We start from the raw sequence: 53,581 nt of genomic DNA on the forward strand, positions 1-53,581 counted from the left end.
TATTAAAACGATTATTCAGTAAAATGTTTCCTGGAGATTAACTGTTCTCAAATCAACCAATAGAGTTATTGGGCTTCTCGAATTGCCCTTCTTTATTCATTATCCATCTTTTACATTCAATCGTCATTATCCCTTCCAATTTCATATCCATTTCTATCTATATCCCAAATTATATATAGAAACTAGAAAATTCATTACACACACAAGAAGAAGAACTATTCCTCTATGAAAGAACTATTATGTAGCTATTCCTAAAGGAATATACAATTTTTATTTTTCTTTTCAACTTAAAAAAAAAAAAAAAATTATACCCTGAATTGTTGGAATTATTTGGGTGGCCGACCAGCCCATCACCCACACCAGAACCCGAGGGTGGTGTGACTATACCTGGAGACCTTCGTGCTAGACCCTCGATGCATTTGGGGGTGGCCCTGACCACCCTTGGGTTTTGTTGTGGGGCCACCCACAATTCTTATTATTTAGGTGTTTTATTTTTTTTTATTTTTGAGTTTTTAAAAAAATAAGAAATAACGTAGGTTTTTTTTAGTGATTTTGGTTCAATTCCAGCGAAAGCATATGTGTTGTCACCAAATTGGAGAAGAAGAATAATTATTCTATTCAACATTCTCTATTTCCAGTAGAGTAAGGATAGATATTGTCTTTTTATCTTTCCAAAATTGAAGTGGCTTTTAAAATTATTGTTAGATTAAAATACAATAGTGATTAATCTCAAATTTAATAGTAATTTTAAAAGTAATAATGATAACCATCCTACATACCAAACAAGCCCTAAGATATTAGCATTACAAAAATCTTATTCTCATACTGTTTATAAAATATTTAAGGACCTGCCCTGTTAATGGCCGCCTAGAAAGAGGAGCAAGAAAAGGAAGGGGTCCAGCTGTAAAGAATTATTCTTTGTAATGAAAACTAAAATTGCACATATTAATTGAATCAAAGAGATTGATTAGGAAAAAAAAAATTGTATCAAAGAGATTACTTTTATATATTTTTCAAATTCTACCAATTAAACCAACATTGCTCAAACCCTTTCATCACCTTTTGAGCCTAGTTAAAATTGTGGCATCTTCTTGAATATCAGAGGTGAAGGCACCTGCAAAAACTTCACTGATCACCTTTATTCCGTTATGATACAATTCGAAATTTGCATATTTCGAGATGACGAGGAGCTTCCAAGAAGAAAACACATCTCTACCCAAGTATTACTTTGCGCGATTTAAAACCTTAAAAGAGCTTTGACATCATTTATATTGTTAAATACACCAATATTAATTAATTCTAATAATAAAATTTCTGCTCTTCATTTCACTTGGCACTTTCTTTTATAGTCGAGCATATATTTGTTCATAAATAATCGATCTTCACATGGTCTACCTCATTTTGCATTGGACATGAGTTAACTTTTGCTAATTTATAAAATTATATTAGGAGAATTAAAGAAATATCATATTTCCTTAAGTCCTTGATTTTCTACTCTTCTTTTTGGTTTTTAATTTCCTTTGAAAGCTTGAATGTTGAGGCTATTTTCTCCCCTTTTTCTTGATCTCTACATCTATATATTTACATACTATTCATAAGTCTTATCTCATGATACTAATACTTTGACTTTCAAACTTAAAAAAATTCCCATGTCACTGTTTGAGCAAGATGTGCAAAGTTAAAAATCATTGCATGCAGAGGATTCTTGATATACTGTGGAAACCACCATTATGCCAAAACCTAATTTGAGGATCAAGCTTTTTATCAACTATATAGTATATAGTTTAATCTATATAAATCCCTTAGTTTCCTTTTATTGCCTATGAGCCCAAGTGCATCATTTTTTTTTTTTTTCCATAGGATTTTGTGAATATGTTAGACCTTCTTCTTTGTTTTAACTTTTAAGGGAAGACTAAAGAAACATGTTTAGAATTCCCAAATTTAAAAAGAAGGGAAAAATCAAATTTAATCTTTAGGTTTTCGTTTGATTTTAATCAAGTCTTTAGGTTTTCAATTTAAAAATCAAGGCCTTAGATTTTTTCCTAATTCCAAATAGGACTCTTTATCAACATATTGTCCGATTAATTAAAAGTATGCCGTGTTTTCCTAAATTTCAATTTTGAAAATACGGCTACTTGATATTAGGTAATGCAATTGCCTTTAAAAACTTGTTGGAAATTGCGTTAAGAAGCTTACAAAGTGCTTTTAGTATAGAAAAGTTGTGCCAAACAAAAATGATGAGGGTTTTTTTTTTTTTTGGGTAGCTTGAGAAATAGACAAAAGAGAGATAATTTCACTTGTAACCCACTCATTATAGTGGAGCCAAGTCGAATATAATTTCACTTGTATATTACTTAAAGGCAATATTTAATTAAAATGAGTTTAACTGCAGAATCAAGGATTAAACTTAAATATTTTCTTTAATATCATGTTAAACCTCGTTTATCTAAAAAGTTTAACCTGATAAAAAAGATTGAAAATAATCATTTAACTAATACTTTAACAAAATTGATTCCTTCGCATAAAGAAAATAAAAAGGAAAAGAGAACGTATGATTATATTAAAGAATTCATTTAACAACTCAAAAAACATAATCTCATAATTCTAGGAAATTCAGAGTGTAAATCCAGATTCACATCCTCTCTTATTACACAATCTGTCACACTCTCACTCTTTCCAATCAAAAACAAAAACCAAAAGCAAAAGAAAAGAAAAAGGAGGAAAAGTAAAAGAAAACCAACATGCCATCCCCTCCTCTCAGAAAAAAAAAAAAACATAATTGACAATAATATTGAACCAAAAAGGCAAAAGCTATACCACTTTCAGTAGCATCAACCATCACAACCATGAGCACTACCATCACCACAAGCATCAGTGCTGGCTGTTGTAGACACATGGGCTGCACCCATTATAGCAACAGCCATGCCAGCATCAGCGCCACCGGAATTGGCAGCTCCATGATGGTTGGCAGCATCATCGCCGGGAGCCGTAGAAGCATGTCCTCGGCTTTTGCCGCCTTTCCGAGGTTTGTCGTGGGAAGATTTTTGCCGGGAGGAACCATCTGAGTCTCCTTGTATGCTTTCTTTGTGCTTGCGGCTTGGGATGCAGAAACATATGGTTTTGCTCTTCATGACTGGATTGTCAGCCCAAACTCAATGCAGTCAGTGGTACTTCTTTTCTCATGTCTTCGTTCTATATAACAAGCACTTTAAAAGGTTCCAAAACTTTAATTATTAACATGATTGCTTGGTTAATAAGTGTTGTTGGCATAAACCAAGGAATTTGTTAAAAAAAACAAAAGAATTGCTTGGGGAACTTTTCCTTTTGATGTTTTTTTCCTTTTCTCTGGCTCAGTACAAAGCTTTTTCACCCACTGGTTTCCATCATACGTTATATGAAAATCAACGGTTACATCCCAGCCAGCTATGCAAGAAAAAACAAATGTTTATGACCCATCTTCTTTTAGTCAACAATAGTAATTAACCAGGGGTTAAGCATAAATCCTGTGCTATAAAGCTTGAGCAACAATGCTAATAAAGCTAAAGATTCCTTAAAAAAGTTGAAAAACACCAGTATTTGGGTTTAATCTTACTAAAGCAGAGCATTATGAGGCATATTTTTCTCTGATTAATGACAGGATGTACCATTCATGCAGATGCACATGTTTTCACCACTAATTGACAGGCTGTTGACAAACTTAACATTTCATTGTCTATTACAAAATAATTTGGTCATTTTCTTTTCTTCTTTCCCCCCTTTAAACGTTCATGTTAGTTCTGTAAATATTTACACTTCATGCATTTCAAATTCTTTTTCCTTCTGATTGATTGGTAAATTTTTCACTTCAGATTTACCCCCTTCCACCACTAATCTAGCTACCATTATACCACCTGAGCTAGAGCTTAGAGGCTAATCAATTTGGTAATGTTAATACAACGAGTAATGTTGTATATTATATTTTTATCCTACAATTGTTCAACAATGTTAACGTGACACTCCAAATCAACTACTGAACTTTCCTTTATTAAACAAGAATTAATCTAAGAGTTAGTTGAAAGTGCCACGTTAGCCTTATTGGATGCATGTTAGATAGAATTATAGGCTGTGTTTGTTAATGTGTTTTGAATTGTGTTTTTTGTTTTGGGTTTGAAAAAATATTCTAATGTGGCATAAAGGTAAAAACTATTTTTGTGTTTTGATAAGTGTTTTGTTTTTAAGTTTATTTATTAATATTTTTGTTTTGAGAACATAAAACAAAGAATTTAACACAAAGCCATAGTATTTTGCATTACTCTACCTCAATCAACATTCAAGCATGAGTTCATAATTGTGTTAATGTATGAATATGTAGGTCAACCTTAACCTAACCTATTTAATTAAAAAGATTAAATCCTTCAATTTAACCCGCTAATTTCATGTTTATTTAATGTCAAATTTGCTAGTATAAAAAATTGTCGGCCCTTATGCCACGTGATAGGTTCAGGTCATTTCAAGACATAAGTATAAAACTATATAAGTCAACCCTAACTCAACCCGTTTAATTAAATGAATCGAACCCTTCGACCCTAATTCTCTAATTTTCCATTGAGATCGTGAGTTATTTCAGAAATTGCTAGCTTTAAATCTATGATACCAAAATCAACTAAAACACATTTACCAGCCAAATCTCGACTTTCCTTTCCAGTCACACGAACTCACTTCATTCGAAATTTCAGTGCACACTGCACAGTGCAGAATAAGAAGGAACTAACCCCAATAATTGTGGTTTCTACTCTTTTTTTTTTTTTTGTTTAATAGGGTATTGTAATACAAAATCATCTCATTAATATCCTTCTAAATAGCCGTGTCAACCATCATTATGGTATTATTTCTTTAAGTAAAAAGAATGGGCAGCCCAAATCTAAAACCCTTTAAAGGTGAATGTTCTTGTTACGAGCTCATGCAAAATATCCCCACAAAACTTCTTTTCTGCATTCATCGCACGGTCATAGATCCATCTTGCTTCATTTTGATGAGACTGCTTTCAATGTTCCGTAGCACCGGTTTATATCTGCAAATTTTATTTTTTGAAAGAAATCAACAACAGAGCATCTTTGCTTCAATATCGTGATGAATTGACAAGAGAGAGAGAGAGAGAGAGAGAGAGAGAGAGAGAGAGAGAGAGAGGATCTTACAGGTTTGCAAGACCATTATATGCTTGTGTGACTTGTTGAAGCCGTGCTGAGAGCTGCATAACCTCTGCTGACAGTGTTTCTGCTCTGCTCTGTTCTTTTGCAAGTTGGCCCTATGAACACAAAACAATACAGACAAGCAGTTAGTTATTACACAGGTGTAGAAGGGCCCCCAAAAGATCAAAGTGGTATTCAAAATCTTCAACAGATTATTGAAGAGTTCATCCTGGTAATCCCATCGATCAGAATTATAAGTTTGTTGTGTAGTAATTTGACTTGCCCTGCCTCAACTCACGTCCACATAACAAAAGGAATTAGACATCTTATCCTAAAATCAACTACTAACCTTGAGGGAGAAAACTTCAGTAGTAGATGCTATGGAAGTGGTCTCATTTACCCCATCTCTATACAATAATTCAGGCAAGCCCTTAGCCTGTTCTGTTCTCAACTTATCGAGAGTTTCACGGAGCTCTTCATTTTGCTTAAGACAGTCTTTCACCTGCAAAGTCATATGTCAGGCAGGTCAAAAAATTGAGAAATAGAACTGATGATATGACAATTACTAACAGAAATGATGTCAACTCTCGGAAAGATGCAGATTTAGCAAATGCCACTGAGCCACAAGACCACTTCAAGGGCCCCATTTAATGGTTGTCCCGAGACCTGTGAGAGTTATTTCCCGAGTTTGATCCACAAGACCTTCACCTGATGTTACTAAAGTTTTGGTGGTGGTGGTGGTGGTTGGTGGTGGGTTGGGGGGGGTGACGTCAGGCTATGGTCAATTCATCTTGAGGGAGAACCTGTGGACCACTTTGCCATCTAGGCCCCTCTTGACTGATTTCTCACGTATAGATGACACATATGGCTGCCCCCCTCTATCCTTTTTTGCTTAGTAAAAAAAAGCAGACTTAACAAATACGAGAACCAATGCTCAATGAGAACAGCATTTACCAATGGCTTAAACCTATAAAGTTAAATGGTTAACACATCACCACAAAACCAAAGGACAATGAGATGTATCAACCAACATATGGAATGAAAGGTGGTGGCAGAAACATTACACAACTTCAAGGATCAAGATATTGATTCATTCTGCAGATTAGATTTTCAAGGACGCTAAATAGGTTATGCAGTCCCCTAGAACCTTCATAGTTAACGTTTCTAATTCTCAAGGAAACTAAATAGGTTATGCAGTACCTTCATAGTTAACATCTCTTCGGTGCAGCCGTGATCTTAAATTTAATTTGCCATCCTTATACAACATTGAGTTCAAAGATCTAATATAGTCACAATCACAAACTTTTGCCTTCTTCTCTATTTCTGCAAGTAGTTTTGTTAATAGAATTATCTAAACTTACCACTTCCCTATTACTCCAGATCTTCACAAAGACATTCAGTGTACCATAGAAGATCACAGACACATGAGACATACATGTGTTATTTCTACAACTTCTACACTGACCAAGAAAAATCTTAGTAGAACGAAAAAACAATAAATTGAATTGATGCTCTTAATCAAAACATAAAATGTTCACTAAATCATGGTGGAAGACATGTTCAAGGGAAAACTCAATTTTGTGGTTTGTGTTCAATAAACCAGGTCAACATAATTGAGTACCAATTAGCAACAAAATTTATATCCGTTGATAGAAGACATACATATTCACATAAGTCATAATGACCTTTTTGTCATAAGAAGATTCCCATATGCTTTTATGGCCCAAAATGCAAAGAATAACCCTCCCTTCTCAATTCATTCAAAAAGATTCAAAGGAAAGACATGTAATAACAAATTATTCCTATTATGATGAGTTTTTCTTTTGAGTTCCCTATAGTAGGCATATTGAACGATAGATTATAAAAAGGGGCCAAGGAAGAACAAAGAAAAGTAAACTGGATCATATTTAAAGCCTTGATACGTGCTGTTTTAAATTCTGCATACATTACATACATGGACCTCAGTCACTAGTCCAGCCCCAAACGGAAAGTGCATGTTCATAACCGAAGCCTCACTGTGCCACATATACTGCTGACTAACACTTCAGTCTAATCTATAAAAAACCAGTTCAACTGTTTTGTAGTTTTTTATGAAAAAAAAAATCTACCATGCTCTTTGAATAAGATATGCAGACAGGAATCAGAAAGGTCCTAATTTCACAAACCCAATTCTGTAGGGCCTTCTGGCCAGTACCTGATTCTCCCAGCGCACAGCAATGCCCATTGCCTCTTGATAAGAACTTGAGAGATTAGAATTTTCCTCAAAAAGACGTTCTATCTCTGAAGATTGAGAATCAATCTGCCAAAACATAGTGAAGCATCTTGACCATCAGATGGAGTGTACATTTTTACTGAAGGATAATAGAGAAGGCTAAGAATTAAGACCAACCTCCATTAGCAGTTTCTGTCTACTACTTTCCAATCGCTCAACCACTACAGCCATGTCATGCAACTGCTTCTCAAGTTTTTCCTTGTCTTCCTGAAGTTTCAAAATAAAAATAAGTGATAAAGGTTATAACAACAGAACACAAACCTCCAAAATACTCACCCTCCACTTAGATGCATCAATCAATAAACTAAATATCATGAACAAATCAATTAAGCAAGACACAAAAAGAAAAAGAAAATAAGGAGATAAGTTCATATGCTGTAGTCATGGTAAACTGTGTTCCATGCATGCTAAAGCGGCCACACATAAGATCAGCCCTAACACTAAAAATGACACATGAGGTATTGGGCTACGTCCATATAAACTTGTCAAAAGACCAGTAGCAGACATTAATTAATAAAATCAATTTATTTGTAAGAAAACTGATTAACATTTTCACCCAATTAGAGAACTTGGTATGTTGATCATAATGACATTGCACCTGTATAGTTTCATAAACAATATAATCAACCTAAGAAATTCTCTTACCAGTGAAAACCCCTTCTGAGCTGCTATCTCTGAGACTTCTTCTGCATTGCACAAATGGGTCAATGACATTAGGAAAAAAAAAAGAAAAACAATAATTAAACAACAGAACACTATTCACAAAACACTAGTAGAAAAGATCTTTTAAAACTTTTTCACATTAGAAGGCGACAAAAACTGCAGATAACATAATCTTCAAAGAATCTAGGCAATCATAGCATGGCTCGGAAAGGCATTCAAGGTACATTGCTTAGTTTAGTTTGTACTAGTAGTTGACAATTAAGAATAAAGAAGCATATAGATAGATAGGTATGAGGTTTCATAATAATCCTCCCACTTTGACACCTAGGATGTACTTAGATTTTTTGTTATTTTTTTTTTTTTAATTGGTAAATGACTCCGCACCACTTATTAGACTTGAAGCAGTGACCTCACCCACCGCCCCATTTTTATGGGAGGTTGAAGTGCCGTTTAGCCCAAATGCCACTAGAATCTGTAATTAGAGATTTTCTGGGAATCCAGTAGATGTCGTAATGAGAAATTGTTATAACCAATTCCTGGTTTAGTGTCCTTATGTACTCTTTCTAATCTAGGGACACATGTACAAACAAATGCCAGGTACAACAGTCAATACCATCCAATACAAATCTTGAAGCCATTATATATCCAACAGTGAATCTACAAAATTTTCAAGAATGGTACCAGAAACCCTTCCAGATAAAGCTGTCAGTTTCTCTTCCAACTCCTGCTTTTCAGACACGAGAGCTAAAGTTCGGCCTTGCTCCTCTGCTAATCGTTGTTGCTCCTGTTGCCTCAATACTGACACTTGCTATAAATTTCAAACCATCATGAGACACTCATAAACAAACACCAAGAAAGATAAGAAAATAAAATAAACAATTCTAACCTGGAACTCTGTTTTTAAGCTAGCTAGCTCCTTTTCCAAGGTTCGTATATGATCTGGGGAATTTCCAATTGAGCTGATTCCACCAAGTTGATTCATTGCTTGTTGCTGTATCAAGTTCAGCTCTGCTCTCAAGGCTGCAGCATCTTCCTCAGCCTATTGCAAGAGATCTAGTCAGAACAAGAAATAAACGTGCCTATGCCTTTATATACATAGAAACTGATTGCATACTCGATACTGTTCCTCCTCTGCTTCCTTTATTCGTTTCTTGAGCATACGAAGCTGTGCAGACAGATCCTCCTACACTAATAGATGAGACTTTGTGGGTACAGGTTGGAAGGAAATTAATAAGTAACATGAGAGGACAACATCTAGTGCACATGGTGTACCCGTGCAACAACTGCTGCATCTTTCTCCATCGCCACATCCTTTAGAGCTTTTCTCAGAGATGGTACAGTGTTTTGTTCCTGCAATTGATGGCAAAAATAAAACAAGCACAGGTTAAAAAATTGAAACAAGACGTCTAGAACAGTTTTGCATGACAAAAACTTTAGATGTAAAACCAAAGCATGGGGAAAAAAGTACAAATATTAACATCAAAAAAATTTAGAAGACCTAGAAATGGAAGACAGAAAAGATTTTCACTCTACAAACATCTAGCTGGGTGGTTCATCATTTTTTGAGTTTCTAAAGAGGTTTCTAGTCCAGAAATTACTTTTGTGGATCCCTCCCAGGACTTTCTCAACCAAAATAATGCAAAAGAATTGGTGGGTGGAAAAATATAAACTGAGTAAATTTTACTCTTTTGCCAACAATTTGTAATGTGCTTGTCCACCAATAACAAACACAACTGACAATGCACAAAGGGACATTAATAAACACACCCTTCTCTGCAAAACAAAGTAAAGAATAAGAAGGCCTTTCGATTACCAGCTCAGTCCAACGCTTCTGTAGCATGTCATTCTCGGCTTCCCTTGTTTGAAGCTGAAACAGAAAAAATATAAAACTCATCAGCGTAATTGATCATAATTCGTTACCAAAAAGCCTCCTTTGCTGTACATCATAAACAAAATACATAAATATATATATAATTTCGTAGTCTTACCCTTGAAGCCAATGTCTTGTTCTCTTCCTCCAACTCCACATTTTTCTTATGAAGGTCTTGTAGCTGAGATACCAAACCACTAACGTCTGCCTGCAACAGTGACTCTTCAGTGTCAAGAATCTAAATCGAAACTACACAAAATACAACCGAAAATATGTCCATAACTTAGCCATTCAAATAAAACTTCACCATAGCTTCTAGCCTAACTCACCCTTTAGAAAAATTGGTACCAAATGCCCCAATTGATTTGCCAACGATATGTAACGTAACAAAAAGAAATAAACATTTTGGTCTTCTTATTATTGTTAACACCACGTGGGTTTTAAGCCAACGACCTCACCTTCTTGTGCGCGGAGAAAGTGTGATTTGAGCCAGAGCTAATCGGCAAAAAGAACTAAAAACTTACGTTGCTAAAGCCCCGTCTTCCAGGAACCAAAAACTTAGCACACACAATTACAAATTCTCTTTAATTTCATTTCCTAAACTATCGCAGCAACCAAACAGGACGTAACGTTTAAAATTTGACAAAATTTCCATGTTTTAAAAATCTTTACAAACAGGAAAAATCAAAACTTTTCTAAAAACTAATAATAGAAAAATAAAGAATTTAGATTTAAACTAAGGAAACTCAGTTCCTACCTCCATGAGTCGATTTGCGCTCTCCGATTTTTTCATCCCAACAATATCTGAGCACAAAAGATAATATTATTAAAAAAAAAAGAAGCAACCACATACGATTGAAACTAAAAAAAGAAAAAAGAAAAAAAAGGACCGATTTAAAAAATTAAAAAAGGACCATTTTGAATCGAGGCTATGCTGAGATCTGGCCCCGAAGAAGTTTTGCTAATTCTCTCGGCTGCTCTCTTTTGGCGAATCTCTTCCAACTGCCAAAAAAAAAATGGATTAAATTGGCGCCCACACAAAGAAAAATACGAAATCCAAGAAACGAAATTTCAAAATTGAAGACAATGAAAAAATGCGAAGACAAGCATGGTGGACGGTGAATATGAGCGATGACATCTGTACCGTTCGTCGGCCTAAGGATGCGTGGCGCGCGTCCATGGCGGCAAGTGAGGACGAGTCGCAGAGAACGATTTTTCGTTCCTCAGCCGAGATCTCTGCGTTTCGTTTACAACTCTTCCGAAACCGAAATAGATTGCCAGAGAAAACGATACAAAATTGACCCCGTAATTTTTAACGGCTTTATTTATTTATTTATTTTTTTCCTTTTTATGTATTTAACCTTCAAGCTTTATTCATTAATTTACAAGAAAATAAATGAACTTAATTTTATTTCCTAGGCGTCTTTCATCAATAACGTGCAGTCGTCTGGGTGGTGTAGTCGGTTATCACGCTAGTCTCACACACTAGAGGTCCCCGGTTCGAACCCGGGCTCAGACAATTCTTTTTTCCGTCTTCTCTTGTTTCTAACTCCTTATCAGTGATCTCTTATAGTGAATTCCCCAATTTCAAAGAAAATATAGCTTTTTCTCCATTGGTGGATCATCATAAATTTTTCTTTTTCGTCTTAAATCATTGGCACTCGTACTTCATTAAGTTACCAATTAATTTTTTCCTTGACATATAACCTTACTTAATGTAATGAGTATGCTACCACTGACACTTATCACATCAATTGACATGACATATTATAAATGATTGACATTGTAAATTACTTAAAACACTTCATGTCAAATATGAGTATAAAAAATGGATGTAAAGAGTAGCAGTATTCTTTTGTAAACTAGTTGATCAAACAAATGGTAATGAATATTGAAGATGATAGACCATTCAGGAAAGACGCTTGTAAGAGAAATGTATAGAAATGTGAAAGTGAAACGAACTTGGTATTGTCACTATACGTTTGAGGACTCTCAAATCTCTGACGACAATTTCTCACCTCAAATTATTGGGAAAAATGAAATAAATTAGCATTACATTTGGCATTCATCTACCAATAATCCCCACATGAACAAATCCCATCTTTGAAGTGGTGGAATCGATTCACGTCTCGAACCAGAATCTCTCTATTCGCAAACTTGGAAATGAACTTGGTAACGGAATGACAGTCTTCACATAACCTCAAGTTTTTGGTAATCCGAATTGTTTCCCCTTTACTTGTGTTGATGAGTCCAAATGCAACAGCAAGCTTTTCGCTATGGCCTAATACGATTCTTTCCTTCTCCTCTGCATCAAGATCATAGAGAACAGCTTTAGTTTGCGGCATGTAGCCCCGCTCCTTCATCTCTGTCGACAATCTGACCAACAAAGCATGGAGTTGTTCCATCTGTGGGTTAGGCTCATCAACAGATGTAAACGAGTAGATCTTCCTTTTAGCTTCAATCCAACTACGACCTTGGATCTTTTGAAGTCCACGAGCATCTAAAAGCTTCTTCACTCTTTTCACCTCATCCCACATATTAGCTTCAGCATAAATATCAGCTAGGAGCACATAGTTCCCAGCATTCATAGGCTCAAGCTCAAAAAGCCTTCTGCTTGCTCTTTCCGCAAGCTCCACATTGCAGTGGATCCTACATGAGCCAAGAAGAGAACCCCACACCTTCGGCCCTGGTTCAATCCTCATCTCTTCAATGATCTTGGCTGCTTCATCCAACCGATTGGCACGGCCAAGAAGGTCCACCATACAAGCATAATGCTCCACACTAGGATATATCCCATGTTCTTTAACCATAGATGCAAACAACATCTTCCCCTCCTCAACAAGCCCGGCATGACTACATGCTCCCAAAACACTAACAAATGATACGTGACTCGGTGAGACTCCATGGCAGACCATCTCTTTAAAAATTTGAATTGCCCTCTTTCCAAATCCGTGAATCCCATAACTTGAAATCAAGGAATTCCAGGAAACAACATCCCTCTTTTCCATCTGATAAAAAACCAGATGCCCCAATTCAAGCTTACCACATCTCCCATACATTGTCACAAGGGCACTAATCACTGGCAGGATTGAGTTAAGACCCCTTCTAAGGATATAGCCATGAATCAGCTTCCCTTGCTCCAAAGCAGCAAGAGCAGCACAAGCTTGAAGCACACTAACCATTGTCACTGAATTTGGAATAGAATCATGGGTCTCAAGAATCATTTCACGGAAAAGTTCCAAAGCTTCAAAGGGCCTCCCATTCTTCGCATAACATGCAATCATAGCACTCCATGAAACCACATTCCTCACTGGCATTGAATCAAACACACGACCAGCATACGAAACACACCCAAACCTTGCATACATGTCCACCAAAGTCGTCATAATATGAACAAGCGATTCATACCCATGTCGCAAAATATGCGCATGTATCTCCTTTCCCTTATGGAGAAGCGAAACCAAACACTCGGAAGCAACACAAGCCTTGAGCACATACGTGTACGTGAACCTATCAGACGGAATCCCAATCTGATTCATCTGGTGATACAAATCCAAGACCTCTTGGCCATAACCCGCCAACGTAAGCGCTCTAAAGAGCGCATTCCAAACATATATAGTTCTCTTATGAGTTGTATCAAACACCTTCCGTGCGTTGTCAATGGAGTCCAACTCAGAGTACATATTAATGAGTTTGGTGGCCAGGAAAGGGTCCTGATCGAACCCAGCATCGGCGAGATGGCGATGAACGTCAAGGCCATCGGAGAGGGAGTTCAGGCGGGAGCAAGAGAGGATAAGGAGCTCATAGGTCTGTTGGGTTGGGTCGGGCTCATGAGGGAGGACTTGAAGGGCTTGCTTGAGACTGCCTTGTTTGCATAAAGACTGAATTAACTGGTTGTAGTTAGCGTCTGTTTTGGTGGGGTTTGAAGGGTTTAAGGTGAGGGAGCAGATGGGTTGTCTTGAAGAAGTGCGAGTTGGGAAGTGGAAGTGAGTGGAGGCGGAAGATGATTGGAGATTGTGGGGCGTCAGAGTGTGAAGCGCCCACATCACATGAGAATTCTGCTTCTGAGGTAGGCTTTCTCGTTTCTAAATGTCCTCAAGTGCTACTCCTTGTTGATACCAAATCTAGTTCGCCAGACTGCTTCTGCTGGACCTTCTATAGCAAGCTTCGAGAGCTTTACGTAACTTGATAATTCTAATCATGTGAACATAATGGAAAGACTTATCCTATTGGGTTGAAGTAATTTAATTGAAACACTAAGCTTTTAGCATGCTTTTTTTTTTTTTTTTTAAGAGAAATGTTAGACCATCTATTATGGTATGTTTTTATGTGCTGACTTGACAAAGAATAAAAGAGAAATAGAGGGAGAATCGGTTACAAATTGTATTTTTTTTTTTATTTATTAAAAAAATAGCGTCAAGTCGGCACAGAAAAACACAAGAAGAACCACAGTAAATGCTCTAACATTTCTCTTTTTTTAATAACTTAAAGGACACATATACATTTAGAAGTTGGTTTATATGAGTTTCTTATAAATTGTAATTTGTGTCCATCTATTATTAGATATGTAAGACTCACATATCCAGTGAACTTTTTTTTTAAGAAAACATGTATATAAAAGGACGAGAGATAGATGAGAGATAAAAAATAGCATTTTTCATGGAAAAAAAAAATGCATCTCTAAAATATACAAGAAGTCCAAAAAGCATTTGACAAGCTAGATTTGATCGCCATAGGCAGCAAGGAAGACTACCAACATGTAAAATTAGGGACAGATAAACATTTAAAAGTGACACCATTGACATGTGTCCTTTAAGTATGTGAGAATTATATATATATTTTTTTATTAATGCTATTAAAAAAATCATGTTTTTCACGCACTAAGAAACACATATCATTTTTAGAAACCGATTTATTAGAAATTTTTATCATAAAATCATTGTAGCATAATAAAGAATAATAAAGGTTAATGTAGGAGGTATTTTAAGGGGGCTAGCTAAAATTTGGTTAACAAGTCATTTTGGCGGCCTTATTGTCAATGCTCTAATTAATGATTTTTAGATGATATATTTTTTTTTTGTTTTTTATTTGATAAAATGTTTTTACGTGACATAAACGTAAAAATAATTTTAAATATTTTATGAGTATTTTTTGTTTTTTTTTTATTGTTTGTTAATATTTTTATTATGAAATAAGAAAACAAAAAATTTAAGAAAAAAGTGTTATCAACTTATCACACAAGCGGTTTTGGCTCCACGTAATTAAAGTACCTGCCACTCTCTGCTGTTCATATCATATAATTAATTTTTTTTTTCCCTGAGTAATTAGTTATGTCTAATAATTATATTTTTTTTTCGAAATCATAATAATAATTCTATTTTTTTTTGAAATCATATAAACTAACTTTTAAAAGTGATATGTGTTATTTAAGCTATTAAAAAAGTATGTGAAAAATACATATAATTAAAAAAAAAAAAATAGACATATTTCTCAGAGGTAAGACACGCGTCATTATTAAAAATTAATTTGTAAAAAATTTATGTTCATAGTCCCGCGAGGGAAGAGAAGGGGCTCATGAGTTGTGAAAGGGGAGGAATTGCAATAGATTACCAAAACAACTAGAGAAGAAGAAGGGAAGGAAATAACAGAGAGGGCGCTTTTCAGGAGATAGTTGCAGTCTTGCAGAAGATAGCTAGTTTGCCCTCTGCTATTTTTTTATTTTATTTTATTTTTTATTTTTTATTTTATTTTTATGTTTTTGAATGAAAAAACTTTCTTCATTACTGAAAAAGCAGACCCCAAAAGGATTACAAAGAGCAAAAAGCCAAATACAAGATTCAGAGCATCGAAGGCAATTATAAAGCCTGTAGGCAAAACAACCATGCCCTCTGCTTGACTTATCACAACTTACAATTTACTGGAAAATATAATTCTCCATTCAACTTTTTGTAACTTACGGAATGCATCAATATTTATAGACTACCTCAGCAAACGTAAATAATATAAACACAATGGACTTGAACTCTGAAATAGAGTTAGACTTAAACTGGATCGAACTGAACAACAAATGAAAATACCTTAACAAATCTAAAACTACTACTACTATAGATATCTTCAGGAACTCTCGTTTGGTGCAGATTGAACCCTGTTTGAAGATGGAATTCTTGTGTCTGTATGATTTTTTTTTTTTTTTTTTTGACAATTGTTGCTCACTACGGATATATACCATTAGCGAGGTAGTATATATTCATTTGTATATTTATGACCATTGATTGTGTAGTTAACCGGAAGAACACTCTTGAGCGAGCTTAGAAGAGCACTTCCTCACACCCATTTTCATACTATTTTAGGTAGCTTTTAAAACAACAATCGGATTAAAATTCATGAAAGATCTATTATAAATTCTTTTAAAAGTCACCTAAAGGAATGTAAAAATAGGTATGAAGAATTGAAAGTATGTGTAGCATTATTTGTGGAGTAATAGTGTAACAACTTAAGGAAAAACAATAATCACATCTCCGCTATTACCTCAAAATAACTAGTCAATTTAAAATTTCTCTAAAATTCCTTATAAAGTCCAATTTCACCTAATAATTAAGTAATGTGAAACTTAGCAGTTAGCACCAATGAGTAACTTTATAAATTAAACCACCCATGCACTCTATGTTACAAATTGTATTTGAGTTAAATTAGTTTTTAGATGTAATAACTTAGTTGGATATGCAGTCGGGCTGTTGGCCCATTTCTTGTTCTGTTGTTGTTGTTGTTAGTTAGGCCTTACAAATTAGTTTGTCAATTGAGTTGTAAAATCTGTGCAAGAAGTATTGTTATCGTGTACACAACAATAATGAATAATATAGAATTGAAAAGAGAGAGTAAATAAAAATCGAGACACATATTTCGCGGTTCGACAATGAGTCTACGTCTACAGGAGTGTAGTTATTTCAATAATGATTTAAGGTTACAGTAGAACATATTTATAATAAAACCCTATTGTACGGACAGATATGAAAAACTTCAAAATACACTATACTGATATTATCGTATTATTCTCTATGCTCAAAAAAAATATTAGCCACTTGTTTCAATAAAAAGGCACTAAAGCGTATTGTAGAGGTCAATTCATTGGAAAAAAAATAGCAAAACCGATTCTCTTGGAAGTTGAGTAGCTGGAATAGAGTAATTTTCTCATTCTTTCCCTTTCATTTTGAAATCATATCTTCAGCTTGAAGTTTGGAAAATATGAAACCTGCGCATGAGCTGTTGGGGGCCATCACCCCATCTATATAATTTAATCAAACATTAAACAAATTAGGCCTCAATCCAGCATCTTAGGCGACAAGTACTAGTGACAATAACTAAAGGCCACCACTTCTGGAAATAATGAGCTTTTTAATCCTTTAGTCAATTGAATTTATTGTGATGGAAGCCGACCAGGAAACAGATCGAGCCACAGGCCAAGATTATGGTCTTCATGGGACCTCAACACACCATTACTAAAACGATAATACCTGTATCAATATGCAATACAAACTCTCAAAACTCAATTTCAAGCCCATTAATTTGAGTATCCAGTACTCTTGACTGACTCGGGATAAATTCAAAGAGAGGGAAAGCCGGCAACCCCATTGCTATCAAAATACTTCCACTCTTCCTTCCTCTTGTGCTGACTCTAATTTTCATATACAATTCTCAGTGTCTTCCCCCTGAGCCCACATTCATTTCTCCAAATACATTTGTTAGACGGTGGCTGGAAATTGAGCCACGGCCCAAAATTGTTTAGTCTTTAGTGGGACTTCACCCCCCTCGAAACTCTATAAATTTCATACCTCTTCAATTCTGTACTCTACAGGTTTCTCTTACTACAGATTCCTCCAATGAGAATTCCATTCTTTTCATGGCTCTTTTTGGTGCCCATGTGCACACGTTTCCTCAACTTCTGTGTCTTTGTGGTGTCTCGCCAATGTTTGGATAATCAACAGTCCTTGTTGCTCGAATTGAAGAACAACCTTATGTTTGCTTCTACTAAGTCCACAAAACTTGCTAAGTGGAACCAAAGTATCGATTGCTATTCTTGGGAAGGCGTAACTTGCAACGAGGGACGTGTTATTGGTCTTGACCTTACCTATGAATATATTTTTAATATTGGTAAACTTGACAATTCAAGCAGCCTCTTCGGTCTTCAACATCTTCAAAGCCTGAGTTTGGCTGATAGCATTTTCCAAAATTCTCAGATTCCATCAGAATTTGACAAGCTGGCGAATTTGAGTTATTTGAATCTATCAAAAGCAGGCTTTGCAGGGCAGATTCCAATTGTAATTTCAGGCCTGACAAGGTTGGTTACTCTTGATTTATCTACTAATTATTACTCTTCGCTGAAACTTGAGAATCCAAATTTAAATATGCTCCTTCATAACCTTTCGGAGCTTATGGAACTATATCTTGATGGTGTTTCAATATTAGCACAAGGTAATGAGTGGTATCAAGCTTTATCATCTTCATTGCCAAATTTAAGAGTGTTCAGCTTGTCATTTTGCAACCTTTCGAGTTCTTTTGATTCCTCCTTAAGGAATCTTCGGTCACTCTCAGTTATTCATTTGCATGGTAACAATTTTTCTGTTCCAGTTCCAAATTTTTTTTTCAAATTTCAAAAATTTGACATTCTTGAATTTCTTTCAATCTAGTTTTAGAGGAGAATTTCCGAAAAAGATCTTCCAAGTTCCAACGCTAGAAACACCTGACTTGTCATATAATGATATACTTGAGGTTTCTTTGCCAGAATTTTTCCCAAATGGATCTCTTCGAACCATGATGCTTAGATATACAAATGTTTTTGGGTCATTACCACCTTCTATCGGTAACCTTAAAATGTTGTCAACATTAGTTCTTCAGGGAAGCAATTTCATCGGATCAATTCCACACTCAATTGCGAGCCTCACGCAATTGGTCACTTTGGACATGTCATACAATAATTTCAGCGGATCAATTCCATACTCAATTGCGAGCCTCACACAATTAGTCTTTTTGGACATGTCACACAACAATTTCAATGTATCAATTCCAGACTCAATTGCGAGGCTCACACAATTGGTCTATTTGTACATGTCAGACAACAGTTTCAGTGGATCAATTCTAGACTCAATTGCGAGCCTCACACATTTGGCCTCTTTGGACTTGTTAGACAACACTTTTAGTGGATCAATTCTAGTTTTTAGCATGTGTAAGAATCTGACTCAAGTACAACTTTATAATAATCATTTGTTTGGTCACATTACTTCCACCCAGTGGGAAGAACTTTTGAATCTAGAATCTCTTTACTTGAGGGGCAATTCACTTAATGGAAATATTCCAATTTCTCTATATTCCCTTCCATCATTATGAGAGTTAGATCTTTCGCACAACCAATTTTCTGGTCAACTAATAGAATTTTTCAATGTTTCTTCTTTCGAGTTGAAAAAATTTCTTGATTTCTTGATAAACCAATCCAGTTTAACATATCTAGACATTTCATACAATCAAATTCATGGAGAGATCCCCATATCAATATGCAATGCTATAGAACTTGAAGTTCTAGATCTGTCTAATAATTCCTTCTTTGGCACAATTCCCCAATGCTCGATTGAGATGAGTGGTAAATCACTTAAGGTGTTGAATCTAAGGACAAACAACATCAATGGCACAATTCCTGAGGCATTTCCAAGTACTTGTGATTTACAAGTTTTAGCTCTCAATAAAAACCAACTAAAAGGGGGGTTACCGAAATCTTTGGCCTATTGCTCATGGTTGGAGGTCTTGGACATTGGGAACAATCGCATTGAGGACACCTTCCTATTTTACTTGAATAATACATCCACATTGAGGGTTCTTGTTCTACGATTTAACAAATTTTATGGGCCCATTACTCATCCAGAGCTTAATGCCACCTGGCCGATGCTTCAAATTATAGACATGGCTTCAAACAACTTTATTGGCAACCTTCCAATAATACTTCTTTCTACTTGGATGGCAATGATGAATCGTGCACATGAGGCCCAATCAGAGCCAAGTTGCCTCGAAACTTATGTGGCTAATTATTATTATCAAGATACGGTAACAGTCACCAACAAAGGTTTAGAGGTGGAGTTGGTGAAGATCTTAACCATCTTCATCACTATTGACTTTTCTTGCAACGGCCTTGACGGTCCTACCCTTGAAGAAATCGGAGAACTCAAAGCTCTATATATTCTCAACTTGTCGCATAATGCTTTCACGGGCCAAATTCCATCATCTTTGGGGAAATTGAGTAATATGGAGACACTAGTCTTATCAAGCAACAAGCTTTCTAGTAAGATTCATGTGCAACTTGCTCATGGTCTTATTTTCCTCTCAATTCTCAACCTTTTCTTCAATCATTTGGTGGGGCAAATTCCATTCATCAAGCAATTTGCCTCCACTAGAATCTATTCTCTTTCAAGTTTAATTCTATAGGAGCATCCCTAGATCAATATGCAATGCTACAATTCTCGAAGTTAATATATCTGTATAATAATTCCTTCAGTGGCACAATTCACCAATGCTTGATTGAGATGAGTCGTACACTTCGGGTGCTAAATCTAAGGACAAACAACCTCAATGACAAAATTCTCGATGCATTTCCAGATAATTGTGGTTTAAAAACTTCAGCTCTCAATAAAAACCAATAAAAACAAATTAAAAGGAGGGTTACAAAAATCTTTGGCCAATTGGATTGGGTTGGAGGTATTGGACATTGGCAACAACCACATCGATGGCACCTTCCCATTTTACTTGAAGAACACATCCTCGTTGAGGAAACTTGTTTTGCAATGAAACAAATTTTAATTTGTTAATCCTTAAACTAAAATTAAAATAAGTTGCCCATGGATGGGGTAACAAATTGGGGCTTCGACTACGGCGGCAACAAATCTTCCACAACCAAATCAGTTATCGTCCATCATCAAATCGTTATATACTCAAAGAGATAGTAACGAGAGAGAGAGAGAGAGAGAGAGTTGAACGAAATGATTGAGGGAAAAGGGGGGAAAAAAAAAAGGGAAAAAGAGAAGAGTCAGATGTCCTATTCGTCTATGAAACAATAAAAATTTAAATGATTATTATTTTTTAAAAAAAAAAATCCATTCGTGAACAGTGTAATGCCATATGCCTTTTGATTCTTGTTCTATTCTTTCATATTCCTTAATTTATCATTATGATTCTATGGCTATAAAAGGAAGTATTGAGTAGTATGTAAAACACACAATAATAGAGAAGAATCATACATAATTCTTGAAGAACTAATTTCATATATTACAATTTCTTTATCTTGTTTTGTTATTTTCTTGGGTTAAATACATTACACTCCCCTGTGATTTGCAAACTTTATTTTTTATCCCTTGAGTTTTAATTTTTATCATAGGTGGTACCTGTGGTATGGGAAAAGACAGAATGGTACATCCGTTTATTTTTTCGTCCAAAACTAACGTTTCGCCATGTCAACGTACATGTGTCGGCGTACATGTGCGATACTTGTTCCCAGGAACCATGTTAGCGCTGACGTGGCTATTAAATTTTATTTCTTTATTTATTTTTATTTTAAAGACTTAAAAAAAAAAAAAAAAATTCTGGGGGTGGCCGAAACACTCCCATGGCCCTTGGGGGTTGTTTGGCCACCCCCATTTTGGCTCTTAGGGGCGGGGGGGGGGGGGGGGGGGGGGGGGGGGGCGAAACCACCCCATTAGGCCTGGGGGTGGCCGAACCACCCCCGTGGCCCATGAGGGTGGTTTGGCCACCCCCAAGGGCCAAAGTGAGAAAAAAAAATAGGTTTTGGCCCTTGAGGGTAGTTCACGGAGGTGGTTCGGCCATCCCTAGAATTTTTATTTTTTAATTTTTTTATTTTTAAAAAGCCTTAAACTTAAAAAACACAATTTTTTTTTCCAATATATACCCCTGTGGTTTTACACATTTTACGATGTGCCCCCTGTGGTTTTAATAAGTACAAAAAATGGTACTTTGGTTTTGTAATTATATCACAAATGATACTTTGTACACAAACAATATTTGGTATATTTAGTATGCCTGTTTTGAACCAAAAGTAACTTGTATGCCTGTCGTGTATCAAAATAACAAGTTGACTGGAATTGAACCCTTCATTAAAAGACACACACACACACACAATTAGTCCTGTGCAACAATTGGAAACACAAAATAATCTGCGTGACCAATTGATATAACCAAAAAAATGACAAAATATTTGTTACTTAAACACAATTTTTTTTTCTCCAATATATACCCGTGTAGTTTTATACATTTCATGATGTGTCCCTTGTGATTTGAATAAGTATCAGAAATGGTACCTTGGTTTTATAAATATATCACACATGGTACTTTGAACACAATCAATACATTTTTATCTTCAAGGGGTAGCTCAATCAGTTGGGGATTACGTCTCATAAAGCAGAAGTCACTAATTTGAATCTCCTTTCCCCCTCTTGTGTGAACATATCAAAAAAAAAATATATATATTTTGTACTATATATATATTGAAATTGAATTGTTCTATTATTATTATTATTATTATTATTATTATTTTAAAAAATTGTTGGGGTGGCCGAGCCACCCCTTTGGGCCACATGGGGTGGGCGGCCACCTCCATTTGGTCCATAGGGGTGGTTCGGACACTCCCAAAGACTAAAACCTTATTTATTTATTTATTTTTCTCACTTTAGTCATTGAGGTTGGTCGAACCACCCCCATGGTCCACGGGGGTGGTTCGGCCATTAAACCTATAGGACTTAACTTTTCTCTCATTAACCCGTTAACTACGCCATATTCGTTGATAATCTGTACGTGGAAATTCACCTATATCTTACCGAAGTTTTGAAAGGTTAATAAGATATAAATAACAAGAACATATTCGTTGATAATCTGTACGTGGATGTGGAAAATTTCCAATGAAGTAATGTCACCATTTGGATCGATGTGGAAAATTTGCCAACGAATTGAAGTAATGCCCTTTCAAAAATGTTATTGTGACGTGAGAAAATGTGTTAAGGACTTTTTACTACCCATCCTTAACTGACGCAGAATAAATTCAAAGAAAGACAATAACAGCTTGTTTGGTAAGCACAATGAATATTCAATAAGGAAAATAGAAGAAAGTAGAACGTAATAGTTATTTATATTTTTTAGTTTAATAACATCATGTATGCTTTCATTGGAATTATACCAAAATTATTAAAATACTCAAAAGAATGTATATAAAATAATAATAATTTAAAAAAGAATAGAAATTTCCTACAACCTATAAATAAGATTGACATGTCCTAAATACACTTAGGCCTCTTGGACAAATAATCATTTTCAAAAAAAGTCCAATGTACAAATTGACATGTGTGACACTTAGACACATCAAACTATTATTTTATTGTAATTAAGCCATTTTACGTCATTCTTCTAAAAAAAATACCCCTATTTTCTTTTTTTTTTAAAAAAAAATTGATTAAATACTAAAATAGATTGGGAGTAGGTAATGTCATTGACTTCTCCCATGGCTAATAAACTGGGAGTAGGAAAGTCATTATGATTATAGCGATGGATCTCTCTACTCTGTAGGAATAAATTAAAGCCGTCATATTCGTTGATAATCTATCTTTACGTGGAAATTCAAGGACTTCACCCCCCTCGATCGACACACTATATATTTCATATCTCTTCAATTCTTTACTCTACGGGTTTCTCTTACTACAGCCTCCTCCAATGAAAATTCCCTCCTCTTCGTGGCTCTTTTTGGTGCCCATGTGCACACTTTTCCTCAACTTTTGTGTCTTTGTGGTGTCCGGCCAATGTTTGGGCAATCAGCAGTTCTTGTTGCTTGAATTGAAGAACAACCTGATATTCAATTCTACTATGTCCACTAAACTTGCTAAGTGGAACCAAAGTATCGATTGTTGTTTTTGGGAAGGCGTAACCTGCAACGAGGGACGTGTTGTTGGTCTTGACCTGACCAGTGAATCCATCTCAGGTGGACTTGAAAATTCCAGCAGTCTCTTCAATCTTCAGCATCTTCAGAGCCTGAATTTGGCTTTTAACAACTTCAACTATTCTCATATTCCATCAGAATTTGACAAGCTGGCGAATTTGAGTTATTTGAATCTATCAAATGCTGGCTTTGCAGGGCAGATTCCTATTGCAATTTCACGCCTCACCAGGTTGGTTACTCTTCATTTATCAAACGATTACATCTATCAGCATGTTGCTATTTCAGGCCTGACAAGGTTGAGTGATTTATCTGCTACTTACTACTCTCCGCTGAAACTTGAGAATCCTAATTTAAATGTGCTCATTCACAACCTTTCGAAGCTTATGGAACTTCATCTTGATGGTGTATCAATATCAGCACAAGGTAATGAGTGGTGTCAAGCTTTATCATCTTCACTGCCAAATTTAAGAGTGTTGAGCTTGTCAAATTGCAATCTTTCGGGCCCTTTTGATTCCTCCTTACGGAATCTTCAATCCCTCTCATTTATTCATTTGTCCCGTAACAATTTTTCTGCTCCAATTCCAAATTTTTTTGCAGATTTCAAAAATTTGACATCCTTAAATTTCTCTAATTCTTGTTTGAATGGAGAATTTCCGAAAAAGATCTTCCAGGTTCCAACGATACAAACGCTTGACTTGTCATATAACGAACTACTTGAAGTTTCTTTGCCAGAATTTTCTCCAAATGGATCTCTTCGAACCATGATGCTTACCTATACAAATTTTTCTGGGTCATTACCACCTTCTATCAGTAACGTTGAAATGTTGTCAACATTATATCTTGGGGGATGCAATTTCATGGGATCATTTCCAAACTCAATTGCGAGCCTCACACAATTGGTCTATTTGAACATGTCACACAACAGTTTCAGTGGATCAATTCCAGACTCAATTGCGAGCCTCACACAATTGGTCTATTTGAACATGTCATACAACAGTTTCAGTGGATCAATTCCAGACTCAATTGCGAGCCTCACCCAATTAGTCTATTTGGACTTGTCAAACAACAATTTCAGTGGATCAATTCCAGACTCTATTGCGAGCCTCACCCAATTAGTCTATTTGGACCTGTCAAACAACAATTTCAGTGGATCAATTACAGACTCTATTGCGAGCCCCACACAATTGGTTTATTTGTTAATGTCACACAACAGTTTCAATGGATCAATTCCAGACTCAATTGCGAACCTCACACAAGTGGTCTATTTGGACCTGTCAAACAACAATTTCGATGGATCAATTCCAAACTCAATTGTGAGCCTCACACAATTGGTTGCTGTGGACATGTCACACAACAGTTTCAGTGGATCAATTCTAGACTCAATTGCGAGCCTCACAAAATTGGTCTATTTGAACATGTCACATAACAATTTTAGTGGATCAATTCTAGACTCAATTGTGAGCCACACCCATTTGGTCTATTTGGACATGTCCAACAACAATTTCACCGGATCAATTCCAAACTCAATTGCGAGCCTAACAAAATTGGTTTGTTTGTACCTGTCACACAATAGTTTCAGTGGATCAATTCCAGACTCAATTGCGAGCCTCACACAATTGGTTGCTGTGGACATGTCACACAATAGTTTCAGTGGATCAATTCCAGACTCAATTGCGAGCCTCACACAATTGGTTGCTGTGGACATGTCACACAATAGTTTCAGTGGATCAATTCCAGACTCAATTGCGAGCCTCACACAATTGGTTGCTGTGGACATGTCACACAATAGTTTCAGTGGATCAATTCTAGACTCAATTGCGAGCCTCACACAATTGGTCTATTTGAACATTTCACACAACAGTTTCAGTGGATCAATTCCAGACTCAATTGCAAGCCACACACATTTGTTCTATTTGGACATGTCAAACAACAATTTCACCGGATCAATTCCACACTCAATTGCGAGCCTCACACAATTGGTCTATTTGTACATGTCAGACAACAATTTCAACGGATCAATTCCAGACTCAATTACGAGCCTCACACAATTTGTCTGTTTGGACCTGTCAAACAACAAATTCAGTGGATCAATTCCATACTCAATTGCGAGCCTCACACAATTAAGTTTAAGATATCTAGACCTTTCAGACAATCAAATTCATGGAGAGATCCCCATATCAATATGCAATGCTATAAAACTTGAAGTTCTAGATCTGTCTAATAATTCATTCTTTGGCACAATTCCCCAATGCTTGATTGAGATGAGTGGCAAAGCACTTAGGGTCCTAAATCTAAGAACAAACAACCTCAATGGCACAATTCCTGATGCATTTCCACATAGTTGTGGTTTACAAGTTTTAGCTCTCAATAAAAACCAATTAGATGGAGGGTTGCCAAAATCTTTGGCAAATTGCATTGTGTTAGAGGTCTTGGACATTGGGAACAACCATATTGAGGACACCTTCCCATTTTACTTGAAGACCACATCCATGTTGAGGATTCTTGTTCTGCGATCTAACAAATTTTACGGGCGCATTACTCATCCAGAGCCTAATGCCACCTGGCCGATGCTTCAAATTATTGACGTGGCTTCAAACAATTTTATTGGTGACCTTCCAATAATACTTCTTTCTACTTGGATGACAATGGTGGATCGTGCACATGAGGCCCAATCAGAGCCCAGCTACCTCCGAACTAATTTCAATAGTTATTATTATCAAGATACGGTAACAGTTACTAGCAAAGGTTTAGAGGTGGAGTTGGTGAAGATCCTAACCATCTACACCACTATTGACTTTTCTTGCAATGGCTTTGACGGTCCTATCCCTGAAGATATCAAAGAACTCAAAGCGTTATATGTTCTCAACTTGTCATATAATGCTTTCACGGGCCAAATTCCACCATCTTTGGGGAAATTGAGTAATTTGGAGTCACTAGACCTGTCAAGCAACGAGCTTTCTGGTGAGATTCCTGTGCAACTTGCCAATGGTCTTATTTTCCTTTCAGTTCTCAACCTTTCCTTCAATCAATTGGTGGGGCAAATTCCATTGATTAAACAATTTGCTACATTTCCGGAAACTTCCTTCGAAGGGAACGAGAGATTATGTGGCTTCCCTTTGAAATCACAATGCATATATGGGAAGCCACAGTTGTCACCTCCAACACATGAAGAAAAGCATTGGAATTCTGGTGGTGCGATTAAGTGGAATTACGTAAGTGTTGAATTAGGATTTATTTTTGGCATTGGAATCATCATTGGGCCTCTTATGTTCTGGAAGAAATGGAGGATTTGTTATTACAAACATGTTGATGACATTCTTTTCAAGATCCTCCCCAGATTGTATATTGGAATAGAAAACTATCAAAGACGCAGATATAGAAATCAGAGGCGGAGGCACTAGTCAAAGTTATGAGGGGCCATGCCTTCAGGTTTGTCATGAGCAACTCTTGTCGTTTTGGTTAATTTCACTACTAAGCAAAATAATAAAATGGATCCATGTAATTGGATGCAAGTATTGTGTTTAAGGTATGATATTTGTAATTGGCAAATTATATATATTAGTGAAGTACTTGTTTGATATTAGTTTTCTGGGCTACTTAATTATCATGTCACGTGGAGCAAAAATTGGGCATGCTATCACATTTGCGTCGGTCAACATATGAATTGCGTTGTTTGAGAGCTGAAGTTTGTAAACTATTGGGAGTGTTTAGATACCAACGTTGTTTGGTCGTTAGTTTGAGGATTTTTTTTTTTTTTTCTAAGTCTCAGGTATGTTGGTTCATTAATTAGTTTAATTGTTTGTTTTTTTTCTTCACCGATTCTTCCAGTTTCGCATGAAACATTTGCTGTGGATTCTAATCTTATCAAACAAACTCACACACATTCGACAAAACAGTGGAAAAAAAAAAAACCAAAAAAAATAAAAAGCATGTGTGTTAGGGCCCAAGAAGAAATTGAAGCGAACAAGAAAAATATAATTTCTCAAGACCATGGGATCAAATTAGCGATGGCTCTAGCCTATAGCTTATATCTACATGTTAAAATTTTATAGGCTACATCTTTCCTTTAATATTTGATTTTAGTTTATTTTTCGGTTTAATTGCTGCTCTTCTTGCGGAGTCGTTCTGGTTGAGGTGTTGTTGCATTATAGATTCAGCTTGAGCATAATGGCCACATTGGCCAGAGGTAATCCTCAAACCGCTTTATTTTTCAATTGCATATCATATCATATATATATATATAAAAGCCGAGTTCTTCCTAGAATGACATAGAATGGTGACACGTGGCATGAGCCCATACTTTTTAATGATTAAACCGGTCCTTTAAGTACTGAACCAGTCTTTTAAATAAAATTGAACCGGTTTATTTAATATATCTCTCTCTCTCTCTCTCTCTCTCTCACACACACACACACACACACACACAATTAATGATACAATTAAAGGTGTTTCTTTAATATTTTATATTTTTGGTTAAAATCTAAATATGTTTCCATTTTGTTTGTGAAATTTTTGGTTGAACAATTCTTCATTTGAATGTTTATTACAATTTTTTTTTTCCTCTATTCATTTGCTTTTTTGAATGTTCAGAATTATATATAATTGAAATATAATAGGTATCACATCGACAATAAAAATTCCTGCTAATTTTCTATTTTATGCTTTAATAATCAAAATCATGGTTTTCTTCTTTCTATTTTTCTTTTTCATACTTATTTTAATTCTAAACTACATATATGGGAACACAGATTTTAACATGTTTTAATTTATATGAATTAAACTAAAAATAAGGGTCTTATGTTTTAATTTGTTTGAATGTTTTGTGGGATATTTGTTTTTCTTTTATGTGATTTACACAATTTTGTCTTATTTTTTTGGAAATGTTATTCTGCTTTTGAAAGCCAAAAAATGCAAAATTTTATTTGATTATTGTGCACAAAAGGAATAGAAATGCTTTTAAAACACTAAAGAGTTAATTAAGCATTAAATTTGAAATGCTTTTTTTTTTTTTTAATGTTCAAAATTATATGGATTTTATTTTTATTGAAACATAATATGTACGTATCACACTAACAATATCATAGATTCATACTATTAATCCTATTATTAATGCTTTGATAATCAAAATCCAGATTTTTCTCTTGCTATTTTTTTTTTTACACCTATTTTCATTTTAAACTACACATATGAGAATATTTTAAATGTCTTAATTTATATGGACTAAAACTAAAATTATGGTTCTTTTGATAGTAAAATTTTATGTGAATGTTCTTTGTGTAATAGAGAATTATGACACGTGGTGTGAACCTATAATTTTTAAACACTGAACCGGTTTTTTAAGTAAAAAAAACCAGTGAATTTTAAAGGTTGAATTAGTTTTGTCATAATTTTAATAAATTTATTGTGTTTTAATAAATGTATTTCCTCACCAGAATTTCGGTGAGACTGCTTTGACAATCAATTAAAACCAGAATTTCTGACTTTGCCACCTCGCCCTAAAAAGTAATTGGCTGCAAAATGACAAGTCACAAAGCTCCTTCTGAAGACAATATTTTCGGTCTATAACTCAAACCTTCAAGACAGAGAGGAAGAGATACTAGATTAGATTTTCAACTTAATTAGTTTGAAGGAGTTTATCCAGCCCTTCCATCTTCACAGTGCTTTGTTCAAATGAACTTTGACTTTTTGTCTCCTGGCTTAAGAATTTGAAAAGAACACATGAGCTTTCATCAACACTCATCATTCCACCAGCATCATCAAATGCCAACACCTTTGGCGACATTCTTTTCAAGATTTTCCCCAGATTGTATCTTGGTATAGAATCCTATCAAAGGCGGAGGCACTAGTCAAAATTATGAGCAGCAATGCCTTCAGGTTTGTCATGATCGATCAACTGTTGTCGTTTTGGTTTCACTATTAAGCAAAATAAAAATAAAGAATGGATGCAAGTATTGTATTTGTAATTGGCAAACTATAATAATTAGTGAAGTACTTGTTTGATATTATTACTGATGGACATACGAATTACACGGCCATCCCTTTGACAGCTAAAGTTCGTAAACCGTTGGGAATGTTTGGATACCAACATTGTTTTATCATGAGATGAGGAATTTATTTGAAACTAATTATAAAATATTAGATTAATTAATTATATGAAATACACGGCAGTAATTTCCATTCGTTTATACAAGCAAGCATTGGTCAATCCCTTGCCAGTTGCCTCCACTAGATTTCTTTTCTCTTTCAAGTAATAATATCTATAGGAGCATCCCTAGATCAATATGCAATGCTACAGTTCTTGAAGTTAATATATCTGTCAAATAATTACTTTAGTGGCACAATTCACCGATGCTTGATTGAGATGAGTCGTACACTCGGGGTGCTGAATCTAAGGACAAACAATCTCAATGACAAAATTTTCGATGCATTTCTAGATAATTGCGGTTTACAAACTTTATCTCTCAATAAAATCCAACTAGAAGAGGGTTACCAAAATCTTTGGCCAATTGCATTGGGTTGGAGGTCTTGGACATCGGGAACAACCACATCGAGGACACCTTCCAATTTTACTCGAAGAGCACATCCTTGTTGAGAATTCTTGTTTTGCGACCAAACCACTTTTAATTTGATAATCCCCAAACTAAAATTAAAATAAGTTGCCCATGGATGGGGTAACAAATGGGGGCTTCGAATACGGCGGCAACAAATTTCCCACAACATAATCAGTCATCGCCCTTCATCAAATCTCCTACAACAAAATACCACGATTTCTGAATCAAAACATAGAAGAGAGAGACCAGAGAGATAGTACTGATCGGTCCCTTTTGTCATGTACTCAATATACTCAAAGAGAGAGAGAGAGAGAGAGAGACAGAGAGACAGAGAGACAGAGACAGAGACAGAGAGAGAGAGAGCTGAAAGAAAAAATAGAGGGAAAAGGGAAATCCATTAGAAGAGAGCTAGTTTGCCTCTGCTTGACTTTGTTGGTAATTCGGTTTCTTTAAACATTTAGGTGCTCTAGGAAATCTTTTATTTTCATTAGAGTTTTATCTGCATATTGAAAACCTCTCTCTCTATGTAGAAGCATGATTTCTTGAAAACATTTCCGTAAACATTTTCCATATATTAATTTCCTAGCCATCGGGTTTCTCTCTCACTCAAGAAATCCTTTTATTTGGAAATTTAATCAATAAGTTAAAGGGCTTAAACCCAATTATTGATTAAACTGAATAACAAATTGGTATTAAAGCTCTTTCCTTGGAGATGCAAGCTGCAAAATAAGGCTACGGATTATAATTTTCAAGATGGTAGAGGAGCAAGATTCCAGCACCTGGAGGAACACGTTGGCCGATCCAAGTATCAAGAATTCAAGCAATACCCAGAACCCAGAATGGACGGATTCCACCGCGCAGAACCCAGGATGGAAGGATTTCACCGTCATCATTCCGGAATTGGTGCGGGTCATCAGCGGGGAGAGTTCTTGCCAAGAAGATTCCAGTTTCAAGAAGATCGACCAGGAGGGTTCGGTATCAAGAAGATTGGAATGCTGGTAGATCCAAGTACAGAGAAGACAGAAATGTTGGTGGGTTCAGGCACCAAGATGACAGAAATGCTGCTTGATTCTAGTATCAAGAAGACCGCGATATTGAAGCTCCTTTACTATATAATCAAGAGCCTAGACATGGGGATTCTAGATTCGGTAATGTACAGCAGCTTAGAGATTTTTTTCCAAGAAGGCAGTTCCATACAGATAATAATGGTGGTGGCTGGGAGCAAAGTTTTCATTCACAAAGGCCGTATCCTGCAGAGGTCAACAACAGATTTCACAATCATAAAGATGTCCACGAAGACTTTACAAGGGTGAACCAGTTTTCAGAGAATTTTGGAGAAGCGATGAAATTTTTTGCTGAAGAACAGATGAAAGCAATTGCTGAGGAACGCCAGCGAACGGAGGAATTGCGTGAGCAAGAATACCGACAGATGATTTGCGCCTTCGACAATATAATTAAGATTTGTCAAGAAATCAAACAAGAGGAAGCAATTGAAGAGTTAGAGGTAGAACAAGCAGCAGCAAACAAGAAGGATGATGAAAATTTAGATTTTTTCACTAAGATAAGTCACGATCTTCCAGAAGCCAACTTTGGTCTTCAAGAATCCAGTGTTTTTTGTGGGACACCAACTGCTCGATGAAATTACTCAACAAAGTCAAATGGAGTTCAGTAGCTCAGAATCTATCGTCGTGAAGAATTTCCAAGATACAGAAAGCAAAGCTTGGGCAGTGAGCATCGGACAAGCTGTTAAACAAGACACCGAAGTTCCGAAGTTACATCATAACTCGATTTTGGTGATCATATTAAATAAGAGCAAGAAGGCATATCCAGTAGAGCCGTCGTGTTGGAGGCTGGAAAATGGTGTGTGTGACATTTTTGCTGTTCTAAGGAGAAATTTTGCAGTTTGGAAACTACTCCCGCAGATTGTGTTTGGCTTGTGGCACCGATGGCGTTGGAAGGTTAGCCGCAAATTGGATGAGCATATAAGTCAGCTTCTTGGGGAAGAGTATTGGATATTGTGTTTCTTTTCGATCCGCTTTTTCTTTTTCTTTTTTTTTCTTTTTTTGGGGTATTGAAGATGGACAATGACACAGCTGATAACTAAAATTTTTCTTTTCAATCCGCTTTTTCATTTTTTTTCATTTTCAATCCGAATGATATAAGATAGACATTCGGAAGCACGAAAATCAGTTTGCACAAATGGGCTCTTTCTTTCTTTACACCGTACCTTGTGGGCAAGGTGCCTTTGAAGAGGTGAGTAATGTCACATGCCTATGTGTAGGGGGTTTACCTGGCATTGGCATAGGCATAAGTAGTTATGGGCTGCTGAATTGGTTAAGGGCCGCGATAGTGGGCTGTTTAAGTGAGCTGTTATTCAGTTTAGTAGTTGGGCTGAATTGTCTATAAATAGCTCAAAGTCTCTGTAACTGTTTATTGAAGAAGAATTGTTGTTTTAGTTCCTAGTTTAGTTTAGTTTGGTTGATAATTGGGAGGATGATCTTCTTCGAATTAGATCAATTTAGTTTGTAAACAAATCATTTCTTCAACATCAATGTAATTCAGTGTTTCTGTTGAATTTCATTGTTAATTCTTTTACAAGTTTTATCAAGAAAATACCTTAGAATTTACATGTGTGTAACAGCCATTCATTGCAATTGAATGGTTAGATTATCGTTTAAACAAGACTCTTTTAGTTTGTAAATTTATCTATCGTTTAAGAATAATGACTTTTGAAAACGAATGATTCTGGTGTCACACCAAGAGATGAAAATATCTTAATAAATCTAAAACTACTACTACTACTATAGATCAATATCTTAAGGAACTCTAGTTTGGTGCAGATTGAACTCTTTTTGTAGATAGAATTCTTGTGTCTGTATGAATCTTTTTTCACAATTATTGCCCACTACAGATATATTCTACTAGCAAGGTAGTATCCAGTTGTATATTTATGACCATTGATTGTGTAGTTGATAGGAAGAGCACCATTGAGTGAGCTCAGAAGCGCACTTCCTCAAACTCATTTTCATACAATTTTAGGTAGTTTTTAAAATCACAATTAAATTAAAATTCAATAAAAATTTATCACAAATTCAATTGTGGTTTTAAAAGCAACTTAAAGGAGTTTAGAAATAGGTTTAGAGAAATGAGAGTATGTGTAGCATTACTTGTGGAGTAATAGTGTAATGACCCAAGGAAAAGCGCTAGCTACATATACCATATTATCCCAAAATGGATTAATTTGGAGCTTCTCTAATTTTTTTTATAAAGCCCAGTTTCACCTAGTAACTAAGCAATGTGAGACTTAACAGTTAGCACCAATGAGTAACTTTATAAACCACCCACTCTATGTTACAAATAATATTTAAGTTTAAATTAGTTTTAAGATGTAACAACTTAGTTGGATATATGCTAGCTACATATGCACTATTACTCCAAAATGAATCAATTCGGAGCTTCTCTAAATTTTTTTATAAAGTCCAGTTTCACCTATTAATTAAGCAATGTGAAACTTAACAGTTAGCACCAATGAGTAACTTTATAAACCCCCCACTCTATGTTACAAATAATATTTGAGTTAAATTAGTTTTAAGATGTAATAACTTAGTTGGATATACAGCTGGGTTATTGGCCCATTTCTTGCATTGTTGTTGTAGTTAGTTAGGCCTTAAAATCTGCATAAGAAGTGTTGTTATTGTGCACAACAATGATAAATGATATGAAATCGAAAAGAGAGAGAAAGAGAAATTCAAGACACAGATTTACGTGAATCAGCAATGTGACTGCATCCACAAGAGTGCGGCTATTTCAATAATAATATAGGGATACAGTATAACATATTGTATGGACAGATATAAAAAAAAACCCCAAAATACCTTGTACCCTACTATACATACATATATAGAAAACTCCAAAATACACTATACTGATACTCTCGTATTACTCTTTATGCCCAAGAGAATATGAGCCATTTGTTCCAACAAGAAGGCACTAAAGCGTATTGTAAAGGCCAAATCATTGGAAGAAAATAACAAAACCTATTTTCTTGGAAGTTGAGTTGCTGGAATAGAGTCAATTTCTCATTCTTTCCCTCTCATATTCTTTCCTTACAAACCATATCTTCAACTTGAAGTTTGGAAAATATGAAACCTGTGCATGAGCTGTTGAGGGCCATCACCCCATTTATATAATTTAGGGTTAAATACCTCTTTGGCTTTTATGGTTTAAAAACTTTATTTTTTGTTCTTTCAGTTTTCATTTTTTTTATACGTGGTACATATGCTATGCGAAAAGACGGAGATAGTACCTTCGTCAAATTTTCCATCCAAAACTGATTGATTTCCACGTCAGCGACACGTGGCACCATTAAAATCGTGACACATGGCCCCATATTTATTTATTTTTAATATTTTCAAACTTTTTTTTTTTAAAAAAAAAAATGTAGGGGTGGCTCACTGGCCACCCCCATTTTGGCCAATGGAGTGGCCCAAGGCAAGTTTTGGGGGTGGCCGAACAACGCCCATGGCCCTTGGGGGTGATTCGGCCACCCCTAGACTCTCGTGGCCCATGGGGATGGTTCGGCCATCCCCATTGGCTAAAACCTATTTTATTTTTTTGTCTTTGGCCCATGGTGGTGGCCGAACCACCCCCATGGGCCACGGGGGTGGTTTGGCCACCCCCAGGGCCAAAGTGAAAATTGACAAAGAAGAAGAAGAAGAAGAAGAAGAAGAAAAAAAAAAAAAAAAAGTTGTGGCCCATGAAAGTGGTTCGGCCACGCCCAAGTGGCCCTGAGCCATCCCTAAAAAAAATATATGAAAAAAATTGTGTAGCACGTGTCGCAATTCCAATGGTGTCATATATCGATAACGTGAAAATCTATCAGTTTTGGACGAAAAAATTGACAGAGGTACCATCTCCGTATTTACGCATAGCACAGGTACCACGTATGAAAAAAATGAAAACTAAAAATGCAAAAAATAAAATTTTTAAACTACAGAGCTATAATTTAATCAAACGTTAATCAAATTAGGCCTCAATCCACCATCTTAGGCGACAAATACTCGTGACAATAACTGACGGCCACCACTTCTGGAAACAATGAGCTTTTTAATCCTTTAGTCAATTGATTTTATTGTGATAGAGATTAGAAGCCGACCAGGAAACAGAGCCACATGCCAAGATTATGGTCTTCGTGGGACTCTACCTATAACCTACCTCATCACACCATTACTAAAACAATAATACCTGTATCAATTTGTGTGTTGGCTCTCATTTTCATATACAATTCTCAGAGTCTTCCCCCTAACCCCACATTCATTAATTTCTGTGTTGACTCTCATTTTCATATACAATTTTCAAAGTCCTCCCCATAAGCCCACATTCATTTCCACATTCATTTCTGTGTTGACTCTCATTTTCATATACAATTCTCAGAGTCTTCCCCCTAAGCCCACCTAGCCCACATTCATTTATGTGTTGACTCTCATTTTCATATACAATTCTCAGTCTTCCCCCTAAGCCCACATTCATTTCTCCAAATACATTTGTTAGACGGTGGCTGGAAACTTAACCACGACCCAAAATTATTAAGTCTTTAGTGGGACTTGTGGGACTTCACCCCCCTCGACACACTATAAATTTCATATCTCTTCAAAATTTGTAGGATCTATATGTGGATCCTACAAATTAAATGGCCGGTTAATTTTATTTTATTTTATTTTTTTAAAAAAAGAAAAAAGAGATATACATGATATGTACAAAGGATATATGTGTATCAGGTCTCTTATACTTATGCTTTTGAGGTCCATTTTGATGCATTGAGGGTGCTTTCTGTTGTGCAAAACCACTCCTGTTTCAGTAATTTTGAGCACCCTTTCGACACATTTGGTCGATTAATTTATCAATTTTTGCGTTTGTGTATGAACAAAGCTTTCCTCACTCTTGATTTCATCTCCCCGGGCAAGTTTAGATGTTGTACTTTTAGTTTGTTTTGGAAGATCAACTGGTCATCGATCGGTGCCTTCATGCGTATAAGATATATCTGATCTTAGTATTTTTTTTATTTATTAAAAATTTGATTATCTTTCCAATATGGGTTCTTTGTATGGAGCTTAATGTTAGAGAATATATTGATAGTACCGTATATTACGGTACTCTCCATATATTGGAGGATTTAATTTAATCCTCATTAATTGTAATTGATTATAATCAAATCAAATTTGAATACATTTAATTCTGATATGATTATATTCTCTCTACATACCATTTTGTATTCTCTCTATATCTCTAAAAATAGGGATCATTTATATTGTAAATTAATCAAGCAATAAGAGCAACAATGTAGCCTTTTAGCTTTACTATGTAGATATAGGTCATAGACCGAACCACGTAAAATCTCCCGTCTCTCTTATTTTATTATTCAGCATTTTAATTCTTTTAGGTTTCAGATTTCTTTCACTTAATGCCTTAATGCAATAGTGAATATATGGTTTCAGAGCTTTTTTAAATGTTTCTATTTTAGATTTCTGAAAGACATCCCATGAATCAAGTCTTGATAGGATTCACACCACAGTATCGTGTCTTTCCTTAACAAATGCAACCTTTGATGCGGTGTAAGGAAATTAGCAAAAACACAAGAAATATTATAATAAAATTTGGGAGTACTTTCACGACCAATAAAAACCGGAAAGTTGAAAAAGACAAACAAAAGAGAAGAGAAAGAAGGAATTTGCATGTTACTATGATACTAAAGTTCGCATTAAGCAAGAAATGCTTCGGTTGGAACCAGTGAGAGTCAGTACGTAGAAAAAAGACTTATGATGATAGATACAAGTGGTACCGTATGTCTCAAATGGAACAAGAATATTATCCTACACAAAAATGGAAATCCTTGATCAGTGTCGAAGTAAAAGTACTGAGTGTATTTTGAGCTGCAATATTATCTTTAATTTCATCATGTCTCAACACATTGATTAAACTGCTTTATCTTTAATTCTTTGATAATCTATTTTTACGTGGAAATTCAAGGACCTGAACAATTTGGATCCATATGGAAATTTTGCCAATGAAGCAAAATGTCCTTTCAAAAGACTCGGGGTCTTCCACTCTTCCTCCCTCCAGTCCTGTGTTGACTCTCTTTTTCATATACATTTCTCAGAGTCTTCCCCCAAGGCCACATTCATTTCTCCAAATTAATTTGTTAGACGGTGGCTGGAAAAATGCTTCGGTTGGCCCAAAATTGTTAAGTCTTTTGTGGGAGTACTTCACCCCACTCGATCGACACGTACACTATATATTTCATATCCCTTCAATTCCTTACTCTACGGGTTTCTCTTTGCTACATCCTACAATGAGAATTCCATTCTTTTCATGGCTCTTTTTGCTGCCCATCTGCACACTTTTCCTCAACTTCGGTGTCTTTGTGGTGTCTCACCAATGTTTGGGCAATCAGCGGTTCTTGTTGCTCGAATTGAAGAACAACCTGAAATTCAATTCTACTATGTCCACTAAACTTGCTAAGTGGGACCAAAGTATCGATTGCTGTTCTTGGGAAGGCATAACTTGCAACGAGGGACATGTTATTGGTCTTGACTTGACCAACGAATCCATCTCAGGTGGACTTGACAATTCAAGCAGCCTCTTCAGTCTTCAGCATCTCCAGAGCCTGAGTTTGGCTTTTAACGACTTCAACAATTCTCAGATTCCATCAGAGTTTGAAAGGCTGGCGAATATGAGTTATTTGAATCTATCAAACGCTCACTTTGCCGGGCAGATTCCTATTGCGATTTCACGCCTGACAAGGTTGGTTACTCTTGATTTATCTACTACTACTTATTACTCTCTGCTGAAACTTGAGAATCCAAATTTAAATGTGCTCCTTCACAACCTTTCGAAGCTTGTGGAACTTTATCTTGATGGTGTATCAATATCAGCACAAGGTTATGAGTGGTGTCAAGCTTTATCATCTTCACTGCCAAATTTAAGAGTGTTGAGCTTGTCATATTGCAATCTTTCAGGCCCTTTTGATTCCTCCTTACGGAATCTTCAATCCCTCTCATTTATTCGTTTGTCCCGTAACAATTTTTCTGCTCCAGTTCCAGAATTTTTTGCAAATTTCAAAAATTTGACATCCTTATATTTTGCTGGTTCTGGTTTGAATGGAGAATTTCCGAAAAAGATCTTCCAGGTTCCAACGCTACAAACACTTGTCTTGTCATATAACGAACTACTTGAAGTTTCTTTGCCAGAATTTTATCCAAATGGATCTCTTCGAACCATGATGCTTGAATATACAAATGCTTCTGGTTCATTACCACCTTCTATCGGTAACCTTAAAATGTTGTCAACAGTATATCTTAGGGGATGCAATTTCATCGGATCAATTCCAGACTCAAAAATTGCAAACCTCACACAATTGGTCTTTTTGGACCTGTCATACAACAAATTCAGTGGATCAATTCCAGACTCAATTGCGAGCCTCACACAATTGGTCTTTTTGGACCTGTCAGAGAACAATTTTAGTGGATCAATTCCAGACTCAATTGCGAGCCTCACACAATTGGTCTTTTTGGACCTGTTAGAGAACAATTTTAGTGGATCAATTCCAGACTCAATTGCGAGCCTCACAAAATTGCAATATTTGATCCTGTCATACAACAATTTCAGTGGATCAATTCCAGACTCAACATTTGCGAGCCTCACACAATTGGTCTCTTTGGACCTGTCAGAGAACAATTTTAGTGGATCAATTCCAAACTCAATTGCGAGCCTCACAAAATTGCAAGATTTGTTCCTGTCATACAACAATTTCAGTGGATCAATTCCAATTTTCAGCATGTGCAAGAATCTGAGGGAAGTACGGCTCAATAATAATCATTTGTCTGGTCAAATTACTTCCACTCAGTGGGAAGAACTTTTGAATCTATATTCTCTTAACTTGATGGGCAATTCACTTAATGGAAATATTCCAGTTTCTCTATTTTCCCTTCCAACATTGCACAAGTTAGATCTTTCGCACAACCAATTTTCTGGTCAGCTAAAAGAATTTTCGAATGTTTCTTCTTACCAGTTGAAAGAAATTCCTGATTTCTTGAGAAAACAATCAAGTTTAAGATATCTAGACCTTTCATACAATCAAATTCATGGAGAGATCCCCATATCAATATGCAATGCTATAGAACTTGAAGTTCTAGATCTGTCTAATAATTCCTACTTTGGCACAATTCCCCAATGCTTGATTGAGCTGAGTGGCAAAGCACTTGTGGTGCTGAATCTAAGGACAAACAACTTTAATGGCACAATTCCCGATGCATTTCCACATAATTGTCGTTTACAAACTTTAGCTCTCAATAAAAACCAACTAAAAGGAGGGTTACCAAAATCTTTGTCAAATTGCATTGGGTTAGAGGTCTTGGACATCGGGAACAACCACATCAAGGGTACCTTCCCATTTTACTTGAAGAACACATCTAAGTTGAGGATTCTTGTTCTGCGATCTAACAAATTTTACGGGCCCATTACTCATCCAAAGCCTAATGCCACCTGGCCGATGCTTCAAATTATTGACGTGGCTTCAAACAATTTTATTGGTAACCTTCCAATAATACTTCTTTCTACTTGGATGGCAATGGTGGATCGTGCACATGAGACCGAATCAATGCCCAGTGACCTCCGAACTAATGTGAATAGTTATTATCATCAAGAAACGGTAACAGTTACCATCAAAGGTTTAGAGATGGAGCTGGTGAAGATCCTAACCATCTTCACCACTATTGACTTTTCTTGCAATGGCTTTGACGGTCCTATCCCTGAAGAAATCGGAGAACTCAAAGCACTATATATTCTCAACTTGTCTCATAATGCTTTCACGGGCCAAATTCCATCATCTTTAGGAAATTTGAGTAAACTGGAGTCACTGGACCTATCAAGCAACGAGCTTTCTGGTAAGATTCCTGTGCAACTTGCCGATGGTCTTATTTTTCTCTCAGTTCTCAACCTTTCCTTCAATCATTTGGTGGGGCAAATTCCATCGAATAAACAATTTGCTACTTTTTCGGAAACTTCCTTCAAAGGGAACGAGGGATTATGTGGCTTCCCTTTAAAATCACAATGCACATATGAGAAGCCACGGTTGCCACCTCCAACACATGAAGATAAACATTGGAATTCTGGGATTGAAATTGAGTGGAATTACATAAGTGCTGAATTGGGATTATTTTTGGCATTGGAATCGTCATTGGGCCTCTTATGTTTTGGAAGAGATGGAGGATATGTTATTACAAACATGTTGACGACATTCTTTTCAAGAGCTTCCCCAAATTGTATCTTAAAATAGAATACTATCAAAGATGCAGATACAGAAATCAAAGGCTGAGGCACTAGTCAAAGTTATGAGGAGCAATGTCTTCAGGTTTGTCATGATCAACTCTTGTCATTTTGGTTAATTTCACTATTAAGCAAAATAAAAAATAAATGGATCCATGTAATTGGATGCAAGTATTGTGTTTAAGGTATGATATTTGTAATTGGCAAACTATATTAGTGAAGTACTTGTTTGATATTAGTGTTTAAGGAATATTTCAATTATCATGTCATGTGGAGCAAAAATTGGCCATGTTATCACATTTGCGTCGGTCAACTTATGAATTCCATGACCAACGTTGTTTGAGAGCTGAAGTTCGTATACTGTTGGGAGTGTTTGGATACCAACGTACTTTTCTAACTCTCAGGAAGGAAAGTACGTTGTTTAAGGAATATTTCAATTAACTGCAAGATGTTTGTTCATTAGTTTAATATTTGTTAGGGAATTTAACACCTTTTTAGTTTACTGTTTGGAAGGCGTTTATATATATATATATATATATATATATATATCATTTCCCGTTAGAGCTATTTGGAAAGGATGTGATTAGTCTAAGAAAACATAATCAATTACTCACTAAGCATTTTCATGCCCCAAGTAGATTAATTAGAGACCAGCTCTTACATAAAAAATACGGTTGTTTATCCCACAAAACCTGATTCATCTTAGGCTGTCATATACAATCCCAACCAGGCCATTTAAATGCTTTTGCCAGGTACCAATTCAACCAGTTTTCAGAACTAACTCATTCACCTACAATGATCAGGAAGCTTGGGGACATTTTGATTTAAGATATATTAATGCAATGCTGTGAGCCTTTCAAAACAAATTCAGGGCTTTAAATGAAGGGTTTTTTTTTTTCATTCTCTGGAAGCTGTGAAGAGAGAGACAGAGAGGATGGGTTTGTTAGATGATTTATGGAAAATCCCTCTGCTTGCTCTGTTTTCTTGGGAGTTCATTTTCTCACAGTGCCATTTTTCCGGCGTTGATAGGGAGAGGGAGAGGGAAAAGGAAGAGAATGGAAACCATGAGAAAAAGAAAAAGAAAAAGAAGCAAGATATTGAGTAGCATTGTAGGGAAGGGAAGAGAAATCCGTTGCGGGTGAGTTTTTGAGATTTATTTTTGAAAGTTGAGTGGGCAACTGCACCCCTCACCCTCCCCTGACTCGACCATTGCTTACAGAAAATATAAAGGTTTTGTTGGCAAACGACACTTGGCTTCAGCACATGAACACACCCCAATGACCTACAAACAGAATACAGTTTGACAATTTTTCAAGTAACTTAATTATGTCTTAGAGCATGCTACATTAGGATTAAAAGCATAACATTTGTATGAAAAGCTGACGAACAATTGCTATTGGGAGACCAATGACCATAATCATGTCAGAAAGAAACATGGAGAAGAAATAAAGAAAAGAAGGCAATAGAAACAAACTCTAATTGCTTATACTAGCTTTTGCTACGACCAAAGTAATGAACTTTTCCACAAGAAGGCATCTTTGTAATGCCAACACCTTTGTCATAGCATGTGAGAAATGCGAGTGGTATTCCAACATTTCCAATGCCCCGCAGGAGTCCGAATGCAGGGCTCAGGAACTAGGCTTATAAATTCATTAACTCAAACAATTTCCCCGAGGTGTCCATATTTTATCATGACTTGCAGTCACTTACAAAACCAAATGTATTCCTCACCACAATTTGGGTGAGACATGCAGCTTTGACAATCAACTAAAATCAAAATTTCTGACTTTGCCACCGCCCTAAAAAGCAATTGGTTGCAAAATGACAAGCCACAAAGCTCCTTCTGAAGACAATATTTTCGGTCTATAACTCATACCTTCAAGGTAGAGGAAGAGATACTAGATTAGATTTTCAACTTAAGTTTGAAGGAGTTTATCCAGCCTTTCCATCTTCACAGTGCTTTGTTCAGAATTAGAGGAGAGGCTTCTGCAAGCAAGGTGTCAACATCAGCAAGACGACAATTATTTTTGTTTGAGAGCAGAATCAAGTGATGTCACAAAATAAATTAGAATTGAAGAATAATTGTCGCACCCGCATTACTAAGCACATACCATTCATCATAGTTGTAGCTTTTCATATTAACATAAATTCAAAAACAAAGAGGTTTCAGAAATGACAAGTTTACAAGACAAAGGCGGTAGCAAGAAACTTACATTAGCAAGTCTAAGGTGGAATCAGACTGCAGTGTTCACAGCTTTGTTCAAATGAACTTTGACTTTTTGTCTCCTGGCTTAAGAATTTGAAAAGAACACATTAAGGTTTCATCAATACTCATCATTGCACCAGCATTATCAAATTCGCCACAATAGTTAGGAGCAGAGAATATTGTTACAAGCTGCCTCTCAGCAAAGAATTCATACCCCTCCTCAACAACCTGGAACAAGTATGCATCCTGGTAAGCTGCTTGAGTACAAAAAATAGGGGCAAATAAGGGAATGTCACTAACCTGATGTGCACGACAAACAAGGTCCATATCATGCTTCATTAAGAATTCTGACACTATATCAGGACCAAAGGTGTAAGAGACTCCACGGTCATTCATTCCCCAGCCTTTGACATCTCTACTAGGATCCGACCAAAGTAAATCACAAAGCAAACCAGAATCTGGCACGTCAGTTGGACGAGGTAAGTTCCTGATTTGATCTAAATTTGTTAGATCGGGGGAGAGGCCACCATGCATGCACAATATTTTATCGTCTATGAGCGCGGCCACAGGAAGACAATTAAAACTATCAGCAAAGGTTTTCCAAAGTCTTACATTGAACCGGCGTTTACATTCATCATAAAATCCATATATTCGATTAATTGAAGCGCATTCATGGTTCCCTCTCAAAAGAAAAAAATTCTCAGGGTATTTGATTTTATAGGCAAGCAAAAGGCATATTGTTTCCAAACTCTGCTTGCCACGGTCCACGTAGTCCCCTAGAAATAAATAATTGGCATTAGGAGGAAAACCCCCATACTCAAAAAGCCTAAGAAGATCAGAATATTGTCCATGAATATCACCTGGTAAAAGGGGGGGGGGAAAAAAAACAATTATTAGTATTCACTTTTTCTGTTAAGTATAAAAACTAGTGTTCGCTTGAACTTGAAGGGAGATAAACACGATACACACAGAAGAACAATCCAAACCCCCATCATAGAAACAACAAAAGGTAGCCCAGTCAAAGATCATAAGCATTGTTTTTAGTATGTTATCTAAATTAGCATGAAAACAAACAAACTTCTATATTTAGGTGATAAAAATACATTAATATATACAGAAGAACACATCTTCCAAATGGCATACTCAAGTAGAGAATGTTAACAAAAATTCCAGCTCCTGGAGTTAATCTTATCAGAAACCTACTTTAAAAACACAAATTAATTAGCACACCCTAATAACATAATTCACTTTTTAATCAAGGCTCTTTAGTAGAAAACAAAAAATTATGTAGGGTACGTCACCATGTCAGTATAACCAGGAACTCTCTCCCTAGTAATGAATCCCATTTCCCAGGCTTCCAGCTTCTAAAACTTGTGGCAAGATGTTTTGGCAACTTTAGGGATAATATGCTTCCAGTATCGAGGCTTACATATGAGGTGAAATCTGGAGCTGTATTCTATGTTTCCTACCACTTGTATCACTATACTTTTTTTTTTTTGATAAGTAGAGAATTTTATTAAAGCGTAAAGGTGCCCCAAAGCATACAAGAAGTATACAAAAAGGACACCAAAAAGTACACAAAAAGGACACTATAATATTTATCATTTATGCTTTTTTTTATAAGTAATAATTTTATTGAAAAGAAAAACTAGCTCAGCCCTCATACACGAAATGTATACAAGAGAGACAACCACATCAAAGGTGTCTAAAATTTAAAAGTTTACAAGGTCTAAAAGATTCAAAAATGAGGAAGAAGGAACATAGACTACAGTCCAATCTAAGAGGAATCTCAGAAAAGTGAATTTTAAAGAGAGTACATGGGTCTCGCAATCCTCAAAGTGGAGATGATTCATTTCTCTTCAAATGTTTCACATTAAGAACGAAGGAATAAATGTATCATTTATGCTTAAAACTTTACATAATGGTATAACAAAATATCCAGTTTAATTTAGGCTTTTTAAGATCTACTCATATGAATAATCGCCCAAAGACATTTCCCACATTTCTTCATGTCAACCTTCCCAATCCATGACTTCACTGGAGTCACCTATACACCTCAACTAGGCTATCACATCGATCAATCTCAACATGTCTACTATAAGCACCACTCACTAAACATGGAACTTTGACAAATAGAAGCATATTGACTAGCTTAAACCATGGTTAACCACCTAATCTCACGACCTTTATATAATAGTGTATGTATTTTGAGACTTAATTCATCATAACCATGGTCTATCAAGCACACCAAGTTCAACATAACACACAGGCCCTTCCCACATTAGCAGCATGAACCAGAGCATCAATATATGGTACAACAAACACTTCTGCCAAAATTAGTTATGCCAAACAATATTAGATGAGACCATCTTAAACCAACCACTAACTCTCCAAGAATTTTGGATAAAGAATCATTTCTATCGGATATAAAGGAATCAAAATTATCATTTTGATGCATCATAGCGAAATGAAATAAATAATAATCAAACAATCTTTTTAGTTTTTCCTATGTAGTAAAAGTGGTAAAAGCAAAACTATGTTTCACAATTTTGGCAAATACCACCAGAAACTCATGGATTGTAGTCAACACATTCAAGAAGGGCAAAACCAATCTGTTTTAAGAACTAAGGTCGAAACTTAGCATGTTTCTATTGAGCTGTTGATGGTATATATGATTTGCCTTTAAAAGCAACTAGTTTTTGCTTCTACATAAAATCAGATTTTTGCCTTTTGATTTTGGAAAATTACTCTTTACAGTACATAATCAACCTGTACTTTTTCTTTTTATTCTCAAGCATTTTTTCTTTTAAAAGGAGAAAGTACATTTTCAAGAGCTAATCATTTGATACCTTAATATGCTGTATCTAAAATCGTGACAATTAATTTGGCAAAGTCATAAATCGTTTTTGTAGGTGAAGCAGGAGATGTAGAAGGGTTGGCCCATATTCTTGGTTGTGGAGTATCTTCTTTAGCAACGAAGTATTTGGGATTGCCATTGGGTACTTTTTATAAGGCTTTAAAGATTTGGAATGTTGGTTGGATGGTTGGAAAAGGATTTATTTATCTAAGGGTGGTAGATTGACTATGATCAAGAGTACACTTTCCAATTTACCTACTTATTTTCTGCTGCTTTTCCCTATTCCAGTGAGCGTGGATAATAGGCTTGAAAAACTTTACTGATTTTTTATAGGATGAGTTTAAATTTCATTTAGTGAACTGGTCAAAAATTTGTACTCCAATGAAATCAAATGGTTTGGGGGTTAGAAATCTGGTTCAGTTTAATCAAGCTCTTCTAGGAAAATGGTTGTATGGTATGCTATAGAGAGAGATGTTTTATGGAGATTGGTGATGGAGACTAAGTATGAGAGCCTAAGGAGAGGTTGGTGCTCTAAGGAGGTAGCAAGGACATTTGGAGTGCGGGTTTGGAAATTTATAATAAGGGGGTGGGAAATGTTTTCAAAATTTGTTAAATATGAGGTGGGTGATGGATCAAAAGTAAGTTTTTGAAATGATGTGTGGTATGGGGATGTATCTTATCCAGACTTGTTCGGTATTACATGTAGCAAGGATGCGTGGGTGGCAGATAATATGCAATTATGAGAGGGGAATATACATTGGAATGTTATTTATACTAGACCGGTACAAGATTAGGAGGTGGATGTAATCTTCTCATTTTTTCAGATTCCGTATTCATTCAGAGTAAAACAATGAGACGTTGATAGAATATGTTAGGAGTCCTTCCAAAAGGAGCAAGTATGAAGTGAAGTTGTATTATCAAGTTTTAACTAGTACTAATGGACCCTTTTTTTTCCTTGGAAGAATATATGGAGAGTTAAGGCTCCTTCGAGGGTGGTGTTTTTCGTGTGGTCAGCGGTTTTAGGAAAAATATTGACGTTGGGTAATTTGAGAAAATGAGTGTTATGGTAGTGGAGTGGTGTTGCATGTGCAAGAGGAGTAGGGAGTCCATTGATCACCTTCTGATTCATTGTGAAGTAGCAAAAAAGTAAAAAGTTATGGAGCTCTATCCTTAATTTGTTTGCCATTGATTAGGTTATATACCTAGAAGGGTGAGAGATTTGTTGGTATGTTGGGGAGGTCGGGTAAGGCGTGGTAATGTTATGGAAGTATGGAGGTTGGCTTCGTTGTATGTAATGTGGTGCATTTAGAGAAAGCAAAATGCTTAAAGCTTTGAATATGTGAAGACGTCAATGATAGAGCTGTGAATGATTAGTTCAAAACTATGTATACCCAGATATCCGCACATCATATCTTCCTTTTTTTCTTTCTAGTTTTGCTATTTTTTTTAACTTGTGTTCATCTTTTTCTCATTATTAGGGGTTTCTCTTATATACTTCATGTGTACTAGGGTTTTTTTTTTTTTTTTTTAATGAGATTGAATTACTTATATAAAAAAAAATCTGGACGATTATTTCAACCAAACTCTATATTCTTCATTATATAATCACTTCAACGTGTCATAATTCTAAAGACCCTCATGACAACCTCATCTACACCTCCAAATAAGATCAACAGTCTGGCAAAGAACATCCTCAAAGAAAAATCGCCCTCAATTCTCACTTCTTCACTTCATAGATGTGAAGGCTCTTCTAGACAACTTAATTAAGTAGATTTGGTTCACCACAACCATCTTATTGATGATAGAAGACCTTCTGTATGAGGGTGCCATAAATGTTACTAGCTTCTCTCTTTCTTCCTCTATGCAGTTGCCATTATACAAAACTTTCTCTAAAGCAGATTAAGACTTTGAACACTCTACACTTACATGTAGCATCCTCCATCCCCCTCAAGTACCCATTCTTCCCTATGATTGATGTAGAGAAGAATGGAAAAGACTTCAGCTGCTCCTTCAAACTGTGGACATGTTAACCCCAAATTTACAAAACTGCCCAGAGGCCAGAAGCGAATCCGTTCACAGTCCGTAGGGCCAACACCCTTCTTAGGTGGGTGGCCCCTACTTCCTCATAACCCAACCATAACTTAATCTTTCCAATCACAACAGCACGCAGATTTCTGAATATTACCAGCCAGTAACTACTAAACCTCACAAGTTTTTTACTTTGAGATTAAAAAAAAAACTTATCAAGTTCCCCAGCAGTACGACCAATCACATCTACCTTAGAACCCCAAGAGTTGATAAAAATTTTACTTTGTGTAAGTTGGGTTTTTTGGGACGCGAATGATGTAAGAGTTGATAAATTCTCAAACAGTGCAAAAACCAACAACAAAAAACAAACTTTTTACACAAGCTTCCAAGATTGAAACAAAAGCTAAACGTTGACCCAAGAGAGAACGCACCGCAGATCTTGATGGGGGCCTCGATCTCCAGAAGATTGGGCTGCTGGAGGAAGATTTCTCTGGAAACAGAGCATAGCTGGCGGATCTCGGTCTCCATCAGCTGGACCTGCTTCCCCGTCCGCACCTGCCGACACTCCAATAGCCTGTTGATAATGTCGTCCAGTACCGCAGGGTCCATAGTCCCCCTTCCCCCAAAAATCCCACCAACGGTAAGAATCTGAACAACGAGACCAAAATCTCTCTGGCCTTCGTCTTTGGTCTTCTTTCTCTCCTTCTTTCCTCTTTTGGGCTCTGTTTTCTCTGTTGTTTTTAATACATTTATGGAGCGCACTCTTTTTGAAATGTGGTTTGGTGGGTAGCTGTGTGGGGTGTGCTTTGAAACAAGAGCAAGTGGAGAGAGAATGTGACCTTTTTTTTTAAATAAATAAAAAAAAAAAATTTCTCTTCGTTATTTACTATTAATTTTCTATTAATTTTATTAGCTATTTACTATGTAATGTTGCAAGACAAATAGTTTACAAATCTTAATTGGCTTGTGTCCATGTTTTGTGCGTATACGACACAACGCAATCTGAACATGGGATGGCGGAGCGGGCTGCGAATTCGATGGAGAAAGTAATGTTATACATTATATTATTATTTTTTTAAAACATTATTAATTTAAGAAAGAATTTTATATAAGGGTATCGAATTATCGCTCTATTTGATTTAAAGGTATTGAACTTCAAAACGTTTCAAACTATGATATTTAATTTTCAAAACGTCTTAATAACAAATATTATGTTAGGTTTTACTGTTAAATCCTGCTAAAATCTCCAAAATACCCTTGTGTTTATTTAAAAAAAAATTATAAAATATTTCAAAGATTCAGGCATGAGTATTTTTGCAAATTCTTTTCAATTCTGACCAATACCTAAATCCTAGCAATTTTTTTTCCTAAAAAACAGGAGGGTATTTTGAAAATTTTGACAAAATTTAACAGTAAATCCTAACGGAGTACCTGTTACTAAGACGTTTTGAAATTTATGAGATGTTTTGAAATTCAGTACCCATAAGTCAAATAAGTCGATAGTTCGGTACTTTAAAGTAAAGTTCTCTCTTAATTTAAAGATAAATGAAGGAAAAAATAAAAAATTAGTCAATGTGATTTACTTAATTTGTAATTAGTGTTATGTGGTATCAAAATGAAATCAAAGATTCTTGAGATATGTCAAAAAAAAAAAAAAAAAAAAAAAATTACTCATTTGAGTCAAATTTTGTCTACTAAATTAACAATAAACTGGTTTTTTGACATACTTTGAGGACATTTGAGTTTATTTTGATACTCCATAAAGCTAATTTCAAATCAAATAAACAACGTAGACTACTTTTACAATTTTTTTCCATAAATTAATAATGACACGGTAGCGTAATAAAATGACGGTTGAGTAATAGTATATTATATAGCACTAATCTTTTAAAAATAGATTTATGTGTCATACGTGGGACATGTGGTACGTTTCATGACATGTCGTTTTAAAAAATAATTTGTATTTTGAGTTATTAATCTATTTATTTGTTTCTTTATGATAAAATCTTTATTTATCATCACCGATTCTCCATCATGCTGATGATTGTAATGATATATTAGTATTATTATTATTATTATGACCATTATTGCTATTAATTTTTCCCAATGATTCCTTGGAAGTAATGGCAGCTTATTGGGTATTGAATTACTCCTCTCTAAATCAAGTAATGAACAAATCTTTGAAGGTACATTTCCCTCCCCAGTGCCCACACTCATAAAACCCATATATTTTTTTCTTTTTCTTTTTTTTACATCTCTCTCTCTAAAAAAAAAAAAAAAAAAAAAAAAAAAAAAAAAAAAAAAAAAAAAAATCTTACAAATCCATTTGTAATAAATTTCATACAATTCACCTATAAAAGTAGCATGTGTCCCTAGGCATGTGAGAAACACATGTTGTTTTAATAGCATGTGCTTCTCAGATGCCAAGGAACACATGTCAATCTTATATATAGGTTGTATAAAATTTTTTAAAAATCGGTTTGTAAAAAATTTATATCCTTAAAAAAGTTCTTTTTTTTTTTTTTTAAAGCATCTATTTCCATTTCTATACTTTCACTATCCACTTTCAATATTCTATTGAAATATTCGTTTTCAATTCTTTCTTTGAGATGAGAGAATGTTAGAAGAAATTTAATGTTTTGTTTTTTCACATTTGGTGAATATTTGGCAAGCATTATACAAACTCACCAAATATTTCAGCATTTTGCGAGTAAGATGTAATTTATTTTGTTCCCATTATATATTTTGACTAACCAAAATAACATTTGAAATACTTTGACTTGGCAGAAGAGATTGCTTATCTAGTCTACATACATAATAGTGATTCATTTTTTTTTTTTCTATCTAATCATGTTTGCTAAGTGCTACAACCTACCATTTAGGCACATAGGGGGCTAAAATTTAATTGTGGAAGGGAGTGGCAGCGCTGCCATCCCCATATGTTTTCAAGAGAATGTAGCCTTCTTCTTCAGCAGCGTCCTCTTCATCACTTTTGCCATCAATGTCCACCTCACCCACTACTTCCCCTCCATCTCTAACCTTGCCTCCTTTGTTGTCATAGACTTCCACCATTCCCACTTCTCCCTCCTCCACGACATTGTTTGGCATGCCCCCGATAAGTCTTGGGCCTGGTCCCCCTCGCAGCCCATTTTTGCATGTGGCTTCCAGAAGCTCGCCCCACATAAACGCCTCTGAATTGCTCAACGACTCATGGATCGGTGTGGCGATGACAGAGGTGAAAGAGCTATAGAACCGACTTGCACACAACATATAAAAAGAGGAAATGTAACGACCCGTGAAAATAACGTTAGCCCTATTTGTACTATTATTTAAAAAGATTAATTAAATTAAAAAAAAAATTAAAATTTTTTATAAAATTCAATTTCACATAATAATTAAAAAATATTGAACTTAGCATCTATAAATATTTTTATAAACTACTCACTCTATATAAATTATCCATCTTTTACCGATATGATACTGAAATGTTACTTGAAGTACCAAAACAACCAAAGAAAATTGAGGAAAAAGCTGAAAACGGAAATGAAAACTTAAAAAATTGTTCAAGGGTTAGGAGGGGAGAAGGATGAAGACAACAGCCATACCTACCTCCTTTCTCGGACTCACGAAGGGAGTGGGAGTGTCTCTCACCGGCGAATTAGAGAGAAGCCTTAAAACTGATAAAAATAAATAAAAAATAATAATTAAATAAAATAAAATAAAAAAAGAAAGAACTCGACTGCATTTCTTGATATCTCTTACAACAGGAGCGGAGCCTGGGGGGGAGCCCCCAAGGCCAGGGGTTTCCACTCAAAAAAAGAAAAAAAAAATACTTTAGAAAAAAAATTAAATTTTACCCTTATTTTTTATTTTCTTTTTTTCTTTTTTTTTTTTCTTTTTCAATTCGGCCCCCCAAATCCCAAATCCTAACTCCGCTCCAGTCTTACAACATCTTGTCACGTAGATTGGATGATTCGACTCCACATTGTGAATATTCTTTAGATTTTCTTCAAAATCAGAATATGTAGAGTTTAAAATATAATGTATTGGGCCTTGTAATCCTTCCCACCCTTCTTTTTTTTTAACAAAAAAACTGATCTTCATTGATATATCAAACGCCCAAAGACAAATACAGTGAGTAAAGATACAAAACTCCCTACACACTAAGTCAGAAATTTTTTGACTTGGATACTGCCTACAAATGCCAAATATTACAGGAACAGACATATAAGCCCTTCTTTAACAATAAAGCGCCACAATAAAGAAAAGATGGTTGATCAAGCTATCAAGCCATTAAAAGTCTAATAATATCTGAAAATTTAACTGACAGACTTGCAAAAACAAAACCAAAAAACCAAAACAGAAAACACCAAATCACAGATTCTGCGTCGGGGGAGACTGTCGTCGCCAAAGACAACACGTGTAGATCACGCGTCGTCCCTATGAACCCCACTAGAGCAGGCGGCCGCCAAAAACCACCGGACACCACCAATCACGACCTGGAAGATGGAGCGTGGCCCACACGCGTGGTTGCCCAAGGAAAAGATCCCTGGGGCATGCTAGCCACGCATCGAGCACTAAAGTTCGATGAGGTCATGGCTTGAGGCGGCAGAACCGAAGGAGGTCGGCAAACACCATAAACGGGCGCGTGTCGTGCTAGCTCCGGCGAATAGGCATAGATCTAGCTTCAACAGTAGATGGAGAAAGAAGAAAGCCCCTCCAGCTATCGCCGGTGACACACCGGTGCCACTTCCTGATGCCTTCCTGCCTTAAAAAAAAATAAAAAAAATAAAATAAAATAAAAAAAATAACATCATAGCCCTTGAAGGACTAAGAGAAGATCCAACTCCACTAGATCTATCCAAGGAGAAACAAAAACTTCATAACCCAAAATGGACTAGGAGATAACCAAAATAAGAAACCTAAACCACCATGGGAGGAGGGAAAGCATGGCGCCTCCCTCCTCCCTGAACACCGATCTCGCCCTTCTCTCTCTTTCTCTAAACTCTCTCAAACCCTAGCAGTTCCAAGAAAAAGTTTTTTTTTAAAAAAAAAAAAAGAAAAGAGAAGAAAGAAAGAAGAAGAAGAAATAAAGAAAGAAGGAAAGAAAGAAGAAGGAAAGATTGAATCCAAAACTGGTTGATGTTGTTTTCATATTTGTCAAGTACCCATTTGTCACCTGTTGAAAAATAAAAAAGAAAAGAAAAAGAAAAAGAAAAAGAAAAGAGATGGTATTGAGAAAAATCCTCCAGAGGTGGTTGGGGATGGCGCACGGCCACCCCAAAGGCATTTAGGGGTGGCACATGGCCACTCGCAAAGCTTTTTATCTTTTCAAATTCTTTTTTTAAAATGTAATTTTTATGTTTTATATATTTTTTATTTTTTTATTAAGATCAACACGTTGCGCTATCTTATTGGCATTGACGTGGCCACTTAATAGAATCTATCAAAAAATTTAATGGAATTTAACTCGAGAGAGCGATTTGTAAATTAGGCAAATTATAGATATTTCTAAATTAATTTTTTTATTTTTATTTTTTATTTTTGAAGGAAATATTAATTTTCATTAATCAATAGAAATGCACATAACAAGCCACCATAAAAGGTGTACACAAGAACCACCATAGAAGTATACATCAGCCACCATAAGCCACCAATATAAAGGTGT

The 53,581-nt window shown here is 35.7% G+C and overlaps 6 protein-coding genes and 1 non-coding gene across 7 annotated transcripts; 4 read left to right on the plus strand and 3 right to left on the minus strand.

Annotated features, from left to right (window-relative positions):
- Positions 1–4,625: 4,625 nt before the first annotated feature.
- Positions 4,626–11,294, minus strand: LOC133878654 (uncharacterized). The gene is made up of 15 exons (XM_062317228.1): positions 11,118–11,294; positions 10,888–10,975; positions 10,731–10,777; positions 10,092–10,181; positions 9,917–9,970; positions 9,376–9,453; positions 9,218–9,286; positions 8,990–9,142; positions 8,785–8,911; positions 8,086–8,126; positions 7,558–7,647; positions 7,363–7,467; positions 5,518–5,670; positions 5,175–5,284; positions 4,626–5,050 (listed from the first exon to the last, which is right to left on the minus strand). The coding sequence occupies exons 1-15, from the start codon at positions 11,151–11,153 to the stop codon at positions 4,975–4,977; spliced, it is 1,317 nt and encodes a 438-aa protein (XP_062173212.1). The 5' UTR covers positions 11,154–11,294; the 3' UTR covers positions 4,626–4,974.
- Positions 11,295–11,418: 124 nt separating this feature from the next.
- Positions 11,419–11,492, plus strand: TRNAV-CAC (transfer RNA valine (anticodon CAC)). The gene has a single exon. It is a non-coding gene; the product is annotated as a tRNA-Val (tRNA).
- A 421-nt stretch (positions 11,493–11,913) lies between these two features.
- LOC133878590 (pentatricopeptide repeat-containing protein CRR2, chloroplastic) lies at positions 11,914–14,216 on the minus strand. The gene has a single exon (XM_062317159.1). It carries the CDS (start codon positions 14,017–14,019, stop codon positions 12,043–12,045), a length of 1,977 nt encoding a protein of 658 aa, XP_062173143.1. The 5' UTR covers positions 14,020–14,216; the 3' UTR covers positions 11,914–12,042.
- Positions 14,217–17,889: 3,673 nt separating this feature from the next.
- LOC133876903 (receptor-like protein 37) lies at positions 17,890–20,440 on the plus strand. The gene is made up of 3 exons (XM_062315136.1): positions 17,890–18,551; positions 18,658–19,149; positions 19,462–20,440. Exons 1-3 carry the CDS (start codon positions 17,890–17,892, stop codon positions 20,438–20,440), a joined length of 2,133 nt encoding a protein of 710 aa, XP_062171120.1.
- Positions 20,441–23,576: 3,136 nt separating this feature from the next.
- LOC133876904 (receptor-like protein 31) lies at positions 23,577–27,561 on the plus strand. Its single transcript, XM_062315137.1, has one exon. It carries the CDS (start codon positions 23,726–23,728, stop codon positions 27,347–27,349), a length of 3,624 nt encoding a protein of 1,207 aa, XP_062171121.1. The 5' UTR covers positions 23,577–23,725; the 3' UTR covers positions 27,350–27,561.
- Positions 27,562–37,847: 10,286 nt separating this feature from the next.
- Positions 37,848–41,264, plus strand: LOC133876905 (receptor-like protein 33). Its single transcript, XM_062315138.1, has one exon. It carries the CDS (start codon positions 37,848–37,850, stop codon positions 40,830–40,832), a length of 2,985 nt encoding a protein of 994 aa, XP_062171122.1. The 3' UTR covers positions 40,833–41,264.
- Positions 41,265–42,340: 1,076 nt separating this feature from the next.
- Positions 42,341–48,695, minus strand: LOC133877799 (serine/threonine-protein phosphatase PP1 isozyme 2). Its single transcript, XM_062316213.1, has 4 exons — positions 48,345–48,695; positions 43,329–43,888; positions 43,036–43,256; positions 42,341–42,808 (listed from the first exon to the last, which is right to left on the minus strand). The coding sequence occupies exons 1-3, from the start codon at positions 48,520–48,522 to the stop codon at positions 43,083–43,085; spliced, it is 912 nt and encodes a 303-aa protein (XP_062172197.1). The 5' UTR covers positions 48,523–48,695; the 3' UTR covers positions 42,341–42,808; positions 43,036–43,082.
- Positions 48,696–53,581: the final 4,886 nt, after the last annotated feature.

This window comes from Alnus glutinosa, chromosome 9 (genome assembly GCF_958979055.1).
Source record: "Alnus glutinosa chromosome 9, dhAlnGlut1.1, whole genome shotgun sequence".
NCBI lineage: Eukaryota > Viridiplantae > Streptophyta > Magnoliopsida > Fagales > Betulaceae > Alnus > Alnus glutinosa.

Excerpts from the sequence above, each read along its gene's own strand:
- LOC133878654 (XM_062317228.1), bottom strand. The coding sequence starts at position 11,153 with ATGGACGCGCGCCACGCATCCTTAGGCCGACGAACG. Across the intron at positions 10,182-10,730 it reads GCGCAAATCGACTCATGGAG|GCAGACGTTAGTGGTTTGGT; the intron begins GTAGGAACTGAG and ends TCACTGTTGCAG. Across the intron at positions 7,468-7,557 it reads GACAGAAACTGCTAATGGAG|ATTGATTCTCAATCTTCAGA; the intron begins GTTGGTCTTAAT and ends ATGTTTTGGCAG.
- LOC133878590 (XM_062317159.1), bottom strand. The coding sequence starts at position 14,019 with ATGTGGGCGCTTCACACTCTGACGCCCCACAATCTCCAATCATCTTCC.
- LOC133876903 (XM_062315136.1), top strand. The coding sequence starts at position 17,890 with ATGTGCACACGTTTCCTCAACTTCTGTGTCTTTGTGGTGTCTCGCCAA. Across the intron at positions 18,552-18,657 it reads TCCTCCTTAAGGAATCTTCG|TTTTAGAGGAGAATTTCCGA; the intron begins GTCACTCTCAGT and ends CTTTCAATCTAG. Across the intron at positions 19,150-19,461 it reads CATTTGGCCTCTTTGGACTT|TTTAACATATCTAGACATTT; the intron begins GTTAGACAACAC and ends AAACCAATCCAG.
- LOC133876904 (XM_062315137.1), top strand. The coding sequence starts at position 23,726 with ATGAAAATTCCCTCCTCTTCGTGGCTCTTTTTGGTGCCCATGTGCACA.
- LOC133876905 (XM_062315138.1), top strand. The coding sequence starts at position 37,848 with ATGAGAATTCCATTCTTTTCATGGCTCTTTTTGCTGCCCATCTGCACA.
- LOC133877799 (XM_062316213.1), bottom strand. The coding sequence starts at position 48,522 with ATGGACCCTGCGGTACTGGACGACATTATCAACAGGCTATTGGAGTGT. Across the intron at positions 43,889-48,344 it reads GGCCCCCATCAAGATCTGCG|GTGATATTCATGGACAATAT; the intron begins GTGCGTTCTCTC and ends CCCTTTTACCAG. Across the intron at positions 43,257-43,328 it reads TTGTTTGTCGTGCACATCAG|GTTGTTGAGGAGGGGTATGA; the intron begins GTTAGTGACATT and ends TACTTGTTCCAG.